The following is a 72,089-nucleotide window of genomic DNA, read 5'->3' on the forward strand; positions in this document are numbered from 1 at the left end:
AAAGCTGCTACTTTTCTCCCCCACTACTAGGTCCAATGCCTTATCCTTCTCCATACAGTCTAATAATGGCACCACAATCTCCCCAGACCTTTATACAAAACTCCTAATTATCAACATTGACAATAACCTTAAATTTGACATGCATGTCAATAAAACTATTAAAACCATCAGTAAAAAACTTGAGTCACTTTACAAAATCAAACCTTTCCTAACCCCGACTGCTAGAACTGCCATTGCCCACTCTCACTTACTCTCGACTCTATTTTATGCTTCCCCTCTACTTACCAACCTAAATAAAATGGAACGCAATAAACTATCTAGTTGCTATAATCACATTGCCAGATTTGCAACTGGCATGCCCTACAGGACACACCACTGTAATAACCTAAAATCTCTTGGGTGGTTAGAACTGCCTTGCCTAATTCAGTACAACCAGCTTATAGTGGCATATAAAGTACTGACCCAACCTGAAAACAGAACTGCCCTCAAAAACATTATCTACCCCTATAGCAACCTCAGAACACTGCGATCTTCTAATATACCCCTTGTCCAAACTGTCAAAACCAACAATTCAGCCGGTGCCTCTCTGTTTGCCATCTCTGTTGGTAAAATTTGGAATATCCTTCCTGCAGACATTACTTTAGAACCCACCCTAAGTCAATTCAAGTAAAGTCTAAAACAATATTATAAGTCACACTAGCTATGTCCTTGTTCCAAGCCTGACTAGCACTCTTATTATTATTGTAAGGTGATATCTTCATTGCTACTCTACTGAATTGCAATTTCTAGGTTTTTTACCTTATGAAACCTGATTTTTGTGAAATTGTACAACATGTTTTCTGCTATATCCTGTAAAGATTAACATGTTTTATGTAATGCTTTTCTGTTTGTACCTTGGGGATTTTCTCCCTGGGACTCTGCTGAAAATGGACATGTATCCAATCAGACTATCCAGGTCTACAAATGTTAAATAAAATAAAATAAATAAATACTTTTGGGACACTGTATAAAAGGAAAAATGCATGAAATGTGAAAGACAAAATTTCACTTATAAAGTTGTGAATGATTATAATAGCTATTTGTAAGCAGTGGCGAGGTTGAAACATTGAAGGATCTCTGACACATACGGAATAGATGTAATGCAATTTTTTTTATATGGAGGGAAACAAGCTGCTGGTTAGGAAATGACTGTCAGCAGCTTATTCAGCAAGTATAGAGATGGAAAGCAAAGCTGGGTTAAGTGGTCCTCATCTCTAATTAAAGACTGGGTTTCTACTAGGTAGGTGGTATCTACAAAGCAGAGCATCACAAAAATATCAAAGAAGAGCACAGGGAAAGGAAACAGCTCATAATGAGTGACTCTGTCATTGGAAGGGCTAGACCAGTATGAAACTGGAGAGGGATGCAATAGATGTAACCCTGTCAACAAAACATCAATCAGTCATTGAGTTTGTCAGTCAATCTATCTGGTATCGTGGACAAGAGATGTATGAAGTAAGTCCAAATGACTCTTAGAGGAGTGCACTTACTCATTCCCCTGGATTCACAAATCCTCCATGTAAGACTTAATAAGTCTTACTCGGAGGCTGCAGTTGAACGGTATGAAGTCAGCGTGCCATGAATATTCATGAGGGCACACTGACTCAACCGTAAGTCTTACACGGACCGTGTAGGAAAGCAGGGGGCATGTCTGACTGCTGAGCAGTCTAAATGTCCATGCCCCTGCAAGGGTTGGAAAAGTAAAATGAAAACACACAAGAGTGAGTCCGCTCAAATGTCCTTGCACCCAGCACCACACTCCCTGACATTGTAAACCCCCATCACAGTTATAAAAAGTAAAATATTAATTTTATTTGTTTTAAATTCCCGAAATAGCTGCCCGTATTTGCGCGTGTCTGCACAGGTGTGCCCATTGCTCAGCTGCAGTTAGCAATTCAGACATGGAAGAGCATAAGAAAGAATGTTTATGCAAATCACAACAAATAGCAATAGCATAATGGTAGAGTATTCGCACAAAGAGGAGGTATTCATGGTTCGAGTCCCACCACTCCCCTTCTTATTTATGCTTTAGATCAGTATATGAAATAATACCTGACATATATGATTAAAATATTAGTAAAAAGCAGTGAAATGGCTTATGTATCAGTGAAGAAGATATATATTTTAAAGGATCCTGATATATAATTGCCCGCAGTTAAGCAGCACTTTACCCAGCGCAATAGAGTTGCCCAGAGTTAAATAGCGCTTTACCCAGCGTAATAGAGTTGCCCATAGTTAAATTGCGCTTTAACCAGTGCAATCTGTTTGCGCTGACTTGCGCGCTGTGCCAACCAGGGCACCGTAGGGCAACATAGAACAATGCAGAGCAAAGTTGCTTAAACACAGCCACACCCCCTAGCCTGTCTGGACAGTATTAAAATAAAATGAATGACAAGGTTCGAACCCAGGACTCTGTGCACCATAATCAAAGTACTGAACCACTAAGCCATGACAGCTTAGGAGAAACAGCCACTGTTAACATACATATACTTAGAAATGGTAGATTAACCATTACTAAGCAGGTCTGCAGTCAGTCGAGAATTTTCAAAAATGGCCAATCACAAAAAAGTGCGGGAAATGCGGCATATATAAGCCCCATAGGCAGGAATACTCACCATAACTGATTGTAGCTCACATCTGCAGTTAGAATGGCTGGTGCTGGAGAGGGTACATGCTTCTGAGCACAACGTTGGGGCATCGAGGAGTCAAAATACATGGTTTGGCTCCTTGTCCACCGTCATGAGTCAAGACTCCTGCAGGGCCAGTTCCAAGGGACAGAGTACAAGGCAGAGGCTTGGAACCGGTTAGCTCATGACCTCACCAGTGCCACAGGCATTCCTCGGACTGGTGAGCAGGTCCGTCACCACCATGCAGACCTGTAGAGATGGAAGCAGGACCGCCTGAACTAATGGATACAGGAGGCCTGTGGGATGCAAGATGCCCCACAACTGAGTAGGTAGCCATGGAATACAGTATGTAAGAATTGATAATTGATTCTGTATAATGGATAAGTATGTCTCAATAGCTCTCCATTTACTTCACAGCTGCAGGTGACCATGCTGTGAATCAGCAAGCCTATGCAGATAGGCTGCTAAGGCTGTGCCACCAGGCAGGTTAGTGATTATTCTGCATGTATTGTTATATAAAATAGGGGAGAGAGCATGAAAGAAAGTGTTGTAGTCCAATAATACAGCCATAAAATGCCCTGAATAAGTCCTCTGCATGTACTGTCATATAAAAAAATCAGAGAGCCAGAAAAAAAAGAGTGTAGTAACCCATTAAGAAAGGTAAAATATGTCCGGAATAATATCTCTGCAGGTACTGTCCTATAAAATAAGTGAGCGAGCATGAAAAAGAGTGTTCTAACCTATTAATAAAGGTATAATATGTCTTGAATATGTCTTCCATATGCACTGTTATATCAAATAAAGGAGCAAGCCTGTGGAAAAGTGTGTAATGTAATTAATAAAGGTATAAAACCCGGAGTGTGTCTGTGTCACTTACTTTGAAATGTTGTTGTACCCTTGCATTATACAAATAGTACTGTTTTAATAAGTGCTGGCAACCCAGAGTTGTGCAGTCCCATCTAAAGTGGGTGATGGAAGTGCTAATAGCTGTGAAGCATATATATAGTCCTCAACAGTCACTTACTGGCTGGCATGCATAAGTAAATCTGGCACACGTGTAGCATGTTAATTTTTTCCCCAGAAATGTGAGTGTGCTTCAAGAAATGCAGGGTTCTGTACAAATTGAAGTGAAAATGTCATGTGAAAACATTCAGATATGTAGATAAAGAAATATAAATGAAATCAAGAAATATGTAGCAGTAACATCTGCATCATGGACAGTTAGTATGTCAGATATAGGTCAGATATATATCGAACTAGCCAAACCCATTACACAACCTAATGCATGTTGGCAAGTGTAATAATACATGTAGGGGATATACACTTGCAGTCACTAGGAATGTAGTGTAGACTAAAAGTACTTATAAGATGTTAATCAAGGTTTCTTTCTACACCCTACTGTATGTGCATAAACCATGCAATTCCACACCTCAATGGGTATGTGTAATCTCAAATATTTGTTGGGACATATGTCCTATTGTTCTATAAATATTTGCATTCACTTTGATGCATGTGCCCTGTTCAAACACCATGATTATGGTGGCCTGTTGCTATCAATCATCCCTGCATGCTGTTAGAATATCCACTGTCGTTCAATATATGCATGTGTTATGCTTGCTGTTCAACTGTTGGAACCTTGGTGTGTTGGGTTAATGGGAATATTGCTGCATGCTGTTACAACTAATCTGGAATGCTGTTGTTTATGTTGTAATTAAACACACCTAATCACAGAATGTATGGGAAGGCCGGTCCCAGCGGACCCACTTGTCCCTCCTCAGCTGGCGAGTGCACCTGGCACCAGCAGGTCCGGTGCCCAGCCCGGGCTCCCCTCCTCCATTGGCCCTGTGCCACCTTTGGGTGGAAGTGCTGCAGGGGATGGGGCTCATCCCCCCCATGCAAGCATGGGCGGCGAAGGGCCACCTGTCACCCTTCGAAGGGTCAGGGCTGTGGTGAGTAGGGAGATCCAGCATTCATTCGCTGATCCCCTATGCCAGCTCGAGGCGAGGGTGGTGCATCTCACGGGTGAGCCTGCCCATCCTACACAGCCCCCAGCACAGCCGCCCTCGGGGCTGTGAAGGTGCAGTGGTGACTGCCCATGGGTGGGGATCTCAGTTCCACTGTTACCATCTGTGGGCTCATGGGCTTGCGATTTCCAAACATCTGTCCCCGTCAATTGTGTTCACCCACCCCATGTGTCATACACCGCTCCTGTATGCGTCTTGTTTGTCTTGTCTATTAACTTCCCCAACCTACCTCCCCAAACATACCTACTTCCTCTACCTCACTTTCCACTCTCACCTGAAAAAAAAGGGCAATCTGTACCCACAAAACAATTACGCCCCATACATAGCTGCCTATTTTGCACGCATGTCCATTGGACATGTAAACTGATAATTATAATTGGCAGTACAACAAACTTTGTTGTCCTCACCCCTCTCCCGGGGGTGGAAGGTTTCAAATATCACTCCAAATTTATTGCATATGCACAGCTGTTGCTGGTAAAGAAATGGGCAGCTATGGACCTTCCCTACACCCGTCCTGCACATCCCAAGCTTGTTTACCTACTGTCTGTCCCTCTTTGTGCCCCCTTTTTCACCACTTTCTTATCTCCCCATTTTCTTTTCTTTAAAAGAAATTAGAGCGTGGGTTAGTGGGAGTAAGCAGTTTTAAGCAGTAGTAAGTGGGTTTAAGTAAGTGTGTGCATGTGTGCGCTTAGCTAAGCTTCGCACAAACCCATGCAAACCTGCTTACAACTGCTTAAAAGTTCCTGAGTCACTCTGTCAGGGCCCATGTTCTGCTCAGCAGCAAAACAAAAAACCTCTGCCAGTCTCGAACCCCAGACCATTGACACAATAGACTGCATGAATTACCACTAAGCCACAGCAGATATACAAATAACTTGGTGCTGAAATAAATATATCATGCATTACAATGAGGGAATGTAAATGGAAATTAGGAATGGCATAACACAAATCCTGTTCTGTTCTGTTCTGCTGTTCTGTGTTTTACAGCCTGTGCTAATGTCAACACAAACAAACCACAAACTGTTCAGAAGTGAGTAACTTAATAATTACAGTATAGCAGTACACAAACAGTGCATGTGCCACAGGAATACATTACAGTAACCACATTTGTATGGCAGTTAATTGTCTAATTCAGAAATAAAGTACATACTCCCATGTATCCTGTGTTAGCATTTGGAGGGGTGGGTACATGTCTAAACTGAGATGTGTGTACTGGAAGCAGGAACATTCAGGTTTGAGTACAACATACATATCATTGGCTACAACCCTAGCTTCAGATAAGAGACAAATACCAACCTTCTGACTGACACAATGTTGTCCAGAGCAAACAAGCATGGGCCCCACCTTGGAAAGCTGAAAGGGCTATGCCTACCTAACCTAGCATTTTATAGCAGTGGGCTGCAATCACAGTGAGTACTGCAATCACCACACAGCAGGCTGCATGCAATTACTGAATGGTGGGCAGCAATTGGTGCAGAAGCTGTCACATGCACATGTGCAGATACCTAGAAAAGCAGGCTGTACCTGCTGTCCACACATGCAATAATATCATTGCAGGAACAGGGAGATAGAGAGCGAGAGTGAGAGAGAAACAGAGACACAGACAGAGACACAGAGAAAAGAGACAGAAACAGACACAGAAACAGACAGAGAAATCCCAAAACAAACAACCAAAATAAAAAAAAAAAAATAAAAAAATAAAACAATAAAACAGTAACAATAGACGGAGCAGGGAAAACAAAGGTAAGGCATGTAAGTCATATGTATGTTCCGGCATGTAGTAGATGTTCCTGAAGAGTACTCTACACACTGCAAATCATCCATATGTGGCAGCAGTGCGTATCCATCTGTATCTGCACATGTGCATAGGGCAAGTGACATACTGCAACTGTTAGTGAAGGGTGGACGCATATATGTCGTTGAAGGTTGTTATGTACATATATCTATGTAGGTCGTAGTGTGAGGCATAGAAAAGAGCATGCAGTGCTGATATAAGTCATGTGGTGGTTAAACGCTGTGGGACTGATTTGTCAGATCTGCTGTGTTACAGCCAGTGAGGCCTGCTAAAGCTACATGCGCTGAGGACACCAAAATGCATTCTGCACAATACTGTGCAATATAATCACATAACTGTACATCCCACAACTATCGCATAAGTGATATCCCTACCGTATGTGTATGGATATATATATATATATATATATATATATATATATATATATATATATATAGAGAGAGAGAGAGAGACACGGGGCCATATGTACTGCAACAGGTGTGTGGTGACCAAGGGATGGACTGTAGACAAGTGCTGATACTGCAGTGCCATTCCTACTTTCCAAAACACTGTACCCATTAACTACCACATAGGTAGAAATCTAACACTGAAGGTGTGATAAGGGAACATGGGACACAGATGGACAGTAGCCTCCCCTTTGATAAAGACAGTGCCACACTAGACCTGTAATCTGTCTATGTGGTATGTGTCATGACGGGATATATAGGTCAGTGTTCCCCTCTACTCATCACAATGTCCCATGTGGAATGTACCTCACATGACAACTACAGCAAGTGGAAAGGCCACAGACATACCTCACAAAGGGTAATACTGGACTCAAACAGATGCCCTATGCAGACTGATTCACAAAACCACAGCTAGACTGTATTGCATACCGCCCACACAGAGGTGACCTCTGCCAGACATACAGAGGTATGTCAGACCCATAGCTTTGTGACAACCACCATGGCAACATATCACAATCCCTCCAGGCTACATGCTCTAGAGCCCTAAACCTCATCAGCTCACTAAACAGCACATGCTGGAGGGATAGGTTCCTATCTCAGAGATATGCCATACTCTGGAATAGACCTCCTAGCAATAGCAAACTAGGCTCCTCATTAGCAGTTGTCATAAATACCCCTGATGATTGTTTGGGAGATTGGTAATACACCCCAGGAATCCCCTCTGTGGTTCTGGTTGACAGGGGCAGGTGAAATCAAAGTACATGTGTGGCAAAGGCCAGGGAAGCATATGGCTAGGCTGCTGTAGTCCCTAGGGCCAACAACATCTCACCTACCTATGACACTATGCACTCACACATGTACTCAATGCAATACCTGCTATGTGAGGTTGAATAAGTGTAATGCTGAATGTGTGCAAGGTCTGTAAAGGTGTGATAGCATAGTGTGAAGTTGTATCTGACATGGTAGTGTCTATCCTAGCTGTATGGCCAGCAAAAGATGTGTATGTTATTGTTAGGCAGACATAGTACTATGGCATATGATGTGATGTAGTTCCTTGTTGATGACTGTGGTGTCCCATTGTAGGATAAAGCAATACATGTTTGCTTAGTGAGTGGTACTGCTGGTGAATCTGACTCCCATATGAACTGTAGTACTACCTGAAGATGTAGGCCTAAACAGCACAGTATGGTATGTGTTCACATTGCTTGGAAACACTGTCATGTGCGTTTCCTGTAGTCTGCAGAGGACATAACTCAGGCATAAGGGTTTGTAAGTAGTGGCACACAGTACTGTATGGTACACAGGTAAAACTCATCTGTGTTGGCATACAGTGGTGTGTTGCATGTTTGTCTGATGTGTGTGTAATTATGCCTGTACCATGGCCGCAATCATATGTGTCTTACAGGGTATACATGTGTATCTAGCAACATATATACTCTGTTACAGCAGTATGCCACCTATATTAACAACTGTGCACATATGTTAGGCAGGGCTATGGCATCAACGACTAGGGTGGTTTACTGGTACTACTGTAACTGTACTTTACATTCATTGCAATGGATGACATCTTTGTTCGTGCATTAGTGTGATATATACCCCTGTGCGAGGTTGTGCATTGTGTAACAAACAGTGTGCCAGGTACTGTTGTATAGTGGTTTGATATATAGAGTGTGCCAGGCACTGTTAGTCAGTTGTGGCCTGAGAACCAATATGAGGTATTGAACGTGTTTATCCTTTGACAGACAAACAGATGGTATATATGGCAGTGAAGTGATATCTGTGGTTAAGGGTGTAAAGTGTGCCACAGGACTCACTCACACAGTTGTGCTGTCTAGTGTTGTGCAATACTGATATTTGGAATATTATATGTACACCTGTGACTGTCGACTGTTGTTCTACTGTAGTTTAGCAAACCCACAGTAGCAATGCCACAGTTGTGGCCACTGACGAACTCTCTCATATTCTCGTAGATCCCTGTGGTGTGACAGCAGGGCAGATGATCCATGCTGGTGAGTGTGGTATAACTGCAATGTTGGTAATGAAATGTGCATGTCATAGGTGAGGTGTAGGCCATGTACACGTAACACACCTATGCATAATGCATGCCATGCATGTTTGCTGTAAGACGTTGCACAGCTCAGTAATGTCAGTAGCTGCCTCAATGACATTCAATACACAGAGCACCAGACACAGTTGTGGCATCACCGTACTGCACATTGGATAGACATAGTTGCTACAGCTGTACACAACATAACACTTTATCATACGCAGAACACCTCAACATGCTACATATGGCATTACCACACACCTGCTGTAAGGTCACACTTCAGTATCCCACATGTCATCCACACACACATGATAAACCTCAGGGGTAGAGGCCTATCATGGGGCTGTGCAACACTCTTCAACACATAACACAGTAATGTTAGGCAATGCTCCCTATTGGGCACCCACACACCCATGTACAAAGTGGCTGTGTAATTGTGAACGTAGCCACGGCACTGCAGTACAGGTACAGCATGCTAGGTGGTGGCCTGTCACACATTAGTAGCCATGCGTGACCACATGATGCATGATGATGATGGCTCATGGTACTACACCCCATCCAGTTACAGAGACCACAGTACTACACATAGCAGTCATTGCTTTGCACCTCAGTGTTGTGTGTGTGCAAACATTTGCACCTATACACAATATGCATAGCATGTTGTGTGTGTGCTTACATATGCCGGTATACACAATATGCATAGCAGTCGCCATCTGTACAAAGTGACACATATATGTCCTGGAATGCTATTGGGTGTATAGGTCACATGACACACATTGGGTATGTGTGGTGTATAATGTTGCAGTCATGAAGCATGCCATGTCATAGCTGGCACCGACATATCTGCAATATGTCCCACACTCACCATAACCAATGTACAATGGGCATGTCGAGCATTTGGATTCCTTCATGTCTACATGCACCACTCATCCCGTGTGTGTACACAGCATGCATGTGCTACACCTGTACCCAGTATTATCTGCTATGGACACAGACACTGTAATCAGACATGGAAATCCATGTGTCACACAGATAACACATGCAGCCATGGTATGTATACCTGTGAGTGATGGTGCACAGGACATTGTAGAGCTGATAATACTTGCACAGTAATGTTGTGTCCATGTACATATTGTGTTCCAGTGTGTAGCCAATCACTGAACAACTACACACATGCATCAAAGTCATGTATACTGTCACGAAATAGGACCTTCTACACTCGCACTGCATGGTCTTGAGCAACATATAGTCTGCATGCTGACACATGTGAAGTGACTGTTTGCCTTGTGATACTGTCACCCACCTTCACCCACTATTGATTATGTGTTGGATTGCAGGTGTGTGTGTGTGTGTGTATCTGCTGTAGTGAGGAGTGTATTTGTGTGCATGTGTTCATGTGTGCATGTGTTCATGTGAGCATGTGTGAATGTGTCCGTGTTCATGTGTGCATGTGTGCATGTGTTCATGTGTGCATGTGTGCTAACATCATGTACAGATTGTAAAGTGTGTTTCCTGTCTTCCTCTCATAGGTGCTGAGTTTGGGGTGGCTGAATGCAGCAGGGAACCTGAAGTCACTGCCACAAATAGTGGAGATGATGAAACATGTATTGTGGCACAGGCAGGTTTGACAGGGTCTGTCGGTCTGCCAATCGACAGTACACAGTGTTCAACCCCATCTACACGCACACTCATACTGCCAATACATCCCTCATCACCAATGGCCTTAGCCGAGGGACAGCATACAGTTGGCATTGACCAGGATACTGTGGTACCTATGGCACTTGCATCCCTTCACAGCAGCCATACCCGGATTCATGGAACAGCACCACATAGGCGGATGTCCAGGGGTTCTCTGGGGAGCACTGCTGGTCGTATTGCCCCTGGCAGACGTGCCCTCACAGGTCTTACAACCATGACTATGTTCCGGGCTGTGATAAAGGCACAGGCATGTGTGGAACGGTACACCAGACAAGGACTAAGGGCGCAGAGGGCCCATTACACCGCTATCAATGACAGCATCTGTGACCTTGCCGGTGCCATCCAGAATTACACCGAGGTCATTGATAGACATTGGGGGGAGACATTAGATGCCCTCCACAATGTGTTTTCCATGAGCCAGGACCATGCATGATGGGTGAGACGTCGACTCGAATGCATGCCAGCAACATCAACAGCTGGCAGTCGTCGCAGAAGGCCCACAGATCACAGCTACTCCCATAGTGGCAGTACCAGCCCCAGCCTGTCGATTGACTGTCCTAGTAGACCACATGCACGTGGTTCTCGCCAGTCCTAGCAGGGACATGGGTCCACTCAATGTACCTCTGCCTCTGATGATAGTACCCAGTCAGGGTTGGTACCCAATACTGTCCGTAGCACCCCTGCCAGGCACAGGTACTGTGTTCAGGGCCAGAGACAGTGATCTGTACAGCCTGCCAGGTACAGTCTGTGGCTTTCCCACAACCTCCCTTATATGGCAGCCACATGTTGGAGCTGTTTGCATGCAGACACACACATTAACCAAACAACTAGGGCTCACACATACACACACACATTACATCAACATTGGCCCATGCTATACTGTTGTCCCTCACACACACATGCACACACAGACATGTCGATTGGATGGGTCAATGTCGGGTTCTGGCAAACCAACAACACACCCTGTGCATATGATGACACCTGTGCCACCTCCTGTCATCTGTAACATTGATGCAGGAACAGGCTAACATGGTGCTGATGCACAGGGTGACATTATAGCAGTGTAGCAATATTAGCAAGTTGTCAACAGGAAAGTGTAATGATATCCTTGTAGGTATATCTGAGCAGGCGTGATGCATCAAAGCTCTGATTGTCAATGTAGCATTGTTTACACCAGTGTTAGGTCTGAGTATGTATCTCCGGCCATGTGCCACTTGGCTGAAGTGTAGAGTGTTGCCAGCATGTGTTAGTGAGTGGACAGTATGTGTGTGATGTGTGCAGTACAGATTAGCAGGTGTACATCTGTGAACATGGTGGGTGCGCACTGTCTACATGTACGTGCATAGTGGACACATGGGACGTGTGACATACCCTGTTTTACACATTGTTAACATCTCATAGTATCTCTCGATGGCCAGTATGCATTCTACTGTAGATATGTACTAACATGGGTGCACATGTGTATATGACATGGGTTGACACTATGCTCTGGGTGATACTGTTAATATCTGTCAATGTTTTGCATTCTGGTAGTATACACAACCTCAACAGCATGACTATAACCAATCATTAGATGATGTCCTGACAACTGACACACAGTTGTAGGGAACTCAGTAACAGTGGGATCCTTACGGTACTATACTATAACAGTAACCAGTGGTATTGACCGCCACCCATTCCTGGGACCACACCTTATTGCCAGTCGTTGTTGTGTATGAACATATCTGACATACACCCCAGGCATATACCCTCACTCACACTACTCTGTAGTAACCGTCATGGGTGTGTGTGGCACAGATGACCTTGGCCACAGATCACTACAGTGGCCGGCCTTGTCACATACATACATATGTGACCTACGATCTGAGAAGCAGAGGCACAGTCTGTCAAAGGAAACAAATGTATTCATGTAGTATGCAGGCTTCACACCTATGTACTAATTGAGGTCACATGTACATATATTTATTTGCCACACAGATACCTGATGTGTGCAATGCACATACTGTTTTAATCCTGATATGTCATAGCATAGTAAAAGAAAAACCCACACCGCATTGACCAACAGTGTCACACACACACTCAGTAATTGCATGTTTCAAACCACTACCTATGTTATGATACTAGAGAGATATGCATTAACACAGCGCGCTATATGCTTTACTGGGTGATTTGTTTTCTCCAGCTATATTTGTAGGATGCCGACATCATCAGACTTTCCAAAGAGGAATGTACCTCTTTTAATGTGTTTTCCCAGTCTCCAAAAAGGGCACTCCTCTCCTAGGAAATCACACACATACACACACCCCCACACCCAAACACACACTGTCAGCGTTTGCAGGATTCAAACTCCTACCTAACTATGTTATGACACTAGAGAGATAAGCATTAACACGACGCACTATATGCCTTACTGGGTGTTTTGTTTCCTCCTGCTATATTTGTAGGATGTTGACATCATCAGACATTTCAAAGAGGAATGTACCTCTTTTAATGTGTTTTCCCAGTCTCCAAAAAGGGCACTCCTCTCAAAGGAAATCACACACATACACCCCCACACACACAGTCAGCAATTTCAGGATTCAAACCCCTACCTAACTATGTTATGACACTAGAGAGATAAGCATTAACACGACGCAACCTCCACGAGGTGTCAAAAGCTTGAACAGGACCACATAATTCTTAGCTTGTGTTATCTATCTGTTGACAAATTGACATTCCTTCATATGTCAACACATATTTATGCACAGATTGTTGGTTTTGTAGATACAACATGTATCTGGGATGTTGATAAAGGGCTATTCAAAGTCTGTGTGAGACATGTGTAGCTCCGTTCAGTAATGTGTGTCCTGGGTGGCTGCCTTGCAAACAGTCTAGCATGTTTGGGAACCATGATCTGCACATGAACATACCACAGTTGGTAGGGTTGTGTGTTTGTCAGCTTCCAGTAGCTCTGTTTATGACTTCAACCATGATGGACTCCATGACCTTGCAAATCAGACTTCATAGGCTTACTGGACTATACTTCCCATGGTGTGTTGTGCACCAACACTTGTGGGGAGAGCCATATGTTGCTGTAACACATTCAATGGTTCCAGGTCCTGTGGAGAGGGCAGACCTCCCAACCGTTCCAAATTACTCGGATTATACCGAGTTTTGGGGTCCAAATGAAGGGGTGCCACAATTCCCAAGTGGAACCCCTTCATTTCCAATTTTTCTTTGATTTTTTAAAATGTTCGCACTGTCGGAGCTGACGTCATCATGTGCGCAATGACGTCAGCTCCGCCAGGCTACCAGCCAGTCGGAATTGAGCTCAAGGAGCTCACATCATCATTTCCGGCTGGCTGAATTAAGTTGTGAAACGGCGGGAGTTTGAGCCGGGATTAATGGTGGCAACAGTTCTGATTCATCAGGATTAATGGATGGCAGCAGCAGTAGTTCACTGGGATTAATGGCAGCAACATGCCAGGAAGCTGAGCAGTTCGCCAAGCAAGCTGGCGGGCCGAACGAACAGAAGAAGAGCCGGGATGCAGGTAAGGAATGGTGTGTGTGTGTAAATATTGTAATCAACTTTGGTTTTACTTTTGACTCTACCTCTACAATATTTTTCTGTACATAAGACTGTGTAACAAGCATAACGATTTGCCCCAAGAATATGTTTGTTCCTAGACCCTTTAAAATTATTTTATTTAGCATTTTTATGCATTGTACTGTATACTATGCTTCTTAAATACTCGTGTTGTTTGTTTTTGTTTCTGGATTTTCAGGTCATGACAAAAAGAGCTTTCAAACCACCCACCTATTTAGTTTCCAAATACTAGATAATAAAAAATAAATAAATAGCATCCTTGTGTGTTGATTAAATTGTGGTGATCAGGACAATAATTTTTAAATCATTTTTTGTATTATTTTCCTTATCAGAATCTACATTGTTCTATTGCTTGATCATACAATGGTTATTAAGTTGTAATAACCATGAGTGCATTTTTTAATCATACTGACTACATTTTTGTATAATAATGTGGACCCTGAGTCTCCATTTTTTAATGTTTTCCTTTTATTTGTGTGAATTGATATAGTAGTTGCACAGCTGTAGACAGAGTTAGTAAAGTTAGTTTAAATAATGTAGATAGAGCACTATATAGCTGCTAAACATACACACTCCCTGAGGTGGAGCATTGTGTAGTACATACTAGTTGTTGATTAATCTCAAGAAATACCATATTTAAAGCACTGTACAGCACTGCTACAGTGCAGAGTAGCTGAAAATTTCTCTTGCAAAAATAACACCTAAGGGCTGGTGCTCTCCTACCCCCCTCATCATGTTGTGAAATCTTGACTGTTCACTTCTTGCATTGTGACACAGCAGACTGCACTCATACCCTGTGTAGCTAGGCTACTTTAACTAGGTGTCTTAAGGCAGTGCAGTAACTGGCTCTGGCTTAATGACTACCAGTGCTACTTCCTACCAATACCACAATTTGTGAGAGATGCAATTCATCACATAAGATGGAGCCCAAACTCTTACATCAAGCTTTTGCTGGTAAGCACCTCACTTTCATATGACTAATCTACATATTAAACAACTCCATTCCTGTAACTTTTTTTAAACACCTTTATTGAATTATCACTTGTGACATAGACAGATTTACATTTATACAAAAGTAATCAAACTGTATTAATAAATTAACATTAACAAAAATTATACTTCACATGTACTGCTATATATCATATAACCTAAGCAACATTACATAAACTATCCAATGCCTGCCCTTTTTATAAACAAGAAACATCTTTATTAAACCATCACTTACGACATAAGCAATCATACATTTAAATAAATTAAATCAAGCCACACTGACACACTCCGATTTGCAAACATTATACATCATTTACAACCTACCCAATCATTTTCAGTCAAACATTACATAGCTCATTTTAAACCTCATTCCTCCCCTTTATGTATTGTTCCCACAATTCCCATTTTTTTCCTATGTAGTTTGTTCCTACTCTTTTCTAAAGATGACCAATACTCCTAAAACACAACTACTAAAGCTGGAACAAGCTTTCAACAGTATCAGTAAGCTTGTTATTTATGTCTCAAGCAAAACATACCGTTGCACAGACACACAGAAGACTAACTGTTTCAAGTTAAAGTACACTAACACTAAATCAACTGATGACTTTCCACAGCATATTATGCAAGCCAAATAACTGCCCAGCAATTGTCAATGTAATACAGAAATATTATCCAAGCAGACACCCCCCCCCCGAGGAAAAAAAGAGAAGAACACAATCAAGTAGCTTTCCTTGACAAACTAAAAGCTTATTTAACTACCACTTGGTTATGCAACTGCATTTCTTAAACTTTTATCTTAATAAACTCTTTGTTTCCATTTACATCTTAATGTATGATTTAAACCTTATCCTGATATACTCTATTTGTCCCCTCCCACATTCCCTTCAGTCACTCTAATTCCCTTCTCCTTCTCCTGGCTGACAGCAAGTATGCAATGTATAAAATCTGTTACTTACAGTGTACTCAGCTTGACGTTATGGATGTGTTATATTATCTGAATGATTCTAAATAATGATGTTTTGCTACTATGCATGTATATTTGTGTATTCTACTACATGCGGTTTGTTACAATGCTTTGTGCTCTTACAGCAGATGTCTGACATCTATTGACTTACTTGGAGATATTCAACCAAGGCCTACTCTGAAAGTGAGACAGTATTGCTTTGTTTACCAGATGATGTCTTTTAGTGTTTCTGCATTGTTGTACTGTAAAATGTAAAAATAAAATTCAAATCATTGTAGAAGTAAAGCAGTATGCATACATTAGTAGTGTTTATGGTAAATGGGGCAAAATTGCCAGGTAACAGGACACTGGAATGGCTGCAGGGGGACTCTGGTGCCATGTTTTGGTGGTCTGTTCTTCAATTTGCATTCGAAAGTTGGTATCTCACAATTCCATTGGAGTGGGTGGGGTTACATAATTATGTATGCAAATTAGATGTTAATCAGCATGCAGATTTGTACCTATTTTTCATGGGCCTTGTCCAGATTTTTGATGTTTCCAGGTTGAGAGGTATGGGAGAGGGTGAGGCTCAACAGAGTTCGGGTGCAGGGTCTGTTTGTTCTGTAGTTCATTCTTGACACATATAGGGAAACAATGTAATCCAATTGCTGCCATGCTTTCGGCTTTGGGGGGAGCTGTTCACCCATTCTACATGTGATATCTCCAGGTATGATGATAATGACTTTCGGCAGTGGGAGGTGGGTATGTATATATGGGCCTGTCTGACAGGATGTCGGCATTGTCAGTCAGGTACAGTTGTCCCTGACTCAGGACATATACGAGTGTACATTGCTATTTATGACATAGCTGAAGGAGGTGTCATGATTCTGTCTGGGCTCCTTTGCAGCCACTCTTTACAAAACACCGACAAACCTGAGCACTAATCCCTGTTATACTCTTTTACACACTTAACACCCTACTGATCCTTTGTGATCAGTCTACAGAGTATGTCATCATAATATCCTGGCATATCCAGGGGTCAGTTTTGTGTGTACTCTCCAGTCCAGCTGGTGAATATTGTGATTTTGACACAATGTCACAACTGCCTCATGTACACAGACAACCCTTTCCTCCTCCCAACAAACTCAGATATATGTGAGAGATGCAACTATATAGACATACAGGAGGGAGGCTGAGCTCTCTCGACCCATGACTGGCACAGTCTATCAGGTGGTGAAGATAACCACACTCACCACATATCAGTCTCACATAAACCTACAGCGACAGCAATCATACCACATTATCACACATAAACATACTCGGAGGCTCTAAATAAACTCTGCCTAAGCAGCAGAGACCTCCAAAGCAGACACACAAACAACTGCTACCCCACTACAGTACCCACATATCACATAGTTCACAATGTCAGTGTGCCACACAGTCACTGCCCTTTGGGCTAAGCAACACACCTAATACACTTGTAATAGGTGTCACTTATTGTCAGACACACTGATGTCCCACTCACCAGGCCGAACAAGGGGATGGTCACTTTGAGCTGTCTGTTGGGTGCCAGGATCCACCACATAACACATGCACTCAGGTCACTCCACAGCAAGTACAGAAATGGCTCCATCATTGTCCATGCTGGTGCATAAAACCTCAGACGTTCCTCCCTGGACCACATGACATGATACATAGAGGAACTCTCTGATCATGTAGGCCAGGCCAGTATGACGCTGGCCTTGTGTAGCATCTTACACTCACCAAGTATGATGTCACATTATACAGACAAACTTATCACGTTTAACAGTTGGCTAACATATTGGTGTCATTCAAAGGGGATCCAGTGTCTGTCAGCCTGGGGTGACATGCTCGACATGCCATGTAGCTTCGCTATGGACAGCTTGCACCTGTCACCCTTGGACTTTTGAATACTGGCTAAGGCTCTTGCTACCACCATAGTGCCTTTTTTAAGCAGGGCTCAAAAGACAAACCCACCTCCATAGACATTACAGAGTAAATGAAACTAAGGATAATGCTGCTCAACACCAGATGTGTTACCCTCAAATTGCGCACACTCAGGACTCTCCTCAGTATGGAGAATAGTGATATCTGTGCACTAACAGACGCCTGGTTCAGGCTCACAAATGCACACCAGCACTACCAGGTTATGTTTCATACCATGCCTTCTGACCACAAGACTCAGAACGGACAACACAAATGGGAGTATCCATATACATCACGGATACACACACCTCCGGGTTAGTAGCACTGCACGAAGCATCACAGACCATACATATGCAACTAACATTGTGCAAAACTGCCTTTCAGTTTGTTGCCTGCTACAGACCACCCTCCCAAACTCAGGAACCACACTCGGCTTTCCTGGGAACAATGGAGAATATGAAGGTTTCCCCAAACACCATTATACTGGGTGATTTCAAATACCCAAACATTGACTGGTGATACTACTCAAGCCCCAACATCCTCGCCCAACAGTCACTACTATTTGTGAACTCATATGCTATGGCACAACCGGTCACCACACCCACAAGAGGGGAAAACATATTGGACCTGATCATCACCAACATGGGGACTCTATGTTCCACACCAGCGATATACCCCTCATTGGTAAGGTCAGAACATACATTTATCTCACTGGACATCCATATCCCATCCCCCCACCCATCCTGGGTAATCTTGGTGAACTTCTCATAAGCAAACGTCTCACTTCAGCAAAGCAAGGTGGTATCCTTCAGAGACCCTGGGACAGTGGTAAATACGGCTCAGACTGCTGAATCCTTTACATACATATTCTATGGACACCTAGTGGACTGCATGGATTGTGCTATCCCAAATAACAACAAGACTCACTCCTCCAATGGCAGGGGACCTGTCTGGTAGACCCTGGCCATTAATAAGCTATACAACGAAAGGAGGAAGCTACTACATGATAGAGCACAATCCCAGACAGGGAAGGCATCTGTGATCTGTACTAGCAGACAGCTACGATCACTCATGAATTTATCTAATGCCCACTTCTAACGGACAATTGCACCAGACACGTAGGACAATCACAAGGCCTTCTTCAGTTATGTCAGGAACCTGGGTGGACACTCACTGATATGCTATGAGTTACTGCATACTGACTAAACATACCCTGAACCCACTGACATTGCCAACATCCTGGCAAACAGGTTCAGTGCAGATGTCTCCCCCCATCCCCCATAAGGATCAACTATCCAGCCCAACAGAGTGTAACCTCCTTGACATCACAAATTAACAGGTGAGTGCTGCCCTCCCCAAAGCGGACAACACAGCATCAATGGGACCAGATGGTGTCCCGGCCTGCATCTTACACGAGCTTCATGACAGACATAACCCTCACATTAAGACACTGTTCAATATCGGAGTTACTACAGGATATGTACCCAAGGAATGGCGTACAGCGACAGTGGTCCCGCTCCACAGAGTTGGTGCCACAACCGACTACAGACAATATTTCCCTATAAGCCTAACTAGCCTGTTCTGCAAAGCTATGGAGCGTATTGTCATGGGACTCATACACAGAGACATCAGGAACCTACAGACACTGTGTCTTGCACATTTCAGCATTGTTGTGGGCAGATCTTGCCTCTTGAACCTGTTTGTATTCTTTAAACGGTTACCAGGTCCATCGATGTAGGGACAGTTGTCCACACAGCCTACCTGGACCTTGCCAAACCCTTCAACACAATACCCCACTTGGCCATTATGCATAGGATCACCAGCGTCAATATGGACACATATCTCACACGATGGATTGCTACCTGGATCAGGGATAGCACCCACATGGTCAGTATTGCAGGTGCCATGTCTGACTATACACCAGTTACATGTGGCATCTCACAAGGCTCAGTCCTGTGACCTCTCTTGTTCAGTATATATTTGTTTGACGTACAGGCTAATACAGGAGGAATATGGCTGACCATGTTCACAGATGACTGCAAACTGGATGCCATAATCAACTCTCCAGCTGGCACATGCATACTCAAACAGGGTCTCACAGAGATGAATGACTGGTGCCTGAGCCATGACCTACAGCTAAATGCCATTAGTTGCATAGTCATCCCCTTTGGGAATAACAACATGCCCACACATTACCACATAGGTAGTAATCCATTACATACGATAGGAGTTGTTAGGGGTTTGGGGACATGACTTGCTCGTACTGTTGCCTTTGGCAATCACGTTGCCAAAGTGGTTAGACAGACCTTTTATACAGCCCACCTTATCCCATATGGTTTCACATCTAGATCGAGTGAGGTCACTGTGCCCCTATACTCATCACGACCATGCTTGGTTACAATGCCATATTTGGGATGTACCTTACCCGACACCTGCAGCAACTGTAATGGCCACAAAAGTTCCTCTTCAAGCAGATCTAGGGACTCACACGGATGCCCTGCACAGTTCGGATACAGTAACTCCAGCTCTACTCAGTCATTTACTGCCTACTCGGATATGATGTGTGCCTGTTATTTATGGAAATACCCAACCCAGAATTACTGGACATGCTCCACCTCAGGATATCTGACTCCCTTGGAGCTACACACTCCAGGGACATATACCTCAGCAGAGATGTTAATAGGACATGCTGGAGGGACAGATTCTTATCCCAGAGGCTCCACTCACTCCAGATTGTAATCCTGGTTTCGCATAGGCAGAGCCACCCACTGACCACCTACAGGAGACATCTTGACAAATGGATGGGTGATCGTATGTTTACCCTGGGATATCTTCTGGGTCCCTGATAGACAGAGGCACACTAGACTAAACATACATGGGCTTTCTTGTGTGACCTACTATTCTCAGGCACAGTGTAGTAATCTGACAGGGTTGTGAAAGCCAAACACACTCTGGCTAGGCTTGTACATGCCCTAGGGCAGATAGCCTAGTATCGACCTCTGAACCTTTGATAATGTTCAGGATGCACAATGTTTATTGCTGATACTGTTTGCAGGTTTTTATCGTCTTTGCTTTCCCAGTTTCTATGAACAACTTAGGTATCTGCAGAACATATTTGATTATGACAGGGTTCCACTATATTATATATGTGTCTGTTGTCATGTAACTGTGTGCACAGGGTGGATTGCTGGATAGTGAGATGTTACTGGGTTAACACATGCAACTGCCAGATATGTGTGGCCCACTGCTGTACTCAGACATGGCCTAAGTGTATGAGCATGCCCTGTTCAGGCTTTCCGTTTTTTGTTGCCTGACATTTGTCTCATTTATTCAAGTGTGTGAGTATGCCTAGTGTGACCTTTCAGTATGTTGCTGTCTGAGGTCCACTACATTTGTTGATGTGTGTGAACATGACCAATATTAACATTTATACTGTGTGTGTTGGAAGTCAGGTTCTATTCTTACTGCAGGCTCACCTTTCTGGCATAACTCAACAGGGATTATGCTGTGCCTGCAGGGTTTCCATGAGATAGTTTGCATAGACTTATCAACATTTCTTCATACAAGCTTACCACTGCAATAGTCTCATGGTTTAGTGGTTCAGTACTATGACTATAGTGCACAGTATCCTGGGTTCGAGGCCCATCACTGCTTTATATTTTCATACTGAGCAGACCAGACTGCTTAAGGGCCAGTAGAGCAAATATGAGCATGTTGGCTTTTGTTCAGCTATGCCCTATTTAGACCAGGCTTGTCCGACATTGCTCAATATTAACCAACATTGCTAGACGTTGCCCAATATTACTCAACATTGACCACAGTTGTGCTAGTTGGTGTGTGCGATTTTGTTTACATATACTACATGGTGGTAAATGCTGTTTAGCACTGCTTTATATTGCTTAACACATGGCAATCATGCCTCAGGTGGTGCTGCAGGGCTGCCTATGTCGGATGCACATACTACACTCCCTATACATGTTTGAAAGCAGGTAGTGTCAACTTAGGCATCCCTTTTACTATATGTGTGAGTCAGAGAGAGGTATAATTTCCAGAGTTCCTACTGAGACAGTGTATGTGCTATGCATTGCCTTTTGCCAAGGCCAAAGCATACTGGGCACGCCTCCTTCTGCCTACTGGGGCAGGCTCAGGTTGTTCCTCCTCCAAGTCACACTCTGCCTGTGATGGCCTTGGCAATGGTGGGGGGGGCTGTTTGGACCAGGCCTATGCTGGTCCTGCTGCAGCTGTTTTCGCAGGATCATATTATGTAGCATAGCACACACCATGACAATTTGGGTACATGTAGTTGGTGAGTATTGCAAGGCTCCACCAGATGTGTCCAGGCACTGGAACCGTGACTTGAGCATCCCAAACACATGCTCAATTACATTTCGTGTTTGTGCATGTGCCTCATTATGGCATTCCTGTTCAGGTGTGTGTGCGTTTCTGATGGGTGTCATCAGCCATGGCTCCAGTGCATAGTCAGCATCCCCCACTAGGTGACCATGTGGGATGTCCCCATTGGCAAATATCTGGTTCAGCTGCGTCAGATGCCAGATATGGGAATCATGGTAGTTTCCAGGGCAGCCAGCACACACATTCAGTACTATGCCCTGGGCATCACACACAACCTGGCAGTTGATGGAGGGGAAGCCCTTGCGGTTGAAGTAGACCCTACCCCGCTCACCGGCTGGTGCTTTGATGCATATGTGCGTGCAGTCTATTCACCCACTACCTCAGGGTATTCCGCTATCTGCTGGAAGAGACGCATATTGCTGGCCAATACCTCATGGGAATTGGGGAAATATACATGATCACTGACATGTGCTGACATGGCATCCAGGAACTGGTGCAGTACACTGGATGCTGATGCCTGTGATATCCCCATCATATAACCAGTTGGTCTCTGGAAGGTACCTGTTGCTAATATTCTTAGGCCAACACATACCTTGGTTTCCACTGGGATGGGTTCCCCTCTGTTGGTTCTGTGTGTGAGGCGTGGCCTGCACAGCTCAACAATTTGCTGCAAGAGGTCTCTGTCCACTCTATAGCACTCTACTATCTCCAGCTCATGTAGCCCCTGGTAGGTTACCCTGGGCCTGTACACTCTTCTCCGTCTCCTCACTGTGGGTTGTCCAGCAGCATTTGCATTGACACCACCCTCAGCATGTTGCATATGTCGCCTTATAACAGCAATGGCAGCCCCTAACATTTCTTTGTCTCAGTAAAGCTTTTTCAGTTTTCACTTCTATTAGCTTACTGCAGTGTTGCAGTGTCTCTTGAGAGAAACATAATGGACTGCTGTTTGCAGAGTTTTAAGTGCTGGGCTGGGATGGGCTAGTGTACTGCCTGTGTAATTGCCTGATTCTGATTGTTTTCACCTGCTAGCTCTGCTAGTACTCCCTGGTAGCTTCCTACTATTTGTTGTGCTTCCTTTTTCCTTTCTGTTTCGTCAGGGGCAGTGCCGTGCCACGCACACAAGTGCAAATGCGCACAGCAGCTCACACGCGCGCACACATGCTTACACAGACTAAATCTTGCTTATTCTTGTTAAAACATGCACACCAGTGCAAATGCACTTACAACTCTTTAAACAGCCTTATACATGCTTACTCCAGCTTAAACGTGCGCACTCACGCTTACACGTGCGCACACTGTCTTACTCGGGTTTACAGGCACACACACGAGCGCATAACCGCTCAGCAAGAAACTTTAGTGTTATCCACGGCATACACCTTCAATTTCATGCCTTTAACTAGCCTACCTTTTGACACACCTCATTCAATGATGTGTAAATGACAGCTGACACATGCCACTCTGCTCCAATGAGCTTCACTTCTTTCATACATACCCCCCACGTGATGTCACCTATCTTCTACTCTGTTACTCCCCTTATCCTACTTCTACACTCCACTGACTGTGCTCATTTGCTATGTAAACTTGTGATTCACTATCCTAACCCTCATTTACATAGGAATGCCTACTAATGCTTGGTTACATCTCAGACTGAGCTTCCCCTCTTAGCAACCTCTACTCGGTGGCCATGTGGCCTTCAGCCTGTCATTCACTTGCATTGTAAATTCATATTAGCATTAAAATCCACATTTGTGGATTTTCATTATTGATTTTCTGGTTTTTATAGCGCAGTGCATTTGTGCGGCGCTGCACTACGCTTAAACCCCGGACATCGGTATGAAAAAAAAAAGTTATTTTATTTTTATTTTGCATCACTTAACGTTGCCAATGGCCATATTTCTGGCCATTGGCATGCTTACTCATGTGAATGCATCCTTTTTTTGGAGCTGTCACGGCTCCATTTTGCTATTTGCAGAACCGTGCTCAGCTGTCAACTGACTACATTTCTGCAAATAACACTACTCCTACTCGGACAGGTTCGGGTTTCCTGGATCGCAAATTTACATCATTTGCATAGCTTTCACCTGCAATTGAGGTAATTTGCATATCCAAGCCCTGTCCGTGTAGGACTCGTTTAAGGAGCTCTGTTGCACGCCCCTACCGGCTATTCCTGGATCGCTCGGTGAACATATTGGCTGCATGGAGTCTTACTCTACTCTTAGACTCAGTGCAAGCCTTCGTGAATCTGGCCCAAAATGTTTGCTAAATTGATAGACCAATTCAAAATGTACTTTTCAACTATGATATCAACATACATTAAGACAAGAGTGATCTACACATAATAGCAGCAATAATTTTATGAATTATGCAAATTCAAGGTGACATATATTCTTAGAGCAACCATACAGAACACAGAGCAAGTAATATTTTATTTATTTTATTTTTCATTTGTTTACCGGGAATGTCTGACTTGGCTAAGACACATTTTCAGTGGAGACCTGGGAAGAAAAGCTCCACATCTAGAAATCATACAAAACTTATACAATAAATTATACAAAAAATATACAAGACATACAGTACACCAGAAATGACATCCTATGCTATTATAGCTGACATTTGTATTACAATCATCTGATATAATTCCTTATTATAGTGTAGACATTGTAGTTTCTCAAAGTAAGCTGAGGAAGGGGTTGTAGGGGGGAGACTGGATGTGAATGCATCCTTTTTTTGGAGCTGTCATGGCTCTATTTTGCTGTTTGCAGAACCGTGCTCAGCTGTCAACTGACTACATTTCTGCAAATAACACTACTCCTACTCGGACAGGTTCGGGTTTCCTGGATCGCAAATTTACATCATTTGCATAGCTTTCACCTGCAATTGAGGTAATTTGCATATCCAAGCCCTGTCCGTGTAGGACTCGTTTAAGGAGCTCTGTTGCACGCCCCTACCGGCTGCTCCTGGATCGCTCGGTGAACATATTGGCTGCATGGAGTCTTACTCTACTCTTAGACTCAGTGCAAGCCTTCGTGAATCTGGCCCAAAATGTTTGCTAAATTGATAGACCAATTCAAAATATACTTTTCAACTATGATATCAACATACATTAAGACAAGAGTGATCTACACATAATAGCAGCAATAATTTTATGAATTATGCAAATTCAAGGTGACATATATTCTTAGAGCAACCATACAGAACACAGAGCAAGTAATATTTTATTTATTTATTTTTTTTATTTTGCATTTGTTTACCGGGAATGTCTGACTTGGCTAAGACACATTTTCAGTGGAGACCTGGGAAGAAAAGCTCCACATCTAGAAATCATACAAAACTTATACAATAAATTATACAAAAAATATACAAGACATACAGTACACCAGAAATGACATCCTATGCTATTATAGCTGACATTTGTATTATACAATCATCTGATATAATTCCTTATTATAGTGTAGACATTGTAGTTTCTCAAAGTAAGCTGAGGAAGGGGTTGTAGGGGGGAGACTGGATGGAAAAGGATGAGGTTAGAGATTACCTAAACATGAGAGACAGCATAGATTATGAGGTGATCAGGAAAGAAGAAAAAGTATGACCAGAAACTATTAAAACTAGTTAGCCTGGATTAGTACATGAGCAAAACCAGGTGTCATTAAGATAATGTTTAATAATCTTTTTGAATTGATTGGTGTTTGCGTTGGTTCTGATGCTGTGAGGTAGTGAATTCCACCTTGCTGCTACATGTTAATTAAGTAGGGCGTTCCTTGCCATATTAGTAGATTTGGACACTCATAGTAGAGATTTATTTGTTGAGCGAAGGCTTCAATTTGTGGTATGGGGCTGGAGAATATTTGAAGAGCAGGGTGTTTTTCAGGTTGATATACTAGTTTGTGTGGTAAGGTTAATTGGTTATAGGATAGAAGTTGTTGGAGTGAGAGTGGTGGGTATGATGTGGGCAGTCAGTTGCAAATTTAGCTATTTTATTGTAGCATGTTTCAAGTTTAATTAAGTCTGTCTTTTTAAGGTTGGTGAAAATTGGGGAATCATACAGAAATGTTGATAGAAGATGGGCTCTAGCAATGGCAACCCTAGAGGTGTTAGATACTTTTTATTTCTTTAAGAGTACTGATTTTTGTGAACTTTCTTAATTGTTTGTGCTATATGTAGGTCAAATCATAGTTTGTTATCTATTATTACTCCTAGTAGTTTTGTTTGTGAATCGGCATTTTGTTTGTTTGTGTCTTTCGGCTTTTCCCGGTTAGGGGTCGCCACAGTGGAACTCTGGTCTGCTAATGATTGGCAGTAGATTTTTACGTGCTGGCTTGCCGGGCCTAACGCACAACCTTCAACGAAGGAATGCCCATTCACGCATGTCACCACACAGAAGACGCTCTAACTGAGAATCAAACGGACAACGTCTAACTATGAAGCGACAACGCTACCGCAGCACCACCGTTTGTGAATCGGCATTGATTTTAGTATTATTACTAGCTGTGATGTAGAAGGTGCTGGGAGGTGGGGGATTGGATCTTGTGGGTCGGAAGAGCATGAGTTTTGTTTTATTGGGGTTGTGTATGAGCTGTTGGTTAGAGGGCCATAGCTCTGCATCTGAAAATAATTTTTGGGTTATATCATGGCAATGTTGTAGGTTATTAGTGGCGCATATAAGTGTTGTGTCATCTGTATATTGGATAGTTGAAGCCATTGGGGTAGCATTATGGAGGTGGTTTGTAAAAATAGTGAAGAGTAACGGCCCAAGAATTGAGCCTTGAGGTACTCCTAGTGTGATGGGAAGAGGGGCGATAGGACATTAAGCTATTTTACAGATTGTTGGTGGTCCTATAGATAGCCTTGAAACCACTGAAGTGCAGAGGGGCTCAGGTTCAGTTTGTAGAGTGTATTTAATAGTTTGGGGTGGGAGACCATATCAAAGGCCTTGGACATATCTAGAAAGACTGCAGAGAATATTTTATCATTGTTTCTGAGCTGGTTGATGATACTAGTGAAACTGAGGAGTGCAGTTGTAGTACTATGATAGGGCTTAAAACCATGTTGAGATATTGCTAGCATGTTGTTGAAGATATGATAATGAATCAGTTGAGAGTGGAAACATCTTTCGAGGAATTTAGATAGTGGAGAGAGAATGGAGAGCAGTCTGTAGTTGGTCAGCTCTGTGGAATTTCCATCTTTGTGTAAGGGGATAATGTGTGTGATTTTCCATAGTGCTGGGACATGTTGTTTTGCTATGGACCTGTTAATAAGGATCAGCACTAGATAAGATATGGCTTCAACTGCTAGTTTTAAATATTCGGCTGGTAACTTATCAGCTAGTATTGAAGAGGGTTTAAGTTTTTTGAGTAGTTTCTTAATGGTAGCTGTGGGAACAGGCTGAAAGGAGAAGGAGTTGGAGTTAATATTGAGAGGTTTGGAGGCTAGTGATGGTTCTGTGGAATTACTTTTAATTCCAGATAGTACACTTTCAGTGAAGGATTTATTGAATTCTTCTGCAATGGTGGTAGGAGAGTGTGGTAAGTTGGTGGAAGGAGTAGTGGAATGCCCTGGATGGAGAACAGTATTTATGGTATTCCAAAATTTTGTGGGTGTTATGCTGGTGTTTATGTTGCAGGTTATAGTAGACATTCTTTTTATCTAGGTTGATTTGTTTAGCTTTGTTTCTAATTTGCTGGAATGTGATTTGGTTGATTTGGGTTTTACAGGTGAGCCATGTTTGCCAAGCTTTGTTTCTTTTCCTAAGGAACATTTTGGTGTCATTATTTAACCATGATGTGTATGTGTCCTTAACATGAATTGACTGGGGGGGGGGGGGGGGGGATTTTGTTTAGAACTTCAAGGAAGGTACTGTTTAAATAATCTTCTGCAGCATCGGGGGGCAGGTTTTTTAGTAGAGACCAGTTACATTTTTTAGGGTATTGATTAGGTCTTGGGGTTAAAGTTTTTTTTACTGCGGATTTGGCAGAAGACTGTGAGCTTGACAGTACTGATGTTTTTTCTCAATAGATAGGTTGGCATATGGTCACTAAGGCTGTTGGGTAAGCAGCCATTAATCTGATAATTCTGAGGTTTGTTGATTAGTGTCCAATCCAGTATAGATTGACGGTTGGAGTTTTTATCTCTCCATGTAGGAGCTTGAATGAGTTGTGTGAAGCCATAGAGATTGATGTGATTGCTAGAGTTATGTGAATTACAAGTTGTCCAGTCTATATTAAAGTCACCCATAATAATAGTTTCTTGGGCTATGGAATTTGATATAGACTGGATGATGTGTTCTATAGTGGAGATGCTATTTCCAGGTGGGACATACATAGCTATAATGTATATGAATTTATTTTGGTTAAGTGGAAGTTTTGTAGGTAGGATTTCTACATTTATGAGTTTATCTATGTTTAGGCTTTGTGGTAAAAGTGTGAGACTGTTCTTAAATAAGCTGCCTACCCCTCCACCTCTTTTTACCTTCCTGTCTGCTCTAATAATGTTGTAACCAAGTGGTGTAATTTCGTTGTCAGTAATGTGTGCTTTAACCAGGTTTCCGTTAAAAGAACAATATTGGGTTATAATGGGATAGGGTGGCATGTAATTCTTGAACTTTGTTGACTATGCTTTCCAGATTTAGATTTAAGATTAGTATTTAGGAGCCTTTTTGTGATAGATTGGTTATATATTGTATTTGAGGGGGTGGTGAGGAGGTATTCTGGGGGTCTGGGTTTGGGTGAATGTCTCCACTTACAATAAATTTGGTAGCTATGGTTACTAGTATTTGGAAGAATGTTGATATATGCTTATGAAACTTAAAAGGGGTATTTTGGGGGTTTGGTTTAATATGTCTGTATGAGATGTGATGAAGTTCTGTTATATTTAAGATGGATGGAGAGATTAAGATGGAGTAGTCAGGTGTGGAGAAAAGGTAGATGTAGTTTTGTGAAAAGTGTGAGGGGAGACTATTTGTGAATGGCAGTTTGTTAAATGAGCAGCAGTTGTTAGCAGAGCTAGTAATATACAATGTACTGGACAGCATCTTGTAATGGTTAAAGGGTAGGGATTGGTTATAGGTTAATGGGTTAATATATGTGTGGTAATGGATGGGTGTTGTTAAGGTTAGGTTGGAAATGTGAAATATTGTATAATTGAAAATTGTAAAGGTGGTGATTGGCAGACAAGTGTGAGTGTGAGTGGTTAGGTTTAGAATAAATTTGTGTGATCTAGGGATGGAAGGGAATGGGGGCAGGGTAGGGGAGCGGCGAGCTTAGCTAGGGCTGAACAGAGCGGGCAGAGCCAAGTATACCTTTATTATGATATAAGCTTAATGTATGTTTTTTGAATTTGTAATATAGTGAGCATCATTTATAACATGCAAGGTGGTTGCAATCATATAGAACAGATATCAAGTAGACCCACTGTGTAGTGAAAGAATACCAAGTGTGATGTGTGCATAGTGAAACAAACATACACTAGTATGTTGCATACAGCGGAATGTTAATGTTGCTGAGTGAGGGAGAAAACCTATTTGGGAGTTCACATTGAGTGGTATCATTACAGTTTATGGGGTTTAGGGAGAACCTTAGAAACAGGAACCCACACTGAATACTTCTTCATGATGCTTCCTGATTACTGCCTAGTAGAAGTTAAATCACATAGCAGTATCAGCTTGGGTTGGTAACATTCCCCTCTTTTGACCATCATGTGATAACATTTGGCAAGAAATCCTTTTATGTAGTACAGATAATTGCCAAAGAGATTTGCTTAATTTGTATCTGATTGTTACTGGAGCTTTTCTCCCCAGGCCTTCACTGAAAACGAGCTCTTCTTGGCCCAATGGACTTCCCTGGTTATCAAACTGAAATAAATAAATAAATAAATAAATAAATAAATAGATATCACCAAAGTCTAAAGAGGTAATCACTCCCTTATACTCAGTATTATTCAGACCAATTATCGAGTACAACGCCCCCTTTAGGATGTATCTCACGAAACATGTGAAGCAATTAGAAAGATCCCAAAGGTTTGTAACCTAAACAAATCACAGGCCTAACGTTACTGAGCTATCATGAGAATCTGGAAGCTCTATTTCTTTATTCTGTATCTTACAGAATTTCGACAGGAGATCTCTGTCTTGCTTACTGTGCCATTAGACTCCCAGTTGTCTTGAATCCCCTGCACCTCTGTAAGTCCAATGGCTCCACCAACAGTAGACGCAACAACTTAAATTTTCATCAACAGATAAATAAAACAGTGTTGAGGGGCAGGTTTTTAATCCTTCATCGCCCTAACCTCTGTAATAAACATTCCTAACATGTTAAGTTGTGCAACTCACTATCTTCCTTTAAACATAATCTAGATGGCTTACTGTGGAATTGACTGGTATGGATGTCCTGGGAAGGTGCAGCCTGAATGAGGGTACTGGCAGGCCATAAATGTTTATAAGACTCAATGGCCTTGAAATATATATATATATATATATATATATGAAACACTTCAAAAGAATGGTTGCAAAGATGCAGAACACAGCATTTTATTTTAATTGATGTGACACACCCAACTGGAGAACTATAGGACTGCAAAGGTGATAAAAATACAATTTTATGCACAAAGTATAGCATATGTGTATTAGTTTACTTGGCTGTCCAGCTGAGCTGACAGAGCTGTTTCTTTTTCAGAGGAGGCTGGAGAAAAAAACATATTTTGTCTGTAATGGAAATTACAGATAATGTACTTTTTTACTAGTGACTACCAATCATTGCTATGAAGCAGTCAAACAGTCTGAATTTTTAGGAGTGGATGTTAACAGACAGCAGTTTTATGACCTTTCAGACAAACATGGTGACCTAGTGTAACAATTTAAACTACAGTAAATGGTGACAACAAATATAATACACACCAGCAGCAGAAAAAGTAGCAATGTGCATTAAAGAAATGTGAGAAAGCAGGTAAGTAAACATGGCAGATAGTGTAGCAGACAATATCTTAATGTAACAAACAGTATTAAGATAACGTAATATTATATCAAAATTTACATAGTACTGTTATGAATCATTGTATTTGTTTTGTATTTTGTATTGCATTGTAATTAGGTTATGAGTGAAAATAGGCCTTTGTGGTCCAGTTAACCTACCTGAAAAATAAATAAGTAAACAAGTAAGCAAGCAGAGAACTAAAATAATACCAACAAGAAGAAATGGCAACCAGAAACCAATGCCCACTAATACCTGCTTTTTGGTTATAGACATATGACAACTTTCTTCCATATCTGGTCAAAAGCACTGGTGGCAAGAGGAATGAAATGGCAATGAAGTTCCTTCTAAAAGATAAAGATAAATTTTTGAGAGTGGAAATCGGTTATTCCTTGCTGGAGGTGCTGAATATACAAAAGGCCTGCTACAGTGTATTTCGAAATTCTGTCAGTCTGCAGCATGCCTAGTAATCATAATAAATAAATAAATATGCACTTTATTATGCTTTATTATACTCAAGCGACAGCCGGTCTGTGAAAATTGTCTTACATGAAACAGGCCCTTGGTGCAAAAAAGGTTGGAGACCACTGTAGTAATGGATGTCAGCAAGTCATCGCATGGTCCTACATGTGGCACACAGCTAGTGGCTCTAGCCTAGGCACACTATGACATATTTGCATATTTATACTTTATCAGTAGCCAGTACAGCATATTAGGTAAAATGTAATGTATGTGCAATACTGACCAGTGGGAAGAGGTACACATTTTCAGTAAGGGCCTTTCTATTGGACAATCTACTTTAAAATGAGGGCATCATCCATGAAAGCATGAAGAAGGGCTCTTGTCAAGAGGAAGACTTCAACCTTAAAGCAGCACTAGAAAAATGAGATTCAGCAACAAAACTGCTTTCCATAGTTATGTGGTCTCTGGGTTTGGGGAGAGTTTCTCAGAAACAGCCAAAAGTGCTTCAGAATGGGAACAACCCCAATGACAGTGACATTATCTGAATCTGATCTGTAAAGGTCTTTTTTTAACCTGAACATACATTGTATACTAAAAATGAACAACTTCAGTCTTGAAGAGATTGTACATTAAAGTGCTAAATAGATAAATAGAAAGTCATAATTCCTCAAGTGAAACAGCTCTAAAAGCATCTGCTGTGATAAGTGAATTTCTCTGGTACTTAGAGGAAGCAGATCATACCATTGCCACATTTAAAAATCTGTTTTCTACTCCACACTCCCTCACATGAATCATAAAAACAGTAAGAAAGGAGGGCCAAGCTACATGCCTTGTGGGATGCAGGTTGGATTAGAAGAAAGTTTGCTGTGCCAGCAATCTGACTAGTCAAATAGGTAACTTTGTAACCATATATATGTGTGGTCATGTTACTGAAGGGTCATTATCTTATCAGTAGAAAGGCTATACTTTACCTGAAAGACAAGAAAACAACTTCAGTATGCTAGCCTTTAGCCATGGCTTTAAAGACCAAGTTAGTCTGAATCTGGCTACTTCAACACCTTGCTTTTCTCATAAGCTGAGCTACTTGTCTGGATGTCAACACAGACTTCAGTTTGTTTCTTCAGCAGGAAACAAATCAAGCATGCCAAAACCTCAGATGTATTCAGTATGGTAAAGAGAATAAAAAATATCTCACTACAGATAGTGAGGCCACTATATTACCAAACAGCTAATCCCTTTTGTCTGTACAGAGTAACACAGGCTTCATCAGAACTGAAACTGCAGGGGGCATGGCTAGCGTGAGTACTGTGTAGCAGCAAAATTCAGCAGCTCCACTGAAGATAATTTTCTTTACTGGATTTTTGTCCTTTAAGCAAGAAAACTTGGATTTTTTATGTTAGAGCTAAACTTCTTTTACAAGAAAATAAAAAAAAAAAACGAAAGTGGACACATTTTCCAGTCAAAAATCTACTTGGAAAAATCACAATTCATCTGAAGAGAATTCCAACATGAGTCACTCTAAGACAGGTAGTCAGGACTCCAGTATGAAAAGAGACTTACAAACCCTAATATCCAACATTCAGGACTTAACTACAAAAATTGACAAAATTGACTCAAAAATCGACAGCTTTAAAGAAAAAGCCACTAAACAAATGGAACTACTACATAATGATTTGAAGCTAGAGAAAATCCAAATATCTAGTATAGAGGAATCCTTAAATGACATGAATGGCAGAGTTCTGGAGAATAAAAACAATACTGAATTTCTACTTAAACAAAATACTATGTTACAAAGCAAGTTGGATTATCTTGAAAATAGATCCCGTCGAAACAATCTAAGGATTTTTGGACTTCCTGAAAATATTGAGGGAAATAACATGGCTACTTTCCTTAACACCTGGATACCTAAAACACTTGACTTAACAGAAGCTTTATCTTTTGGAATAGAAAGAACACATCGAGCACTAACTGCAGTAAACAGCACTAACAGAAAGCAACCAGATCAGTTATTGTTAAATTATTGTCTTCATTGGATAAAGAGCAGGTAGTAAAGACAGCTTTGTCTAAGTCTGCACTAATATACAATGATTCAATAATCCGTTTTGACAATGACTACTCTACACAGGTCATTACCAAGAGGAAAGTATTTTTACCACTGATTAAAGAACTAAAGAAAATACAAATAAAGACACCTTTTGTTTCCTGCGAGGTTGAAGGTCTTCCTTCCAGAGGGTCCCAAGTTTGATGATCTGGATTCTGCACTGTCCTTTGTTAAAAATCATAAAATATTGGAAAAATTAGAAGACATGGAATGGGCTAATTAATCTCTTAAAAGACTGGCATCTAATTCCACATGGAAAACTAATGAAAAACAAGAGACTGAGAAGTAAATGAACATAAGACATTCTTTTCTAATACAATGTCTTGTTGTTTTGGAATTTAAACTGTTAGCAAATCTGTACAGTTATAATCTATTTACAAGGTAAGCTCATCTTTCCATTTGTTATGTTAAGCATATATAAGGTTTACATTTATATCAAAATTGTAATATTAATCATTATATTACTGCATATAACTTATAACTTCTCTTTCTCACAGATAAACATTATTATTCATCTGCTATTAGCAGTCACTACTACCCTTATAGAACAAATCATAATAGTATGGTATTTTCCCAAAATATAGCAATAACTTAATTATTATGGGTCTTAATATATGATTTAACTTGATATAGCCAAAATACAGTTAAATATTCATATAACAGCTTTTATAAGACACCTCTAATACATTAATAACATCAAGACAGAACATGTTATGTATAATTAACTAATCCCCTATGTATAGTGTCTTTTACAGATATAAATCTAAGATAGAACATTTGTTATGACTTTTGATAGACAAGCACATATTTGGGAAGTGCTGTCTGTATATGTTTTTTTTTTGGGTCTAAAGATTTAAAAAGAAATGTTATAACTATGATTCAAATGTGTGTAGATTATTCTTAATATCATTTCAAATGCATTGGTTAACTTGTTCTATGGAATTGGTCATACATGCTTTACACACTGTAATCTGCTTGGTTTGGGCTCTCGAGGCTCATACTGTTATTTTTCCTGTAAAGAGAAGAGTAAAGGAAGAAACAAAAGGCTCATTAACATTTTACACTTATTTTCCCGCGGATTACATATAAGAGACTATTTCACTCAATAATTACCTTGCGGCAATCATCCGCGAGCTTCAGCCATTCCCGGACCCTGTTACCAGCTAAGAAATCTTCTCCTTAATATTTTCTCACATTCTCAGATGTGCGAAGCACCCAGATGATGTCAGCGCTAATGGACAAGCGCATACAGGAAGTGGAAAGCTCGGCAGAAGCCGAGAAGTGACTGATATGTGTATTCTTTGACATCGTACATAACATGATTCTTGAGAGGGCAACATATCAACTGAAATGCAGTACAGTAATTAGCTGCTGCTGTTTTATTAGTAATTTACAAGCCTGCAACTTTTATGCTATGAGCACAAAGTGTGTTTACAATGTATATGGCAGAAAATGAGTAATACATTATTTTGTACAGAAAAGGGGCAAATCTTAACTTCACAGTCTGTATGTGTTTGAGTCCAAGTGTGTATGGGTTTGCAAGAGTGTGTGATTATGTGAGTGTGGGAGAGTGTGAGCAAGTATGCATGTGAGTTACTGCTTTTGCAGAACTGACTTTCTTATTATATAGAGTTCTACCAAAAATTTATAAAAGTACTATTATATAAAGCACATAAATGAACAATTTTTCCACTTCTGCTCCAGTTTATTTTGTCAGTTTTTCCCCACTGCCTGAAACACATTTTCTTACACAAAAAAATGTTTGCTTGTGGTTTAAATTCCTGACTTTCATACCTTCTTTTGCAGAACCCCGGCTTTTTCTCAGTTTCCCCCTTCCCTTATAATGTTTTTTGATTTACTGGTAAATCACTGAGGATTTCAGAGAAGTCTGTGATGCTGGACATTAGTGTTTCATACTTCTTACAGCTTAGAAACTGTATGTTGATGCAAAACATGGTGCTTTATTAACTTGTGTAACTTAATTAGAGTAATATTTAAACATTTTCCCTGATTTTACTCCCATTATTTTTGCTATGCCTAGAATTCATGAGCGAAAATGCTGAGAGGTATACAGAGAAGTTAAGATTTATACAGAAAGCAATACCTCTCGACTGCACCTGATTTTGCAAAATGTATCTAAATTTTGTCTTACATTTTTACCCTGTCCCTGATTTTTCTCATAAATCGCAGACAAAACAAATCAATAATGTTAGACAGTACAGTTTTGCACTTATTGCCAAACAAATCTGTGATGACTGAAACGTGTGGCTCTATTAACGTTTAAGTGAAGTATAAGTAATAGCTATACATTGATCCTGATTTGCCACTGCCCATTATTTTCAGCTATATCCAGAATTCTTGAGGAAAGAAGTAAGAGCTATGGAAAATAATACCATTATGGTGAGAATAGCTGAAATAATACTTTCACATACATGACACTGGGGAGTGAGCTCTCCCAAGGCATAGCCCATGATGTATAGGAGAAGCAAGGTAAAGAAGAACAATAACTGGAGAAGGTGTTTTACATTTTCTTTCTGTCAGACTCTTAAAACTGCTTATACTGCATTGTTCCATTTTAAAGTAATTGTGATATTGCTTGCCAATTCATTCAAAGCTGCTGTGCGATTTCTTTGCCTATGTGAATATTCTGAGTGGAGGGATTTGTGTACATTGTGTGCAGATGCCTGAAAAGAGCAGATATGAATTCTGAAGCAGAGAGTAAAACAATATTTAACACAGAGGCCCAAGGGGAATGCTAAGTGCTAGGCTGTACTTCATTAGGATTTTCCTGCAAAGCTACATTCAGGTGTGATCAGCCAACTGAAATTTGATATTGACACTTAAAAAAACTTTATTAAAGTAGAACAGTGGACTTGGTAATCCATGTTTAGCTTATGAATGCCTGTTGTTTTCTGGTGAATCATACATTTCTGAGACAATAACCTTACCTGTTTATAATACCTTTATGCTTTTACACAGACTTTAGCGGAATTGTAAATTGTAAATCAATGCAGGGAAGGCTAGACAACATTCCAAAACATCCATTAGGGTCAGTGAGACTTGGGCTATTTTGCTGTTACTAGATACAATAAAATGCTGCTGTCCAGCAATATGCCAACTGTACATCATCAAAGCAGAGATAATAGATGCTGGTAGAAAGGTACCTCATTGTATGCTTCATTTTATATATAGCATTCACTAATCTAAATATTTTCTATTTTTTAAGATCTTTTTTTTTCTTATCTGCACCAATACCTAGAGGTTTTTGCCTACATCCACTCATTGATCCATTCATCTGTTAAGCATCTGTGTTTTTGGAAAATGCAGTTACTTAAGTGTCCTTTTTATCTCTAAGTGTAGTATTCCTTCTGCAAAGTATGTTGGTCACCAGGATCCTATTTTAAAGGTTTATTTTAGATATACTAGACTTTTCTTACATAAAAATTACTATTAGTTAATGAGAGCTGACATCTTGATACTTGTGTTATGGTATACATGGACAGATGAACATAAAGTGATTTGTGGGACTGACTGTTGTGTTACTTAAAAACTTGAGTATGTGTGGACAGTAATATACTTATTAGTACATTTTTCCAAGATTTGTAAAAGTTTGTCCACTTCTCTCAAAGGATGAAGTGTGAATCTGTATTCTTTATTGGATTATTATGATGAGAACACTGGGACAGGGTAATTCTGGACTTCTTAGTGCTATATTTTCACTTGTTTATTGTTTTTAGTAGAATATTACATTTCTATATAAGACAGTATGTGTTACATTGAGAGGAACTTTGAAAGATTCATTTGAATGTTTTAGACAAATATTAATATAAGAATGTAGAGGTGTATTTTGTTTTATTGTCTAAATTATGCTTGCTTTAGTGTTCATTTTCTGTTCCAAGTAACTGACACAAGTCAAACCTCATATAAAAATGTATCTATTCAGAGGCTGAGTTAAGCTTGGGAAATCATGTTTTTTCTCAAACAGTGGTATACACATACACTAAGATATTCACCTTCAAATTAGATAAAGCTGTTTATAGTTCTAATAATAATTCTACCCAATTGAAGTGTATGTTTATCTCCTTGAATAACATGTTCTGATGTTTTGAGGCGTTGTAAATTCTTATTGACTGTGGCAGATTTAATTATAACTGTGATATAAAGGTCTTATAAAATAACACCTCACACAGAAGCAAAAATATTTCATTTATCTGTAATACTTTTATATCTCTAACATCTATCAGGTTACACCTACTAGAAAACATATTGTAGTAGATCAATTGACAATGCTTCAACACATCACAATATATTTACTGTTTTTTTTTCTCTCTCTCTCCATCTTCTATATCGCATACATATATATATTTGTGAGAAAGGAAACAAAATGTGATTAATGAATGTATAATTGATAACATACAATACTTCTGTTAACATAATAGATCTAAGAAATCTGTTACTGACTGTATATATCCTTGTTTGAAGAAAATTATTAATACAAAATAGTTTAATAACTATTGGTAGATATTACTATCATATTATACTATGTTAAATGTGGTTAAATAGTAATTAGTCAAATAGATAGCTTTATACTATACTTATGATACTTTATATTAGAGACTAGCTAATATTTTTTCTATGTTTTATGCATACACAATAATTTACATTGTATTTCATTTTCGTGATTAACATATATCAGATGAAATATATCTAGTTAAATTTTAATAGATTTAAGTTAAAATAATCACTAGTATTATATCTAAACACTATTACTTAATACATATTACTGGTGGTAGCTGTGTTCTGTTGCTACTGGTTAAGGGTTTGATCTCAGTGGCAAATGTCATTGAGACAGGGAGTTTATAACTCCAGGCAGGGAGCTATATTGTGTTTTTATAATCTGTATTATATGTTCATTGTTAAAAAACAGTTTCTTTTGACATCCATTTTAATCTATCCAAATAGAATTATAAGTTACAATGCTCATGATATATGTGTTTCCCACTATGAATCAATATCTAGTACTTGCAGAATGAACAAGTTTATGGTTGGAAGGAGATTCTCAAATTACACATATTGTATTGCTATGTTATTAATTAATCACACACTCATACCTGTATAACATGACTATATTAAAAGGCATATTGATTAATATAAATGGTCTAAATAACCCCATCAAAATAGGTAGTTTGTATAATATCTAGCCCTACATAAACCAAACTTAATTTTTTTACAGGAAACTCATTTAATAGGAGATAATATTAAGTTCTTGAACACAAATAAATATACAATCATCGCAAGCTCAGTATATACAAAAAAGAAAAGGGGGGGTTGCAATTTTATGGGACAAATCACTTCCTTTACCAAGAATAATTAAAACATATCAAGATAATAAAGGATTGCTATGTTTAGCCATTATTGAAATAAACAAAAAATATATATACAATAATAAATAACTACTGGTTACCGGGAATAGGTACTAATACTATCAAACAACTTTTATCTCAAATAATATCTCAGTTTGAGGGAAATATTACCATGGCAGGGGACTTTAATTGTATTCTAGATTTAAAAGATACAACCACTTTAGCAAATAGAAAAAATACCCCTCAAGCAAAACATTTAATAACATTTATAAACTCCTACCTGCTCAAAGATATTTTTGACTTCACTGATCATAGCTCTCTAAAATACACATTCTATTCCAATAGACACAAATCATATTCCAGAATCAATAGAATACTATTCTCCACACAAATTATAAATGATTTAAATAACAGCAAAATCATTTCTTGTCCAATCTCCAATCATAATTCCATTATATTTGAATTAGATATCAACAACATCCCTAATGCACAAATAAAAAGAATACCTGCATATCTTATCCAACTTAAAGAATTTCAGTCATTTTTTAAAAGAAGAAATACAACATTTTATAGATATAAATTCAGCATCAAATACGCATGAAATATATGTTTGGGATGCACTAAAAGCTTACCTATATGGACAGATTAACAAATGGTATTACAATAGAAGGAAAACTTGGGATAAAGATATGGAAACATTACAGAACAAGCTTGATTTATTGCATCTCAAAAAATAGAGGCAATCTCTCTTTTAAAAACATTAGAGAGGAAATAAGCAAATTAAATGAAGAATATAGAAACATACTACATCATAAGACAATGATTACATTAGAAAAATATAAATTCCTTGCTTATTCACTAAACCCTAAACATTTAACTAATCTCAAAAATAAAACTAAAAGAATGAATAAATATAATCATATTAAAGAAATATATTCCCTGAAGAAAAAGAAAGTATACAGTATACAAGATATAATAGAATAATTTAGAAGTCACTTTCATACAATTAATCAAGATACACATAATACAGAAAGTAAAGACAACATTAAGCATTTTATTAATACAAATCTTCATAATAAACTTAATAAACAACAAATAGAACTTACTGATAAACAAATTACCCTAGCCGACATACAAACTCAAATCAATAAGCTCAAGCAAAATAAGGCACCTGGAAATGATCGTATCATACCAGAAATATACAAAGTTATACCCAAATCAGCTATTTCATTACTCCATAAAGTATATAGTACAACTCAAAACAACTTCATAATACCTCCCTCATGGAAATATACGTTCATTTCACCCATCTTAAAACATAACAAGGACCCTAAATATTGTTCCTCTTGCAGACCTATTTCTTTATTGAAGAAAGACTAAAAAAGTTTTTACCCCAATTAATAGATGAGGATCAGACAGGTTTTGTAATCAATAGAAACACTTATGATAATATAAAACGAATATTAGCCCTTATTGACTTCTCACAAAAGAAAAAAAGAACCTAACTTTAATTAGTTTGGACATAAACGTCGCTTTTGACTCCATTAATTGGGATTACCTGTTCACATTGTTGGAGTGTTTAAATTTTTTATACAGTTTTATTAATCTACTAAAACACTAGTATGATGGCACATTTGCTTATATCAAATTAGGTACATATACTTCAAATAAAATTCCTATCATAAAAGGTACCAAGCAAGGTTGCCCACTATTTCCATTGTTTACAATGATAATGGAATGGTGGGCTAATGATATTGGGAATAATAATAAAATAGCGGGTTTAGAGCTTGAAAAAGATATAACAGCCAACATTCAATTATTTGCAGATGATGTTCTCATCTCTACAAAAGGGAATGATTCTTCAATATCAGCCCTATTTGATTCGATTAAGATTTTTCAAAATATGTCTGGGCTGTCTTTTAATGACAACAAAATTAAAATTCTACCCATACACTCAAATACAAATAACAAATCTAACTATAACTCTCAGCAGTTAACTAGTACAGATCAAATTACTTATTTAGGAATAATTCTAGCTAAAAACATCAAAACAATAATACAATTAAACTATTAGTGTTTTGAAAATATTCAAAATCTATTTTTAAAATGGAACACAATAACTTTCACTACAGAAGAAAGATTAACTATTATTAAAATGATTATTCTACCCAAAATATTATATATTATACAATCCATTGAAATACTCCCTTCAAAAGTTGAGTAATTGCTTTGATTATTGAGGAACTAGAGTAAAGGTTTAGATCTGGGAATGCTATCCCACCATTGTTACAACTGTTTTGATGTTGATTAATTGATATTCTTGTTTTTTTCCCGGACCAAAAGAATTTTAATATTAAAGTATTTAACTTATTAGTAAATTTATCAACATCAAAACAGTTGTAACAATGGTGGGATAGCATTCCCAGATCTAAACCTTTACTCTAGTTCCTCAATAATCAAAACAATTACTCAACTTTTAGATACTACATACTCAGCTAAGTAGAAACTGCTATGGGTTTCATCAGCTATACAGCTAATTTCCAGACCATCTATACACAAATTAGAAATAATAAGTAACCCCTTTTTATGGATCCTAAAATATTATTTTACTATACACATAAATCTCAATCATACTACTAGCTACATTCATAATATTATAACAAATTTTAAAAATTTTATACATAAACACCCCAGATACAAAGAATGCTTCTTTTTGTTATTCCCCATAGCTTTCACACAAGAATCTTTTATAACTTCAGACATAAATAAAATTACCATATTTAAACATAATGATCTTAAGTTTTGGTTCCAACTAACATCAGGATATAAAACCAAATCAGTTGAATACATAATACAGGAATATCAAATAGACAATACAATGTGGCTAGATATACAAATACAGGAATATCAAATAGACAATACAATGTGGCTAGATATACAAACACTTTTACTAACTCTAGCTAATAAATTAGAATTGATCTCATCAATTACTAAACACTTTCAGCTGTCCACAGAATTTCTGGAACTATTTTTACTCTATCAATAATAATCTCCCTATCGATTTAGACAAAGCAAACATATTACAATCAGCAGAGAAAACTACTTTATCTTTGAATTGGAAATTATGTACATGGATATATATATATATATATATATATATATATATATATATATATAAACAGATTATTCTACACTACTCAATTAATGGATAAAATAAACAAAAAACAAAATATTTGTAATAAATGTAAATCAAATATAGACATAAACTGGGCACATATGTTTTATGAATGCCATACTTTAAATACTTTCTGGGGGAAAATAAATAATTTACTACAGGCACTTTATTCAGACAATTTCACATTAATTAAATCTCTGGTGATATTTAATACTCCTGTTCCACAATGTGTCAGAAAAATAAAGTATCCACTATTATGGGCAATACTGACAGTAGCCAGAAAGACCATAACAAAAAATTGGATTTCAGAATCTCCTCCTTCCTTTTCTGAGTTAATGAATCTGTTAAATGTTGTATGCCAACTGCAATTAAAAACTATAAACTCAAGGACAACCAGAAAAACATACAATCTTCAATTGTTGGTTAATTTTCAAAACTTTTTGAAGAAGAATGAATCTCTATAACAAATTACATTAGTTTGTTTCTTTCATAATGACAATATGCATTATAATCAGATATCAATAACACATTGTAAATATATTAATGGATGTCTATGTAAATACTTTAGTTGGTTCATTTCTGTTAGTTTGGTTTATATCAAATATGTAATCTATATAATGTTATTTATATATGCTAAAGTTTTCAGGTTACAGTTTTTACTATGATTTTATGCAATTGTTTACAATTTTTGAATGTATTAAAATCAATAAAATTGTTTTGAAAAAAAAAAAGAACTGAAACTGCAAACATAATCCCAGTTTTTATCTAAAATCATGTTGTCACGTATTCAAAATCAACAAATCTCAGTGGACTTAAATACTCTACTTTATAATTTAAATTTTTTACATTTTGTACAAGTTAAATGCAATATAAAAATAATTGCACACATTCATATTAAGACACACCAATAAAATGTATGTTTTTTTTTGTTTTAATTCCTGTTTTGATGGATTAAACATTCAATGTATTTTTTATTGGTTTAGGTTCTGACAAAAGTCTATTTTGGGGAAGTGATATGCACTCCACTCTACAATGATATGTAATCAAGAACCCAGTGTAGAATCTTTGTATCTTCACTGAGTGAGAAGTCAAATTATATCATAGAGACTTTGAAAGTTTCTGTTGAAATCAAAATCAAGTTTATATATATATATATATATATATATATATATATATATATATATATATATATATATATATATATATATATATATTCTTCTTTTTCTGGCTTTTCCTGGCTAGGGGTTGCCATAGCGGATCACCTGTCCCCTCATGATTGGCAGTGTAGTTTTACAGTGTTGAGTTGCCAGCCAAGCACCCAACCTTCCATAGAAGGCACACACGCACACTCATGCCTAGGGCCAATTTAGAATGTCCAATCCACCTACAGCATATCTTTGGGATGTGGGAGGAAACCAGAGCACCTGGAGGAAACCCACACGACCACAGGGAGGGCATGCAGACTCCACACAGAAGGCACCTCAGCCAAGGATTGAATCAGAGAACCTCTTGCTGTGAGATGGCAATGTTAACTGCTGCACCACTGTGGCCGCCTATATAGAAGCAATTAACTGGATGACTAAATTATGGGTAACATCTTGTCCTCAATGTGGATAAAGTAAAATTATTAAGAACTGTAAAACAGAAATATAAAGAAATTTAATTGTGAAACTGAAATGTTTGTTCTTCTTTCTGCTTTTCCTGGTTAGGGGTCACCACAGCGGAACTCTGGTCCGCTAAGGATTGGCAGTAGATTTTTACAGTGCCGAGGTGCCAGCTCGACGCCCAACCTTCAATGAAGGCACGCCCATTTACACATATCTTTTGAACGTCACTTGACTGAGGGGAGGGCATGCAGACTCCACACAGAAGGTGCTCCAGTTGAGAATCGAATGGGAGAACCTCTTGCTGTGAGACGACAATGCTACCACTGCACCACGCGGCTGAAATGTAAATAAACAAAAAAAAAAAAAAAACAGAAATAATAAGAAATACATGAAAGCATGAAGCCTGCTATAAAGCTATATTTTCAATTATGACAATTTCAGTTTAGGTTCTTATTAGAACATTATCTATTATCTGTGATCCAGGTTACCAGTGTACTTACCTGGCTAGCAAGTGAAATGAATGAAGAAATAAAATAAACAAGAAAAGAAATAAATGAATAAATAATTAGAGTGAGTAATGTCATAATAATGTGTTAGTAGCTAAAGTCTGACATCTATATATGTAGGATCAGTGAACAGGTTTATGCCCTAATGAGTGGCATGCTTAGATACCTCCTCGAAGAGATGAAGGATTATTTTTGCAGCCATATAAAAGTTTAACTAGAACCAAGCAGGAACATGTAGTATTTGTATGTGTAGACTGGTTACTAATACTGTGAACTGTTTAGCAGATTTGAAATATTGCAGGGTTACCAAAATGAAATAGGAATGCAGTATTGCCTTACAATGAATGACTAAAGGTGGTATTTATAATCCCATGCTTCACAAATGTGTAAACGGAGCCTGCAAATGCTGCTACACCTGTGTTTAAATGTGTTTAGTGTGAGTAGGTGGCAATAGTTTAAGAAGTTCTCAGCCTTCTGAGGAAATGCCCAATATAGTGCTGCACATCTGAATTGGCATAAACTACCATGAGAGAAGTTTAGTTATGTGTGGAAATGTGCCTTCTGTTGTGAACATGCTTCACTTCTATGTTGATTCACAAATGTGTGTATTTTTGGCAGGTGGCAGTGAGCACCGTATACAACCTTCCATGAGATTTTGCACTGGATGTGGTTCAACACCACTGGTTAACAGCTTTTCAAAACTTTATAAAGATTTGAATTCACTCTGAAGGTGTCCTGATATGGAGGCTCTATTGTGTGTGGCCTTTGTAATGGTGGAAAAGGGGAAGAGAGCCGACAAGGAAAACACAAAAGGAATGCATTAAGAAGGAGGAGCTGAGCTGGAGGGAGAGGATGTTGTTTTATTTTTGGTGGGGGTAGACCCCCATTTTTCAAAAAAAAAAAAAAAAAAAAAAAAAATATATATATATATATATATATATATGTATATATATGTATATATATATATATATATATATATATATATATATATATATATATATATATATATATATATATATATAATAATGAAATTGGTGAAGAAAAAACAGACAAGACAGACTGGAACAGTACATTGGGCTGTCAACTGGAGGGGGAGACAAGACATACAAATGTCAGATAGATACAAAGGGGATGGTGAAGAGGACCTTATGATCAGCATCATCCCATTCCAAAGAGCTTCAGATATTTCCCTGCCCTGATACTCCTGGGTGGGGTAACTCCAATGATAAGGGGGTTGAGACCCTGGTGGCTCTGTAGTTAGAGACAGCTGGGACAATAAGTCTTGACCACAGGTGAAGACTTTCATACGGGCCCCACTGCCTCTCCCCCACACTCTCTACCTTAACATACACTAGGCCCTGAAGACCAAGATGTTGCCTTTCCAGGCTGATATGCACTGGGGTGTCCACAGGGGTGTATCCACTACTCCCATACATTGAAGCAGTCACTAGGTGATGATGATGATGATGATGATGTCTTTGGCACATGGGTTGGTTGTAGCAAAGAAGACCCAGGAAGTACTGGATATACAGAAAACAGAACAAAAAAGGGAAAGACAGAAAAAAAAAAAAAGAGAAAGACCCAGCCAGTCAGACAAACATATTGAGTCATCAAAATGACTCGGTGACTCATGAGTGTTAAACAGAGAATACCTTTAATTCAATGAGACAAAGGTTAGAGCAGTAACAATAACAGGAGTGCTAAACTATCAGTAATTAAATATTTCTTGAAATTAATTACTCTAACAGAAACATGTCACTGAATCTGACTGACAACTTACTATAGCTGTAAGTATGGTTAAACAGTTATTCAGTTTAATTTAATTTTATTCTTAATTTTTCAAAGTTTTTATTTCCTTCTTAATGTTAAACCACCCTCACATGGATAACCAGGCGTTCTTGCCCCTGTTGATACCTCTCGCAGTCTGCGGCTGTTACAATATGATAAAATAAGAAATAACGAGTTACTGAACCAGGATGTGTGTGCTTTGTGCTTCAAACGACTGCAGTATTTAATATTTCTACAAGGTATCTTCATATAATTTGGTTAATCAGAATACCCCTACAGTTTATGCTGCATGACTCCTTTATCCTGCTTTTTATCCTGTCCGCCATAACTTGTATATTAGGAAGTAAAGCATAAGGCTGCAAATGTAAGCAATGTTTTACAGCATGGGCCAAAGGGAAGTAGTTACATTTAAATTCTGTCTTTAAAATAGGGAAGGTATCCATCCCACAAAAAAAAAGGTTATGTATGCCTATAATAAAATGAGGGAATGCTGTAGAAATGAAAAGAAACTGTAACTGAATTCTGCAATTGATACATTCAGAGGCACCAAATACCTTTCCTGGAAGAGGGTGGCTGACGTATTGATCTATGTATTTTTGAAAAGTTTACTGTCATTACAGCTTTAGTAGAGTGTTAATTTCAGAAAGGTCAGATTATTGCAAATTTTGCTGTGTCTGTAAGCAATTGTCCAGACTATGCTAAAATTAATTATTGACATTAATGTTCACTTTTTACTATTAATATGATATCACAATAATGTTTTTTGTCATTACACAGACCTAAAGAAAATATATCAGTTATCATGCAGTTTGCATTAAGACAAAGCTAATGAGTAATATGTAGTCCAACAACGTCCTCCCCTCCCCTGTGAGGTATGGGGTAGCTCTGAATGTGACATATTTTGCAATAGTTAAGAAAAGTTCTGTAAATCCCCAATCAGTAATTTTTCATATCTTACAGAAAGGTGATGCAGTGGCTTGTGGTAGTAAAACATATGAGTAATACATGTAGAAGTACATTTCTCAGTAAAAAGTTCACTAGATAAACTGAGTTATGACATGCATAAGTAATAGCATCAACAGCAGCATTAACGCTTGTTACTGAAGTGGAATTTATATCATAATGCAGCCAAATTGTTTACTTTACAATAAAAATAAAACATATTGTAGATCACCATTGAATGTGTTATACAAAATATTTCAAAGTATTCCAACAGTTATGATCATGAAACAGTCTGTTTACCACACTTAATATAATTACATTACTTTTTCTAAGGTTTGTAGACTTAATATGTAGAATCTCTCTCTCTCTCTCTCTCTCTCTATATATATATATATATATATGTATGGGAGTACTTAGCAAAACTCCCAAATGTCTGTGTCGCTAACATTGGTACATATATATTGAAATATATTGAAAACCTAAATGTTGACACTGCGCCGTGCATGCAAATCTCAAACATTGCTTTTTGCAGGGAGCATGCTTCCCCTGCTCCCTGTACCCTACATGTTGGAAGGCTGTGTATACAAACACACACACACAGATATACCCTCCCAGGATTCAATAAAATTCATGTAAGCTCTGTGAATATTAATCATTTGTATAGTGGCTATCCTGTGGTTGTGGATTGTCCAGGGAATTCCTGGACAGATGTTATGTATAGGGTAGGAATCCCTGTAATGTTTCCTGCTACTGTTGAAATGCGTGTGACTGAATATTTAGTGTTTTAATGTCCTTTTTTTTTAATGCCTGTTTGTGCGGTGTGGCACGGAGTGCAACAGTGCCAAGCTGCGCTCACATCTATACAGCTGAATCCTTGAAAATAAAACTACTGGCTCTTCTTTAACCGCAGAGTACACCTTTAATACAAAGAATCCGACATTAAAACCATAAAGTTAGCGCTTTCGTCTTGCTCTAGTAAGCAAGACTTCTTCAGACAATTTAAAAAAATGTATTAAACAGCTTATATACATAAATGAATGTGACATGATTCACATTACATTTTAAAAGATATACTAACCCTATTAAAATACTAAAACTAACATAAACTGACAGAAGGAAAGGAAGTGGTAAAAACAGTGTTATGTGGCATACATAAGGAAAAAAAAAAACAAGCACCTTTTTAAAAACTCAGTATATCCACTGAATGGATTACTTAAATATTCATTTATCTAATACAAATGCTTGTAAGGCTAAAATACTGCTGTGTTGTAAGCACTCATTAGGTTAAATAAAACTTTCATCTTTGAATACTCTTTAGTTTTAATAGACAGGCTAGGGAAGACTTATCATTCAAACCCGGCGGGTTATGAGAGTTCAGTCTGACCTCTAGAAATAGACTCATAGGACCCCTCTAGGGTTGTGGTGTACCTGGTCTATAACCTTAAATGAAAAACTATGATCAGGGTATTTATGTATATGTTTGGCTAAAGCATTTTCCAAATTCATTTTCCTAATGCTATATACATGTTCGTATATTCTGTCCTTTAGTTTACGGTCCCTCTTGCCTATATAAAAACAAGGATAGGACCTACACAGCTGACACCTGCCAGAGATCTTATCTGTTTTTATTTTATTTATTTTTTTATTGTATGTTTGCAATGCACAGAGCACACCAAAGCTGAGCTGTGCTTACACATACAGAGCTGACACCTGCCAGATATCTAAAAATAGAAACTGGATGTAATTATGTCTAGATATGTTTGAGCCTGTTTATTTGGCATGGCGCTTAGCAATGCTAAGAGGTAGCTTAGTAGTATATGTGAAGGTATACTAGTTTACATAATATCCAAGTAGCTAAATGGGTAGAGTCATGGCCTAAAGCTTAGTACATCCTGGGTTCTAGTCCCTAGCAGTCATACCTTTTTTGTAATGTAAGTGAATGTTTTGCTTAATTTAAAAACAAATATGTTACATTTGGAAGAGCTGCATGGTACTCAGCACTGCTTAAACATGGTTAACAGCTACTAGTGTTTGTGCATTACTAAGCTTCACTAAAACACAGTTGTGTGATTTTGCCCTTTGCTAAGCGGGTTTGCACAATGCTAAGCAATGCAACGCTTTTTTGAATGTTGCAGTATGACATGCAAGAGTGGGAAAACAGCCTATATTAAGGCCAAATAGGCAGGAATTCTGCAACATTTGTTGGAGTCTTACTAACTCTTGGTATGCCAGATGGTGTTGGAGAGGGTCCGCTTTTGGGCATAGAGGTGGGGTGTGCAGCAGTCCAGGGTGTTTGTTGGGCTTCTATCTTAGGCTGCTGCAGGGCAATTACCAGGACTCAGAATGTAAGGCTGGGATCGGTTGGCCAGGGATCTTGCCAGTGTCATCACCACGATGATTACCTGAAGCGGGGAACTTTGGACACCTGGGTCCAAGAGGCCAGGGATGGGTATGCCCCACACATATCTAAATATTTCTGCCAGTACTTTACTAAAATACAAGCTGAATCTGTGCAGAACAACTTGAGAGTTATGTATGTGCTACATCATCTATAGAAGAATAGTAGTCACTGTACTCACAACTGACAATAAACCTGTAGAATTATATATTACCAGTCTTTTTGGGAATATCATCTGCGATGTCACTAATGGTATGTTTTTCTTTCTCTCCCATCCCTTATCTTCTTTAATTTATTAATGTTATTTATTATTATGATTGAATATTAATATTTTCTGTTAAACTAACTGTTATGTTGGCCTTATGGGTTATTTCATACTGTTTTAACATACTTATTGTTATATTAGTTATTGTTGTGTTCCACATAATATACCTTAATACGTATTTGAATTAATCAAGATTATGTTCCATTATGTTAATACTAACATTGGTTTAGTTATTACTAACCTTAACTTATTGTTATAACTAATTTACTATAGACTGTTAACGTAGGCCAGTTCCTGGTGATCCACCTACAAAGCCTCCTCCGGCCATGTTACCTGGGCTCAGCACATCTGGGGCCCAGCCTGGTAGTGCTCCCTCTTCTGCCCCTGCACTACCTGCAGCGTCAGGTAGTTCTGTCCCTCAGGAGAGGGATGATCCCCCCTCTGGGAGCAGTGGTGGCATTGTCACCCATGAGGAATTGCCAGGTTTGGTGCACAGGCCAGGTTTGGTTCAGAGGATCATGTACCAATGGTTTGGATGCCGCTTGCGCTGGATGAAGAGCCTTCTGGCCACTCTGGTGGGGCAGGCTCGTCCTGGACCTAGCCTCCACCACTGCCACCCCTCAAGTGGTGACAGAACAGTGCCAACAGTCCCATGTGTGGGAACATGAGTCACACTGCTACCTTGTGGAGGCATATGAGACTGAAATTCCACAACACCCTCCCCATCCAAGGTGTTCACCCCCCTCTTGTGTCACACACCACCCCATCTGCTGTCTTGCCTGTCTGCAAAAACTTCCTCACCTACCCAACTTAACTCCTCCACATTCTACTCTCATCTTAACAAAACAAATGGGCACCTGTCCCCCCCCCAAAAAAAAACGTATTTTCCTGTACATAGTTCTCCATTTTGCACGTGTCCACTAGACACATGTAATTTGGTCCAATTGGCTTGACAACACAGTTATGTTGTCCTCACCCCTCTCTCTGGGGGTGAGAGTCCAAATTCATCTACAAATTCTGTCAAAGTGCATAGTTGTTGCTGTACAAGAAATGGATAGCTATGATTCTTTCCTACACCCTTCCTGCCTTTCACATTATATGTTTCTCACCCTGCTTGCACCCCATTTCACCACTTTCCTTATCTCTCCATTCTTCTTTTCTTTAAAGATTTTTTGTGCAATGCCGCTTGAAATGCCTTGTATTGCAGCATTGCTAAGCTCAGCTAAATAAAGCCATATTGATATATGTGTTTTAAATGATAATAAACACATGCAAAATAAACAGCTGTCCCCTACTTCATACCCAAGACCACCACACCTGCAGACCACTGCATTAATGTGCTACACCACACAGCTGTTAAGTAAAACAAGTGGTTTAAGCAAAATATAGTAACTGCAAGTTACAGTCATTAAGTTAGTTTACATAGAGCTGAGCTTTGTGCCATGTTGCGCAAACTTGCTTAAAGAGTAATGGAAAAATGGGAGTGTAACTTGGAGTCTGGTGCAAGAGTACACCAGTAGAAATCCATACACAGAATAATGGATGTAAGTGAGGTCTATAATAGCAGGTAAATATGCATGTTTACCAGCAACATTTAGAAATGCACCTGCTAAAACATTAATGGCAACATACATCTTCAGCTGGGAATCTGTTGGAGAAATGCATCCATATAAAGCCATTCACATAGTGATGGATGTAAAAAAAAGTATGTCACAGCCTGTATGTGTGCACTTATATCTTGACAAATACACCAGCTGTAACAGTGACTCAGTAGATCAGTCTGTTAAATGCTGTGCAAACAGAAAGTTTTACCCGCACACAGTCCTGGGTTCAAATCCAGTACTGTATAGCATTTAAATTACATTATTGTGAGGCCAGCAGTTAATGAGTAAGTCATGCACTCTTTATCCACAGAAAACATTTGAAATGGAATGTCTGCTTTTCACTGATGGAAGTCACAGGTCTGCAGATAGGAATACACTTTGCATATCCCTATAGCAACACTGAAAGTGCATAAAGTGTTAGGTCATGCATGAATATGCATTCACAGAGGATGTTAACTTAGGTAATGCAAATGAGGCTCACTAATATCAGAATACCACACAGAATAATTTCATAATCACATTACAGATTAACACAGCTGTACAACTAACATACATATATGAAGCCCCTGCTAGTTACAAGGACTGCCAGCATACATATTCCAAATGAGTACCACACTGTAACACATGACCTGACAGTTGGCCAAATGGTTGACTTAATGTTATATTTATCCCATGTTTTTCAAAGACACAACAAACATGTTGCCTAGTACTCTGTTAGTGATACCATTGCCTAACATACTTACCTTAAACACATGCTTTAATTGGACTGGAAAGGGTATCTTCACTTTAGCTCTTCCTCTACAATAAGGCTGCCACAGCTCCCACAGTTACTCTTACAGCTTGTTGTCCTGCAAAGTGTTCACACTCTCTGCATATGCCTATTGCCTGCAGCAGCAGCTGCAGCCTGTAGCACACATATCTCTATGTAAAAGTAGCTGCTACAGACCTACATTCTGTGATAATATTATCTATTGAACCCAGTAATTTCCAGCACAGCATATCAGAAAGGGCTTCTAATCTACACAGAGGCCTTATATCTTGTTCAGTGGTTGCATGTCATTGGCTGATGATACTGCAAATCAGCTGTGTTGGCTGCAATTAGCATGCTAGAACCACAGACTGGTTAAGAGGAAATCACCTGGTAATGAGAAGCATGTTAAAAAGGCAAACAGCTGGCTGTGGGGAACCATTCTGTATGAGACTTTCTTCACACAGCAAATGTAATCTTTTTGTTTACAACATGATGCATATGTGTGAATATATTTAGGTGGAATGGGGATTACAGCATTAAGCCTTTCTTAGAACTGTCATGATGACGTGTCATTGATCTCCAGATTTGTTACACCTTCAGTGGATGCACAATACATCAAGGGTGGAATGTTTTTTGTCAATGTGGCACACTAGTCTTGTGGGACTGTCCCTTTATAGTGTTTGTAATAGCATACTGCTTTTTGTTTGGCACTGTTGTTTAAACATATTATCAGAGGGTTTGCTCCTAGGGGGCACACTACAATGGACTCCAGTGTTTGGTGTATGATCGTACAGCAGTATCTGTCATGGCACATAAGGGGAATAGCTGACTATCACTAGTATCTTAGTTGTATCCACACACTTAGTATGCTTGCACACTGTGGAATATGACATGTGTGATCAAGCAGTGGATACTGCCAGCCATTATGTTCTTGCTGTCTCTCAACATCGTGTACCTCCCTGTATGTGATCCTGACATATGTTCTCATTTTGTTGTCTTTCAGGAAACATGTATACCAGATACTGTGCCCCTTTCATGGATGCAGAGAATGATATAATACTGGAAGGCCTCCGTCAATGCTATGAACTCCTACTGTGCAGGAAGAGGCAAAACAAGCAACAGCAGGCAGCACTGTGGGCTGACCTTGTCCATGACATGAATACCATAGGTCATCAGGGCAGGATTCGACACCATGCAACAGACATGATTAATGCTGCACACAGAAGAGCAGCAGATTTAGCCAGGGATCATGGTGTCACCAGTGGAGAGCCTGCAGCAGAACAATCCCTCTCAGCCACTGAGGAATTCCTGGTGAACCTAGGAACACACAACAGCTCACCGGCATCCATCACACCGTACATCATGGATGTGGGTGCCACAGTTGCCATGGCAGAGGAGCATCCAGGTTAGCTTAGTTTGATTAGCATTAAAATACTGCAGCATTCAGTGTGTCAGGGTGTACATAATCTTACGTGGGTGTCAGGTCTTTGCTCTTTGGGGGGAGGGGTTTAACTGCAGTTTGAATCTCATACTCAGATTTTGGCCAACATAACAATTAACACAGTAGCTACCATAAATGTGAGATATATGAATGTATTATCTTCTTATAGTACAATATGCGGTGGTACTTATATTACCTGCCCCTCAACTTTTCACAGGTCCATCAGGTATTGGACAAGGCTGTGGTTCTGCTCCTGGTAAGTACAACACTGTTTTGTTACAGATATATAATTACTGCAATGTATTCCCTAAAATGTCATCCCTAGCCTGCTGGCTGGATTACTGTACTGTCAGCATGATTGCCAACTGCACAGATATTTTCTGACTGTACACACGTTAGAGTCATACCTATGCCTTGCAGGTGTGACCACACTGATAGATGTGACTGTATTGTCAGGACATTACAGATTGTCATATATGTCAACTGTGCAGAGTCTTCACAAATATCAACAGTGTACCTCACTGTTGCTGATGAGATTGCTGTATAAAGAGCTTTTATTTACAAGTAACTACAGCTGTTTGTGGGAGAAGTAATGTCCTCATGTCCTACTATATGATGTTGGGGGTTAAATAGGTCTGTAATAGTGACAACAGTGTATACAGCTTTACATATATTGCAACATAGTACTGCAGAGCATAACAGTGCAGATATTAATGTACTGCTTTTCCCTTACTTATCACAGGTGACCAGGGGGGTTGGTCTCTGCCCTCATTGTCACCACACACAGTTAGTATGCCTATGCATATCCAGTCCCTGGAGGCCACATATATTGGACAGTCAGAGGGTGGGGATATTGAACAGGAAAGTGTGGCAACTATGGCTTCAGTGAATGTAGACACTGGCCATAGCCTGAGAGCTAGCAGGGTTCCACACAGGCTTGTAGGAGGCCTGCTGTCCTTCCACCACCTGTTGCAGGTGTCACATCATGGGTGATTTGGCATATGTTTTGGGCTGTCATGGAGGTACAGGCAAGTTCTGAAAGGAACTCCAGACATATGCTCAGGGTTATGGATGCAGCACAGTTTGACATCCATGACTACCTCCACTGCATTGGTGATACTTTGGATTGGTTCACTGATACAGTGGAAAGAAAGTGGTCTGAGGCAGAAAGCAGAATATTTGTCTTGGAACACACATTGTCTGTGCTGGAACATTTGATTGGAGTTGAGCATTGGACTCATGGATGGAGGTCAGCAACCCCATCTGCTGAGAGTCCTCATGGCCATGCACAGTCATGCTCCCATAGTGGCAGTACATCCAGCACTCCAGAGGAGAGTGTGCTGTTCACACCATGACAAGGCAGGCCACGGGCTTGTGGTCCTGGGCATTCCTGTGGAGGACACGGTTCCAGCAGACAGCAGTCACCATCAGACACTAGCACCACTTCTGACCTTGGGCATGGAAGTATCAGTGTAACTCCTGGCAGAGCCAGTTCCCATGTTTGGGGGGAGACGGTGAACTGTCACCTCTACCATGCATGGTTAAAAGCTGTCCAACATGCAAACATATAGGGCTAGCACAGAGCTTGACTGTGTTCATGCACACATTCACACACCACTGTCAAATTCAGGTCACCTACAGACACACACAGCACATTTCCATGGTCCATCTTGCTTGATTCCCTTCCTAACACTCATGCTTTCAACCTATTGGGTCAGCCTAGGCCTCCTGTACCCCCACACAACACCCTGTGCAAGTGATGATACCTGTGACACATCCCTGCCATCTTCATCATCGATACAGAGAAATGAAGCTATGTATCTGATGCACAGGGTGACTATATAAATTAATATTTACTTCTGTAATGCAGTGTTGCTTTGCCATGTCTCTTGTACTGGTCACTGACAGATACCATATTATGACATTTCTAATGAGTAAGCTACATACTTTTGTGTATCTTATGTTGTATAATGTTGTTATGGCTGTATACTTACACAATGACAGGTGTATCATGGACCTGTCTATATTTCACTTTCAGGAGTCTGTAGGGGACACCTTTGGATGCACAGTGGCAATAAACCCATAGATGTCACAGCACAAGATGGACTGTCAGCACAGAAGAAATATGTCTTCAGCAAGGTACAGCACTATAGATGCATTGCTCCATAGGTTCATACATGTATAACAGGATAAGAAGGACAATGGCATCATTCAGCCTACTCATGCATCCCTAATCTATGAAAAGATACCCTTGATAAGTGTCACCAGGGTTTCGGGAGCTAACACATCTGCAAGCACTGGTGATGGAGATGACCCATCTACAAATTTCCTGTGTCCATTACAGACATTTGTCCTACACCAGTTATGAATTTCTTGTTCTGCATCCCATTGTGTAACTTGCACATGATGTATGTTACAGCAGAAGTGTGCTTCACATGCATGGGGGGGGGCTGTTACATATAGGGTGTAGTGTCTGTGTTACATACCTGTCTCTCCACCATGGACTATTTATGCCACAGTGATGGTGTAGGTGTGTAGAACAGGTTAAGACATGTGTTAGTCCTGTCTTGGATATGTGGGAGGTACACAGTGGGATCCGACAACTCCCTGTATGGCAGCCATACACATCCCCTCCAAAGGGGACGCAGACTACACATGTACAGTCTTGACATGGACTGCACATGACATGTTATCTACAATTTGTAAGATATGCCTGTGTAGTGACATAGCAAAGGTGCCATTGCACTCAATGATAGGTGTGATGAGAGCCAAATACAGTATAACAATGACAGTCTGGGATTTACATGCCATACCTTTCTGTATAGGTTGTACCAAATTAAATGGATCCCCACATCTTACCTACTAGTGAAAGTCAAAGGCTACATTACTGTCTATGTCCATAACTCCACGAGAAATGGCTCGACTGTGTATGGTGTGCGGACACTACCATATTTTCCAGGGGTGGATCAATTCCCAAAGGATAGCATTGTATAGTCATTGCCATTTACTATTTGTCAGTGGCTCTGACAATGACTGAATGTGTGTCTCAGGCCATCCCGGATAACTGTTGGTTCTGTGTGGGACTCAGTGACAGCTCCTAATATGCAATCACCTGTAATGTAGTCAGTCAGAGGTCACTGGCAGTGGCCATGACTGCAGAGAAGGAAATAGCTAGAAGGGATACTCCATTAATGATGTCTGGGGAATTCCCCTGGTGACTGGTGCCATTGTAGGGTTGGTCTCCCAATGCTGTCTTCCCAGTTTATGACTATCAGACACTTGCCTATCCACCAGCTAACATATCACTCTGTAAATAACCTACACAGTTTTCTGCAAGGTCTACTGGCCTAATATTGTCAAACATCTTGTCAGGCCATGGTAGGTGGAGTGAGTCATATTCCCCTCATCCATTACATAGTTTAACACTCAATGAGGTCCACTGGTTAGGGTAGGTAGGCATGATCTGGCCTTCAGCAAAACAAACGGTGTGTGGTTCATTGTCAGTAGGTGTATGACATTGTTACTGCTTGTATCCATGCTAACTCCTTTTATGGCATTTCATATCACATGACTCAGAGATCTGGGGATATTAGTTGGCAATGCATGCTAGCTGTCCTTTGTGCAACTAAGTATTGCAGTTACGGCTATCATGTTCTAACAAGAGAGTTATCCAAGGTGTCTGTACACTGCACAGACAAACATGTTTGGGAAGTGTAATATGTATACCCTGTGAAGGTAAGGTGGGTTTTTTTACACAGGTATTCTGCAGTTGGACACTACTCAAGTGATGTGTACTGTAAGGGCACAATTACCTTGTGCAGACTGTGGAAAGCAGGGGAGTCCACAGAATTGCTCGTGCCTGGCAACTACTAATGCTGGTCTCACCAAAACCACTCTCACATAGGATACCATGCTCCAATGCATTGTCTGTCATCCTATGCAAAATGTTACTACAAAGCTCATGATAGGAAGCAGGACACAGCCTGTTTGTTCATCCACATAGTTGTCCCATATCATGAAAAGCTCTGTAGGCTTCACATACCCTTCTCCAGGTAGATCTCTTGATTAGCAACATGGGCACTCAGTTGCCTTTTCCATGTATTATGCCTTCTGTTGCAGGGTTGGTGGTATGTCATGAGGGTACTGACAAGATGGTGATTAAGAGCCTTGATGCAGTGACACAATATAATATGCAATGTCCAGTGATATAGATGTCAAAGCTTGCTGAAACAAGCAGCACAGTGGTGGTGATCCATTGTACGTGACAATTTCACAGCAAGTCATGCATCCTGCCCTTCATTAGATTAGTGGTGGCTATCTGCATGACATGGCTGTGAGGCCTACTGCAGTGGACTGGCCACCTTTGGCTAATATGTGTCCACCTGGCACATGTCCTAGGCATGTCATACTATACAGTTATGTACCCAAAACAAATATCTGTGTTCTCACATGTCACACAGCAACCAATGTGCTGTCTGGTTGATTGACAGGCATTATACGCTTGCAAGGCCAACATAATGTCAGTTGAACAATTCCTCTATGCATGCACATACATCCACATCTTCACTGAAATTAGTGCCTACAAACACTGTATGTCAGGCTGTCAATCCCAAGAGTGTAGCAGCATGACCTTAACTTTGTAGGACCTGCTGATGAGATGTGGAAAGTGTCTCCACCCCTCTACTCCAATGACACACAAACACAATGTTTGACAGATGTCACTGCATTTCAAACCTTGCTTCCTTGGTGTCTCCAACGGCAGTCATTACATATGACAATGAGCATTTTGCCAACATGCGCAGCTCATATCCTGCACCACCTACACCCACATCACACACACCTGCATGCGTGCAGCACCTTACCAGGCACATTCCCAAACAGCAGCCACCTCAGAAAAGCCTGCCTCTGGAGAGCACAGTACACATAATACTGCATGTGCCACTCTCTCCACAGGTGAAACACTTGAGGCAAACACAAAATCACACCTTTTATTCATACATGGTGACATTGTGAGACACACTGACTGCATCAAGAGGCTACATATGGGAAAGATCACAGCTGTCTGTGGGTTGGCACAATACACCATACCACACATTGCCACAAATCAATGAATATCATTTAACATAATGTTGACATCATAGTTCCTGCAGGTATGTACGACTAGGGACATATGCCACCAGACTGTAGGCAGACACATGACTGAGCTTAGACAGTCTGTGTCTCTTGTGGGTATGTGCATAGCTTTCAGCTGTAGTTGACCCTCACCTAGGATGATGGCTCCATACATACGGAAATTGATGGAAGTCAATAATTGCCTTAGCATGTGGTGTCATTGTCAGGGGATCTACTACATGTCTGCCTGGGATGCCTTTCTGAACAGACCTTAATGCTTCACCAGTGATGGCCTTCATTTCTCACCTCTGAGGTTTGGAGTACTGGCCAAGGCTGCTGACACTCCCACAATGCATCTTATATGCACTGTCTGGAGGGATAACTTTGCAATGAGAACACCATCAACATACAACATCATGGTTATGCTGCTACATGCTGGGAATGGCAACACTGAACCCCACTCTGTGGAAGGTGTCCCCAGATTAGAATATGTAGACATGTGTGTAGTTAAAGACATCTGATTCAAGGATGTGGACAGCACCACAGCCATACCAGACTACACATCCTTCCACATGTTCAGACCTCAAAATGATAGTGTGCAGGTTAATGCAGGTGGTGTATACATACTCATTAAAGAGAGATACATATACATATTTTGTGAAACACTGTGATTTCCCAGAGACAGTGCAGGCACCATTCACTACTGGAAGGGCACATAATCAAGCAATTGCTGGCTACAGGAGCAGCTCCATGAATCCAGACACCCATTGTGCTTATTTGGATGTATGTGTGTCTATTAAAATATATCACTACACCATGGTTTGGGGTGGCATTAATTGACCACCAACTGTGTTGCTTAGTCATGCTGAAGCTCACTTGCCCAAAAGTTTGTCCACATCCTTAACTACAATGCCCTGGAGCAGTGCTGTGACATCCCCACAAGGAGAGCTAACGTATTGTATCATGTGTTTACCAATATGGGTGACCACTGCAGCCCCCCACTGTAAGGTCCTCCCTTGTGGCATCTGACCACAGATCAGTCTCATTAAAACTACCAGAACTAACACCCCCCCTTGCAGACAATACAGATGTATATTTCAACAAAGCAATTGTGTTTTAGCTGCTTTTCTGTATATATAGACTTTTCTGTATATGTAGACTAGCTACTTGTTCTACTCTATTACTGCCTCTTAAATTGTTTTCAGTTGTGCACTTGCCTTGCTTCATTCAAAAAGTTTTAAATTCTAATTTTGTAGAGTTTTAATTGCATTTACTGTTTAGGGCTAAGCACTCAAGTGTGTTAGCCTTTTCTCTGTTTATTTACTGTATTATTGCATTGTTTAGCCTGTTTTAACCAAAAAAAATACTATCTTGTTTGCTTGTTTCCCACCTTTCCTAGCTAATATAGTCCAGATCCCAGGCTTTGCTGGTTTCAGGACTTTATTTTCTGTGTTCAGAGCTATCCAGACCTTGCTGTGGTAGAGGGAAGTCTTACTGCTTACCAGTGGGAGTGGTGAGCATTGTACTACCTATCTAACACTAGAGTGGTTTCCAGCTCTGAAATTGTAATTTTATTAGCCATTTTGGGCTGATTTCTATCCCTTTCATCTTTCTGGCTTAAAAACGCATGTGTCTGTGCATTTTTCGCATTGTGCAACACAGTGGGGGCTATGGTTAAACTATTCCAGGTGCCAGAAGGTCTGCTCTTCAAATTTTCCCTTAGAACTAGCTGGTTTCTCAGTAGTAGCACGAAAATCTGAATCCCTATGACTAGCACTTGCTCTAGAACCTGCTGGAAAGCACTAGGAAGGCTTAAACTGATACAAGCACTCAACTCTCCTTGTTAATAAAGATAAATTAATTGTAGGCACTAAACAGCCTATAACTGCAAAGTACCTTGCAAAGGTAAGGGAAAACAGCTCTTGTACTTTACAAAAAAAGTACCTAAACAGGCATGTCCAAGGGTCAGCTTCCAGTGATTTCTCCTGTCCACCTGGTAAATCTGGGCATACTGAGGCAATGCAGCAACTGCCTCATGTACACAGACAACCCTCTCCACCTACCACCCAACACTACAACCAGTGAGAGATGCACTTACATAGCCAAGCTGGAAGCAAAGCTCTCTCCAGCTAAGATTGTGCTAGACAGTCAAGAGGAGAAGGTTAACACCTGCACTACACCTCAAGCAACACATAGCCCTTCAAAACCCACACCATCAACACCTACACATAGCAACACTAAGCCCAGATATGCAGAGGCCCTTAACTTTAACCTGCCCAAGCAACAAGGACCTCTGAAGCTGAAATGCAAACAAATACCAGTCACAGCCAAAGTGACACATAGCTCACAACAACAGTGTGCCACCCAACAACAGCCCCTAAGGCAAGACAACGTACCCAACACTTTAGTCATAGGTGACTCTATAGTCAGGCACACTGATGCCCCACTCTCCAGGCTGAACAAGTAGAAAATTACAGTCATCTGCCTGTCAGGTGCCAGGATCCGCCACATAATGCATGCACTCAAGTCACTCCACAACAAATACAAATATGACTCTGTCACTGTCCAGGTTGGAGTGAATGACTTGAGACATACCTCCCTGGACTACATGAAAAGAGACATGGAAGAGCTCTCAGATCATGTGGCCCAGGTGGGTATGACCCTAGCCCTGAGTAGCATGCTGCCTTCACCCAGAATGATACCACAGTATAAGGACAAAATGACTGGCTTCAACAATTGGCTAAGCTTCTGGTGTCATTCAAAGGAGATCCAGTATCTCTCTGTCTGGGACGACATGATCAACAAACCATGATGCTTTGCCAGAGATGGTCTGCACCTGTCATCACTGGGATTCAGGTTACTGGCTAAAGCTCTTGTCACCCCTGTAGTGTCTTTTTTAGGCAAGGTTCAAAGGACAAAACCACCACTGTAACAGATACAAGCATGCAAAATATGATGGTAATGCTACTTATGCTAGAAGTCTAAACCTCAAAATGCACTCTCTCGAGGCACTCCTAAAAATGGAGAACATTGATATCTGTGCAGTAACTGAGACCTGGTTAAAGGCTCCAGAGAGCACCCCTGCAATACCAGGCTACAACTCTTACCACACGTTTCGGCCACCAAACCAAGACCGAAACACTAAAGGTGGAGGACTGTCCATATTCACCAAGGATATTCACACCTTCATGCTAGTTGCCCAACACAATGCATCTGAAATTCTCCAGGTCCAACTAACACTAGGTAAGACTGCATTCCAAATTGTAGCTTGCTACAGATCCCCCACCATGCCCCATGATTCTCACTACACCTTTCTAAACATACTGGAAAATATTAAGATGCAACCAAACACCTAATACTGGGTGATTTCAACTACCCTGCCATTAACTAGGAAAACTACTCGGGTACCAATATCTTTTCCCAATGGTTCTTGGAATTCATAAATTCCAGTGCCCTGGATCAACTAATCCATTGTTCCACCAGGGGCTCCAGTATCCTAGACCTGGTCATTACCAACATGGGAGATAGATGCTCCACACCAGTGGTCACCCCCTCATTGGTCAGGTCTGACCATAAGCAAATCACCCTTGACATCCACATCCCACCCCCACCCCCCAGTAAGGAAACCTCTGTAAAAAAACTTCTCCAATGCCAACTTCATTCTACTTAAGTCAGAAGTGACAAACTTCATGGCACCCATGCAGACAGGACCTGAAAGTTTGACTGCTGAATCCTACACTAAGGCACTGTACGAGCACATCCACTCATGCATGAATTGTGCTATCCCAAATAGAACCAAGATGCTCTCCTCCAAAAAAAAGGAAGCCAATCCGGTGGTTCCCTGTCATAAACAAACTATACAACAGAAGGAAGAAACTGTTGCAGAAAAGAAGAAAATCCCAGGATGCAAAAAACTCCTCTACCAGCCTCAGTAAGAAGGTGAGATCCTTCATAAAATCCTCCAAAGATAGTTACGAAAATAAAATTGCCAAAGATTCCAAAGACAACCACAAGGCATTCTTTAGTTATGTCAAGAATCTAAATGGCAATGCTCAGATCTGCTCTGAGCTACAATAGAATGACATTAAATATACTGATCCCAAGGATATTGCCAATATCCTGGCAAAATGATTTAGTGCCAGCTTCACTCCCCTCTCACCCCCTAAAGGGCCCATCTCAATAGCAAAATTCTGGTAATCACAGCTACACAGGTAGAAACCGCACTCTCCAAAGCTAAGAATACAGCATCCATGGGACCAGATGGCATCCCAGGTTGTGTACTACATGAACTACAAAATGAACTGGCACCTCACCTAAGTGTCATGTTAAATCATAGCCTCACCTCAGGCTTTGTGCCCACTGAGTGGTGCACAGCTACAGTTATCCCACTCCACAAGGGAGGATCCACCTTGAATCCTGGGAACTACCGTCCCATCAGTCTGATGAGCCTGATCTGCAAGGGCATGGAACGCATTATCATGGAACTTATAAACAAAGACATTGGCAACCTTCAAACACTGGACCCCACCCAGTTTGGGTTTGTGAAGGGATGATCTTATCTCCTGAACCTGATTGACTTCTTCGAATCAGTCTCCAGAACTGTGGACGAGGGTAAGGTGGTCCACACAGCCTATCTGGACCTCGCCAAGGCCTTCGACACCATCCCCCACTCTGGAATCAAAGATAAACTTACTAAGTTGGGCATAAATCCCTACGCCACTCGATGGGTTGCCAACTGGCAGATAATTGCTATTTATCCTAGCTATGTATCTACAGTTACCAGTATGGCCATATGTGGCTGTTTGCACTGGGAAGGCTGTGGGCAGGAACAATGTGCCTTGTCCATGCTTGTGTAGCCAACATTATACATTACACCACCTGGTCACCTGTCACTGTATGTGTGGTGACATCCAGCAGGCACAGGGGTCTGTAGGTAAGTGCATTATGTATTGTTGAGCCCTTAATTTGGATCCTTTGAGCAACATTATAGATGTGTGATAGTGTAGCTTTACTCACCATTAATAGAGTATGTAGGGCAATACAGACATCCACACACATATTTATGTATATATAGGGATGTATATATAAATGCAGCTGTATATGTGTGTGTGTGTGTGTGTGTGTGTGTGTGTGTGTGTGTGTGTGTATGATATGTATATGTGTTATGTAGATATATGGGGAGACACTGAGATGTATGTTTATAAGTAGATATCTATATATAGGCATATATAGGTGGGTCTACTTTGATTCACTGAAAACTCATTTCACTGAATTTCAATTCTCCCTCAAAAAATCACTGAAAGTTGTGGGGGGCATAGCCCACCAAGTATTTAGCTTTTATATTTATGAATCTTATTTCACTGAAAGCTATCAATATAAAACCAAAAGTAGGTGGGGGGTTATGCCTCCCACACCCCCCAATGTGAGGGACTGTGCCCCCACACCCCCAACTATATTTAGTAACTCCAGGATCACACTACAGTGGGGAAAAGGACATATACATTGTATTTGACCAACAGTACTTACATTCAGTGAAATGTGATTCATTGAAATGAGTTTTCAGTGATTTGAACTTTCAACTATTTGGTGCAAGTGTTTTGAAATTCAGTGAAATGAGTTTTAAGTGAATCAAAGTAGACCCATATATGTATATGTGTATTTGTAAATGCATAGAGATATTTATACTATCTATGTGAGAGACAGATAGTGGCAGATGGTTATATATACATATATGTATACTAGTACACACCTATGAACCTATATCTATACGTAACAGGTCATTTTGATCAAGGGGCAACAGAATTGCACTCAGTTTAAGTGCATGAGCATGCCCAGTGTGATTGTCACTACTGATAAAGTGACTCTAGCCCACACCTACCTGAACTCCAGTCTGGGATTTTGTGTGTTACAGACAATTACATTTGTCCCTGTTTTTGCAATACTGCACTTCTCTCAAAATGCCCATGGCATTCTCCAGCTGTCTGATGTAATTAATATATGACAGAGGTTAATAATGTTATACCACACACAGACTGACAGTCTGCAAAGAAAAAACATATAATAATACCTCACATCCAAAAGATGTGGATACTTCCAGATTACAACCATCAACACCATCGCCCATGCTAACACCCCTAGTCCACTGAGCCACAGAAGCTGCCAGACAGAGAGGACTCATTCATGACACAATCAACAGCATACATATGTACTTATTATTCCTGAGTTAAATGAGACATACAAATGTATGAACAATTCCTATGTTACAGCTCTGAGATTGCCTGGTTTGCTGATATACCATTGATGAGTTACTGTTAAAGCAGTTATATGGGAACATTGCTGTGTTAGGGATGGGGGAACAACACATGTTCTGCTGGGATACACAGAAGTCCAAATATCAAGTGACCCCACTGTTTAACATCTCCCTTGATTGATGTAGTGAATTTTTCAACCATGAGGCCTAGTGAATATTAAGGAACACATCCTAGTAGACTGGGTATCTGTAGTCCCAAGTGGATATTACTTCTGTCCAAATAGCCCACTATATTTGCTTGCATTAGTGCAGCAAATCCATACATACAATAACATTTCATAGTAGTCCTTTCAAGTACTGTGTAGGTTAGAGACTTACCTTACGAATGCAGCAGTTGACAGAACTGTATGTCAGGGCTGACTCTGTCTGATGCAAGAAGTACACAGCTGATACATGGGTAGGTACAGGTTGTGTGGGTTGCCTGGCATCAATTTTAATATATGTATGTGAGTAGGAGTAAGGTGTCAGCCCCTAGGTTGTCAGTGAATGTGCTATGTGTTGTCTCTTAGCCAAAGCCAGGACATACTGAGCATGCCTACGTCTGCCTACAGGGACATCAGCAGGGGGTTTCTCCTCCAAGTCCATCTGTGATTGTGGCTGTGGTGATGTAGGCACCGGTGGTGGGCTGTGTATCCCTACCCTTTGCTGATCCTGCTGCAGCTGTTTCTGCAGGATCATATTGTGTAGCATAGCACATACTGTGAACATATGTGCACATGTGGTTGGAGTTTAATGCAGGGCTCCTCCAGATATATGTAGGCACTGGAACTGTGAATTCAGAAGCCCAAACACATGCTCTATGATGTTCCTAGTTTGTACGTGTGCCTCATTATGGTGTTCTTCTGTGGGTGTGTGTGCATTTCTGGTGGGTGTCATCATGCATGGTTCCAGGGTATAGCCAGCATCCTCCAGTAAATGGCTGTGTGGGATGTTCCCCTAGAAAGCATCTGGTATAGCTGTGATGAATGCCAGATATGGGAGCTGTGCTAACTGCCTGGGCTGCCAGCACACACATTCAGAATAATTCCCTGGGCATTGCACATGACCTGGCAGTTGATGGAGTAGTACCCCTCCAGTTGACATAGATTCTACCATCCTTACCGAGTGGTGCCTTGATGTGTACATGAGTGCAATCTATGGCACCCAAGTACCTCAGGGTAGTGTGCTACATGGTAGAAGTGCTGCATATTGATGCCCCTCACCTCAGGGGTGAGGGAAAAATAAATGTGCTCACTGGCATGTGGGAGCATGGCATCCAGGAGCTGGTGGAGTACCCTGGATGCTGATGCCTGTGATAACCCCATCATGTCCCCAGTTGGTCTTTGGAAAGTTCCTGTAGCTAGTATCCTAAGGGCTACACCTACCTTTGTTTCCACTGGGATGGGTTCTCCTCTGTTGACTCTGGATCTGAGTTGAGAGTGGCAGAGCTCAGTGAGTTCCTGTAGTATGCCCCTGTTCACCCTGTAGAACTCTACAACTCCAGCTCATGTAGCTCCTGTTAGCTTACCCTGGGTCTCCTTCTCTGTCTAGGCTTATTGTCAGCAGCACCAGCAACATTGACCTCAGCATCTAGCATATACAGATATAATAGACCTGCAGCAGCCCCTAGCATTATCTCAGTTAAAATTCCCAAGTCTGTACTGCAATGGTGCAGAGTACTGGGGGAAAATCAGAATGTAGGGTGTATGCATACATTATACATCTCTGCTGTAGGTGCAGAATGGGTGATTGGCTAACTATGATGCAGTCCACCTGGCTACAATATAATTAACATCATTTAATGGCCGAATTTCAGTGCATGATGGCGAGCACAGCACTGCGGCATGTAGCATAGCTTAAACAAGTCAAAACTTCTAATTGCATAAATCCAGATTTCATGCACAGTCAGCAAGGTAGTGCACCATGCAAACAAGTGCACCAAAGCGTAGCAGAGCTTAGACATCCTTTGTAAACATCAACATGGGTCTACGTGCCTACATGAAGGGGATATGCAGACACAATTACTTCTTTCTGCTATTCAGTAACTCCACCTAATTTGCATACATATCCATGCTCACAACCTGGAAACTACACGCTTCATAGCCCTATCACGTTAGCAACAGCAGCAGTGCACCATTGTAGGGACCCCACACAAGGATCTGTAACACATTTCTGTCACATTATATTACATTTTTTTTATCTTTCTATAAAGCATGTTTGCCCACTGCAGCGAGCAGTGCAAACATGCGGAGATTATAAAAAAAAAAAAAAAATTAATTAACTTATGTCCTTTACTCTTTCTAACATACAGGATAATAGTTTACTCATATATATATATATATATATATATATATATTATATATAAATGTGTGTGTGGTATTACATTTTCAGGAGATTTATGTCCATATATCTACAGTTTTACACCCCCTTTTGTCTGTCTACACTTCTGTACATGGACTTTTTCCGCGTACACTACAGACACTGACATGGGGTCTGAACAGATGGTTTCCTGCTTGTTGGATCACTCTACCTGCCTCATTTACATGAGAGTCATTGTCTTTGAGGCGGTTTGTAGAGTTTACTGAATCTCAAAATGTTCATGCTCGTGTAAGCATCGCAGCACAATGCCTAGACGAAAAAAAAAAAAGGTGCAAGCTTTATTAATTCCCTGGACTAACTCCAAGCTCACATAGTCCCCAGGGAAGGGGCATATTCCCTAACCCCTGAGGACTGTTGATCTCGCACATCTGTCAAAATAGATGTCAGCATTGTAAGTTTCACTAATGTTAGGCACTCCCATATATATATATATATATATATATATATATATATATATAAATAACCAAAATTGTACCTCAATGACCACACAAGCACTCCAAGGTGCAGCACCAAATGGATTGGTAGATCAAATTACATCACTTTCTTCCCATTAAGGGAGACCAAACCAATGTCCAAATTTTTAAATAAGTGTAAAAAAGATTTGTAAAAGTCAACAACTTACAAATAACAATACATCTCAAAAAATGCATATACATATTATATACATTCATGTCATTAACTATGTATAATTAAAATAGGAAGTTGCTATTTACATCTCTGTCGTACTGCGTTGTTTTCCTTAATGATTAACTGGCTATCTGAGAACATGAGACAACTGCTACATTGCCTTAGGATGCCTAAATCTACCAAGCTAGCCACAGAGACATTTGGAAATTGCATATCCATGTTATCTGGTCCTGTAATAGAGTTGGCTTTTTAGGATTAAGGATTTTGTTTTAGCAGCTGTCTCCTAGAGTAGGTTCTGGGGTTAACAGCAGGCTGTTATATAATAATTAGGATATGGTAGTACTATACACAAGCTAGATGGTCTAACATTATTTTTGCACAATGTCACACTATTTAACAGGTTTCAGATCTAATCCTTGCTTTATAGGTAAATTTTAATGTCAAGGCATTTGCTACTGTACAGGACACCGCTAACCACTGTGGACTGGTGCAAAACTCCACCCAGACCAAAAAAGTTTGAAAACTGACTTCTATGCCTTCTAGCCAATAAATAGCCACACTTTTCCCCCCAGTGCTTCCCAACTCAGAGTGCCCAGGTAAACACCTTTTGCCACAAGATGTCCGACCCTGAAATCATTTAACATAAAAGCACAGCAAAAACAGCTCTCAAGTGCAGATTAAATACAAGCAGCTAAGTCCCTTCACCCTTCTGCGAAGAGATTTGGAAGCACATAGACTAGAAAAGCCAAAAAACAGAGACATGACTTTTTTGACACAAACTTAAATAAATACTTTAAAAAATGCTCAAGAGCAGTAGTGATCTTTGTATAAAGCAGTACAAGTGCAGTAAATCATGAAAATATTCTTATCTTAGCTTGCATTTCTCTGGATACAGTTGAAGCACTGGAAAAGCATTGCAGAGTTCTCTATAAGTCAACAAAGAGCCTTGTAATTTGCCTGATTGATAGTAGAGAAAAAAGTTTGTAAACTGACTCCTATGCCCACTAGCCAATAAACAACCACACTTTGAGTGTCCTCCAGTGCTTCTCAACGCAGAGAAACCAAGTAAACACCTTCTGCCGCAGCAAGTCAGACCCTGGAATCTGTCAGTATAAAAGCACAGCAAAAGCAGTCCTCAACTGCAGATTAAAAAATTAACTACCAAACAGCCAAGTCCCTGGCTAATTAGACCTTCTGCAAAGAGATTTGGAGACAGACTATAAAAGCCAACAAACAGAGAAATTACTATTTTTGCACAAAATTAAAATAAATGTTTTTAAAAAAATTCTCAAAAATGATAGTGATTGCTGTATAAAGCAAATACAAGTACAGTTTATCAAGAACATATTATTTTCCTAGCTTTGATGGCTCTGGATGCAGTTGAAACACTGGAAAAGTGCTGCAGAGTTTTCTGTAAGTGTAGTGGTACTGCTAGGGAAAGGGCATTTAGTAACATCATGTGTAGGGTTAAGGTTAGGGCCAGGGGATGTGGGTTGGCATAATAGTTTAAGTTTTTATCTCACAGACATAAGGTACAGGGTTTGATTCTCACTTTTGAGGGACATTGGCTTGCATTAGTTTTCCAGAAAGTCAAAACTTTTATGAATACCAAAGCAAAAATCTGAGGCAAAAACTGAAGCATTTTGCAGAGTTATAGTCATTTGAGAGGTATGCATGGCAGCACAGAAGAGCAGCAAGTTAAAAATCAGAACAAGTCCCCAAAGCAGCTTATAGTGTGAAATTAATTCTGACATCATGGCATGCACTATGTATTGGTGTGAAGAAGATACATAGCCCAGATGTTCAGATGAGTTTCCTACTGTTTAAAACTTTACTGAAGACTTACAGTATCCCCCAGTCACATGAATCACCATCATTTTCAGCTATGTTCTATTAAAGGAATATCAACCTTATTCACATACTGTTGCATATGAGAAAGATCTCCTCTCCTGAATGCATTAACTTTATTTGAGAGAATGCACCCTATTGACAATGAATGAATGAATAGTAATGTAACTGTCTGGACTTGTCTTACTTTAGGGAAAAAGGTTACCAGAATCTAGATGCTTCTGTTTGAGATAGGACTGTTGCTGTAGATTCAACAGTGGTAAACTATGTAGAGCTAAGTGATAGCTGTTTGTCTGTGAAAGTATGTGTGCATGTTTGCAACATCTTCCTTACATACAGAGTGCATCATGGGGATGAGGTCATCTTAGTAGGAGACTTAAGTATTAGGTGCCTTTCATTTTCTTTAAAAGAACATTCTAACTTTTTTTATTTGGAACGGTAAGACTTCTATAGGGAATATCACATAGTACTGAGATAATTTGAGTCACAGAGAATGTTCTTAAGTAATATCTTGCAGAAGAACCACACTGCCTAAGGCAGTTTTCAATATAAACCCATATTTATTTCAGTTTTGTGTATTAGGTAGTGTCTTGTTTGAAGAAAATCAAATAAATGCAAGGTATGGATGTTGGGATCTTATTATAACATTTCAAATAATGCTTGTGAAATTGCATAACAATATTTGAGCAAAAATAAGCGTTTTCAGCTTCAAGTACTAGTGACCATACTTAAATGAGTGGGATAGAAGTCCAAGGTATTTAACTCTTCCACACCCACAGCATGTTGAGGACCACCATCCACACTGTGGCTAACATGACAGATGTGCACATAGCTTGTTAATGGATGTACTGCAGACTTTTGAAAAAATATATGAAAACCCGAGTAGATGTTTTGGGGCATAGCCTGTCTTTTAGATTTATCTAACTAGTAACTACATTGAAATATTTGTTTATTGCTGATATAGCACTTTGTGTTACAATGATGAGACGTCTTTTGGATAATTAAAACATTTATTCCCACACACCATTATAGTCTGCCCTTAAGCAAGAATCTAGATCTTTATTCCTTTTTTTACTTTAAGTCCTGTGCCCAGGGCAAGTATATATTTATTATAGTAGACTTGTGTCGGCTCCAGCTGTTTAAAGGAGTAGTAGCTGAAGTATTATCTGTGTATCTTTCTTTCTTTATGTATTTTTGAAAGCAGTCAGGTCTGATTACACAAGCACTGGAATGCTTGGTTTGAGAACTAGATTTTTTTTAGATGGCTGCATCCTTCTTTTCAGTGCGTTCAGAGGTATAGATTTTCACATTGTCAGTCATCAAATTTCATAAGCAGATATTTGTAGGACCTGAATTTGAACATCATTAGGTCTGCTGTCACCTGAGCTACTTTCCAGGTCTCTGTCATGCCCTGATGCTACACAGTGATATCCTGTAACTCAGTATAATGGTGCTATAGTGTGGGCCTCAAAGGACAAAGCGTTTACTGTATTTATACCTTGGTCCAAGTAGGAACATACAGACTTTGGTTGCACCTTTATGTTCTTAGCATTGTAAGGGCATCCCTTTTCTCTCTATCCTTCTCAAAGTCTGTGCTAAATTGACTCTATAATAGGTCACTGAACACAGAAACATTTATGGACTTCTAATACAATTCCATCATGAATTTAGGAGTGAGTAGAGCACTGTGACAACAGCTTGCTTAAATCTACTGGCATGGATTAGGGTAAAATAATCCAAACTGATACGAGCAAAGCCCTGAATGCCATCAACCATTCCCCTCTCTCTCAATGCAGCTTAAAATAGTACCTGAGAAAGTTATGACATTGAGCAGAGGCTTAGATATCTGCAGCACTATCTCCATGACATGAACAATTGCCCTATCTGCCCCCTTGAGTATTGAGTGTTCAGTAACTAAGGACATTCATAAGCGGTCTGACTTTGGACTTTCCAGTCCTTAGACCTGTATT

The sequence above is a fragment of the Protopterus annectens genome, chromosome 7.part0 (genome assembly GCF_019279795.1).
Source record: "Protopterus annectens isolate FY-2018-M chromosome 7.part0, PAN1.0, whole genome shotgun sequence".
Taxonomy (NCBI): domain Eukaryota; kingdom Metazoa; phylum Chordata; order Ceratodontiformes; family Protopteridae; genus Protopterus; species Protopterus annectens.